Source organism: Mytilus edulis, chromosome 10 (assembly GCF_963676685.1).
Source record: "Mytilus edulis chromosome 10, xbMytEdul2.2, whole genome shotgun sequence".
Lineage (NCBI taxonomy): Eukaryota > Metazoa > Mollusca > Bivalvia > Mytilida > Mytilidae > Mytilus > Mytilus edulis.
Window position 1 is genome coordinate 19,860,209 of NC_092353.1, and position 54,612 is coordinate 19,914,820.

Sequence of the window (54,612 nt, forward strand, 5' to 3'; positions counted from 1 at the left end):
AAAATGTAATAGCGATATAATAGAGGTTCTATATTGAAAGCAAAAATGGTATCGAGTTCGTAAATCTTCAACTTCCCTTGTTCTATAGTTCATGTAGTCATCGGGAGATTACATGCATGTCAATGTTGAAATAAGACACAATGGTTAATAATATCATTTATATAGGATTTTAAACTTTAAAATGACGAGTTCTTTAACACTTTCCTGTCTTAGTTGTTATGAGATCAAGGGGCTCTTTACGTAAAACACTTTCTAGTCACCAAGTGACAAAACCCATATTGAAGAAGTTTAAACCAGCCAGGCGATTGTCATAAATTTAAATAAGAGTCGATATAACATTAAACTTTAGAATTGATAAGGTCTTTTCGTTTTTCGCTTTTTATGACATGAAATATGTTAACGTTACTGAAGTCCGATGTTGACTGTGTGATGTAACGAGAATTTGATCCCTAGTACAATATTTATTGGTACTTAGAAGGCGCTATTTAACCAGAGACCGATATAAACTAGTAGTTCGGTAGAAAATAGACCATTGTTGAAATACTTGTTTGACATCAAATTGCCTACTTTATTTTGTTTTCGAGTGTGTCAAAAATTTGCATTTCAACTGAAGACATATATATATTTGGGATTAATTTTTAACTTCAGGACATATACCAATAGATCATCATAATCTCATGAAAGGACAATCGGATCTTATGTGCCATTTGAAATTGTAACCTGGGATTTAAAAAATAGATTAATTTGCTTATGATAAATACAATGGGCATTGTAAGTATTCTTATTATGTTAGATGTGATTATCTTTCTAGCATCTTATATATAGCAGTTATAATAATAAACTCTCATACCATATCTTCTTATATCTGTTCACTGCACGTTTTTACGCTCGTGCTGTGTGGATGCAGTAGAATGTGTCCCCGTGCTTGTGGTGTATGCCCTTATATCTTTCAATTATGGGTAGTTTGCCTGTGAGAGAGCTTTCACATGTTTATTGTGACTTAGTTGAGAGAGTTGTTTCATCGGCACTCGTACCATATCTTTTTATATCTATCATTACACAATATATGTTCAAGCGAAATATACCAAATTCATAAATTGTCAGTAAACATATTCTTGACCTTGTTGTAGCGTATTGGCATTTGGACTGATTATTTAAGCTCTATAAAAATAAAAGGTAATTGTCTAGATAAGGAACACCGTCAGTATTATATGAAAATCTGTTCTTCTAGTTTAGATATGTTATGCCACGCATTAAATGTTTACCTTGCAGTCTATGCAAGCTTTTTAAATTCAGTTTCGCTATTTGCATACTAAACAATATATACTTTTGGGAAAAAGTTGTAAATTTTTATCATTTATTATAACTTTGCATTCTACATTGAAATACGTTCACTTCGTAGTCAAATGATATATGTGAGCTCACTAAGGCTTTTGGTTTATCGTTTTAAACAATACTAGTGGATTTTTGCATCGCACGGTGCTATACTCATTCAAAGTTTCAGTCGGTATTCAATCCATCTGAATATATTACCAAACGAAAACCGTAAAGTAGCTCCACCAATCTAGCTTACGATTCCGTTAATCTGGTTGGTTAAATTGCAGCCAAAAATTATCGAAAATCATAATTTCGACTTTGTTTATTTGATTAACACACAGATGCGGATCCAGCCATTTTCAAAAGTTTTTTTTTATCACCCATGAAAAACGGGGGGGGGGGGGGGGGGAATGCATTGGTCGTCCCAAAAAGGGGTACTAACCTCTGGTACACCGCTCTCACTCTGGGTCCGACACTGAACACAAAAAATTGTCAATTACATACAAATTGAAGATGTTTTGCTGTTGTATGGATATTTTTTCTTCTTATTCTGAGGAACATTAGTATATTGACATAAAAATTTTCGGTTTTATATTTGGTGTTATGATTGGTTTTATCAGGACTTCCTTGTAAATTATTCAATGTGTGTTTCATCTGATACCGAAAGCAACACTTCAAATAATTTATGACCGCAATATTTTTGTTTATATGGCCATGATTACAACTGATAAAACTTTGAATGTTAATAAAGTGTATCTCTTTACTAACCAGAGTTCATCTAGTTATAACCATATAAGTATCTTAAGGATAGATACAATAAATAAGACAGTATTAAATTTCTATAAAGATTTATGGTTAGATTTCAGTACACACCGCGCTTGAGCGTGGAATATGATTGATTGATTGATTGATTGATTGGTGTGTAATGCCACAGTCAGCACTATTGCGCTTTATTTGATGGCTGTAATCAAATTTTTTTTTAAAAGGCTATTTCGCCGAACTGTATTGTTGAGGGGTCTCGTCTCCAGGTGCTAGATTTTCTCGCTGCGTTGAAGACCAATTGGTGGACTCGGAGATGTTTTCCCTTTGGTCGGGTTCTTGTATCTTTGACACATTCCCTTTTTCCATTCTCAATTTAATATTCAATTTAATATTTTACTTATTTTTAATGTTGACAGATGGTTTTAGTTCTTTTTCTTTGTTATATCACGAGTCTCCCATGCTATTGTTATCTCATATGACTTGAATCAGAAGACAGACATATACAATTTTCAATACATAAAGAATGGGGATACTGTATAATAGAAGGAAAGGAAGGAAAAAAGAAATATGCTGATCCCTTTCTATTTAGAGCATATATTACAATGTTATTGAAATGACAAAATTTTTAAGAACTGATATGTATATTGTTTGTAGTGTGTTAATGTAAAAATTATCTTCACAACACACATTTAGATTTGGGTGATTAATCTCTACCAATATTGGTATTTGCGATTAAAACGTTTGTCGCGGAAATCTTCATAAATTTTTTTCCTCTGAATATAAACGAAACAAATGAATATTAATTGGTATTTTTTTTCATTTTCCTTTGAAGTCTTTATGAATAAGAATGATACTGAAAGTTGAAATGAAAAACGAGCGGCTATTTCTTTTCAATCTTTAGAATTGGGTACATACCACAGCTTGTTGACGGTCAGTCCAAGATGGTATAAATATATTGTCAGCTCGGTGTCAGTACTTCGGTACTGACGAAGTACTGACATGATGTATATCATACCTTTCTTAAATATTCCTTTGATGAATTTAGAAATGATTAAGAACTTATGTTTGAACTGCACCAGGCAAAGTTAACCATATCTGGACAATGTGACTATTCTTTTATAGTCTCCCTTTGGTGTTCATTTTTTTTTAGAATTCCTGACAATGATAAATGTTTCAGACGCAACAATTATATAAAGTGTTACTTTTTTTAATTTTTTTTCACGCTGTTAACATGACTTTTAGCACGATGCCTGTGCCAATTACATCAGTATTGCAAATAATGTTTAATTTTGAAAGTTTAAAATTGTAACAGCCAGAAACATATATTACATTATTATGTCTCTCTAACAGCTAAATGCATAAGGAAGGACAGAAAAAAAATGTATTACGTACATTGGTTACAATGAAACAACTGTGTTATAATCGTCTTCCCCAATGCACGTTTAATGATGACAAACATTGGCTCCTTCAGTGCTTAGTACAATTTAGGTTAACTGAAATTAAACGATCTTGGTTAAGGAGTTTACACCAAGTCTATTTGTTATGGCAATGATTGGAGGGAACACTATCACATTTATTTTGTCAAAAGTTATTTGACACTGATCTACCATCTACTGAGGTTAGTTATTACCAAACTTAACTTTATGATTTTTTTTGTATATTTTTTTATCAATGGATATAAAAATATCGATGTCGTATCTGTTATCAGAAATTGATTGAATAGATAGACTATAATACTCTCTCTTTTATTGCCAAAAATACGTATAGATAGATTAGTTATGCATTTATTTGACTTTAAAATTTATGGATATTATATTGTCAATCGAAATTTGAAATGATATCATATGTTTATCTGGAATGTTCTGACAAACAAATTAGTTTAACTTTTGTCTTTAATATTTATCAATATTATTATTAATGATCAAAACACTAAAATTACAGAATATGCCATTTAATATCATATAGCTAAATCAGATGTAACGTATTATTTGAGTGATTATAGACTTTCGACTTTTGAAATTAAAATTGCTTTGTTATATCTTCATCTAACATACAGGCATTGTTGGCCATAAAAAGAATTCAAATTAACAATAAATTAGAAAAAAAAATGCAATTCGCCAACGTCATGTGTCAGTTATTATTGACAAATATGGAGATGTAGGGTACATGACACAAAACCTGAACGACAATGACAATCGTAAAGTAGGTAGAGGTAAACATGGAGCCTTCAACAGAAGACAATTAAAAGTCATTTTGTGGTCAACAATCAGCCTTCAACAATAGACAACAAAAGACGTTCAGGGGTTAACATATATGGCCGGCAAATATAAACAGGCAAAAGACATGCATAAGTCAACCTACGACGTTCGTGAACACAATCCTATATGACCGCGCTGAAGTACGTCCATTATTCATAGTTCATTATTAAAAAAATAATGAATAATGAAATAGTTCATTATTCACTATATATTCAATGTTAAAAAATGATAATGAATAATGAAATGTTTATATGTTTCATTATTCAACTTGAAGCGGTGAATAGTGAAATAAAAATTTTAAAAATTGACTGACACTATAGCTATATCCCGTATTTCTAAATTCGTCACTTTGGTGTTATCTAACAAATATTCAAATTAATTTCAGAAAATAGAATAAAAAACTCTTTGTAATTTTATCTATTTATTTAGTTTCGGATGATAAACTATACACATGGAAAAAAGTATTGCAACACCAAATTGAAATTGAAATTAAAAACACACTCTTTATTTTTTTGTGTTATAATTTGGTTAAATAGAATTAGTTAAACATTATTTAAGTATCACCTGAGTTTAATCAATAAATATCGACTCGATAAGTTTTTATTTGCACATGCAGCTTCTGTACCCGTAAACAGCAAAACAGATGTTTTTATCTTCATTGTTTTCAACACTTTAAATAATCAAGTTTTTAAAGTTATGTGATTGACACCTTGTAATGGGTCCTGGACAACTCTTAACTGCAGCAAGATGGCAGATTATCAACATAAGAGAAGCAGAGATGTCGCTGTACCAACTGCACGTATTATTGGTCATCACCATTCCACTATAAGTCGTTTTGAGAATAAAAATCAGACAATAAACGCTGTTAAAGACCTTCCAAGATAATGAAGACCCCCTATACCATTTGCTAGGGAAAATCAAGCATAATGAAGGTTGGTCAGAAGGAAACCCATTGCATACAAGACAATCCTAAAAAGAGAGTGGTGGCCATATAGGAGCCTTTTAACAAGAACTGTTCGAGATCGACTCATCGCTACTGGTTATCGTGCGATAAGACCATTTCGTAGACCTTTGATTACGAACAGACACACAGTTTTCCGTCTCCAATGTAGTGCAGAGCTCGCCAAAGCTGGAAATTAGCATCGTGGAGGAAGATCCAATGTTCAAATGGAATTCGGTTCATCTTCCTTGGCCCGATCGTAGCCCGGATTTGAACCATATCGAGCATATTTGGGACACTTTTGGGCGGAAAGTGCGCGAAAGGACACCCCAGTTCAAACACATCATGAAATAAACTATGCCCTTCATCATAAATGGTTGCTGCTACCTTAGCAACAAATTAGTCGTTTTAAGGCAGGAATCAGAAGACGTTTAGATGCGGTTATCCGTTTAAATGCTGGCTGTGCACAAAGTACTTATTCTTAGGCGTATAACGTTCATCCATGATGTGAACAGTCATCTGAAAACTAATTTTGAAATGTCTGACATTGTCAAGTTCGACTACAGTAAAAGTTGTAAAATGCATTTTTTTTGTACAAAAAACACTTCATTTTGTTATTATAAATTGTGGTTATATAAATCTTTTTTTTTTCAAACATTTTTTGTTCGTTTCAATGCCAATGTTATCATAAACTATGTTTCAATAATATTGTACACATATTTTATTATATTTCATCCAAAAAAAGAGACTGATTTTTCAAGTTTTAAAAATCAAGGTGTTGCAATACTTTTTTCCATGTGTATAGTTGGTTTTCCTAACTATTTTTAACAGAAATTCCTTGGTTAAATGCATGGACGACCTGAATAACAAAACATATATCAAAATTGAAATACTCTACTGGACCTTTTCTATTCTTCATCCTTTAATTATAGACATATAACAAGTTGATTGTGCCGCAATGACCACAAGGGGTTCCAGAGGACCTATATGCCAAAACACGCGTGAAAATTAAGAGATAGCCAATTTTGAATAATGAAATGGGTATTTTGATTCATGGAATAGACTGCTGCGACCCTTTAGCCCCTAATTATAGATACCTTATACCTTATTCGAAAGCTGATTACGAGAGGAACAAAAGATATATAGTCGATATGTTTCGCAACGCATTTAGAGGAGTAACGAAGGACCTAAACATAGAAATACGCTTTAACATTAAGAAATAGCTGATTTTGAATAATGGAATGGACTGCTGCAAGCCGTCAGCCCTCAATCAAAGCAATTTATACACCAAATTAAAGCTTATTGATAGAGGAATAAACTGAGTATAAACGATATGTGCCGCAATGACCATTAGAGGGGTTTCGGAGAACCTAAATGCGCGTGAAAATTAAATAATACCCAATGATTAATGAAATGGATATTTTGAATAATGGAATGGACTGATGCGACCCTTGCCCTAAATTATCGATATACCTTATACCTCATTCAAAAGCTTATTAAGAGAGGAACAAAAGATATATAGTCTATATTTCCCGCAACGGATATTAGAGGAGTAACGAAGGACTTAAATATCGAAATACGCGTGAAAATTGAGAAATAGCTTATTTTGAATAATGGAATGGACTATGCTACCCTTCAGCTACTAGTTAAGGGAAAAAATATACACCAAATTAAAGCTTATTGATAGAGGAATAAACTGAGTATAAACAATATGAGCCGCAATAACCATTAGACGGTTACGGAGGACCTAAATGCCAAAATACGCGTAAAAATGAAGAAATAGCCAATTTTGAATAATGAAATGGATATTTTGAATAATGAAATGGACTGCCAGGACCCTTCAGCCAGTCCATTATTAATTGGCAATTTCTTAATTTTCACGCGCATTTTGGCATGTTGGTCCTCCGTAACCCCTCTAATGGTCATTGTGGCACATATTGTTTATACTCAGTTTATTTCTCTATCATTCAGCTTTAATTTGGTATATAAATATTTTATTAATAAGGGGCTGACGGGTTGCTGCAGTCCATTCCATTATTCAGAATAAATATCCTAAATGTTCACGCGTATTTCGAGATTAAGGCCCTTCAATACTCCTCTAATATGCGTTGCGAAACATATTGACTATATACCTTTTGTTCCTTACGTAATAAGCTTTCGAATGAGGTATAAGGTATTTCTGTAATTAAAGGCTGAAGGGTCACAGCAGTCTATTCCATTATTAAAAATATCCGTTTCATTATTCAAAATTGGCAATTTCTTAATTTTCACGCGTATTTTGGCATAACCCCCTAATAATCATTGCTGCACAATCAACCTGTTATATCTATAGCAATGGTCCATTGGAAAGAAAAAAAAAAGGCAACGTAGATTATTTAACTTATATATATATATATATATATATATACATAAGTACGTCTGAGTCAGTGACAACCCTACAACAGATGTATCCATCGGATCGCCATCAATGATGATGATACATGGCTGTGTACATAATGTATATACAACTCGTCTAAACATCAACCCAACAATGTTAGATCTGAAAATTTGCTTTCGCAAATTTTTGGTTCTTCCCTCGCCGGGATTCGAACCCATGCTACTGTGATATCGTGACACCAAATCGCCTGCACTGCAGCCGTCCCGCTAGACCACACGACCACCTGGGCTCTCAAAAAAAGAGCTTTCGGTGGGCATGTGTTACCTTTCCACGTCAGTTTTAATCTAGCGGCGTACTACAGTACATGATATATAAGGCATGAAGATGTTATTGTTACAGATCAGCTAAATTATCTATAGTAAAGGATCCTACAAATTAATGTAAGATACAGTCACAGAAAATAATTATATTCATAAGTACGTCTGAGTCAGTGACAACCCTACAACAGATGTATCCATCGGATCGCCATCAATGATGGTGATACATGGCTGTGTACATAATGTATATACAACTCGTCTAAACATCAACCCAACAATGTTAGATCTGAAAATTTGCTTTCGCAAATTTTTGGTTCTTCCCTCGCCGGGATTCGAACCCATGCTACTGTGATATCGTGACACCAAATCGCCTGCACTGCAGCCGTCCCGCTAGACCACACGACCACCTGGGCTCTCAAAAAAAGAGCTTTCGGTGGGCATGTGTTACCTTTCCACGTCAGTTTTAATCTAGCGGCGTACTACAGTACATGATATATAAGGCATGAAGATGTTATTGTTACAGATCAGCTAAATTATCTATAGTAAAGGATCCTACAAATTAATGTAAGATACAGTCACAGAAAATAATTATATTCATAAGTACGTCTGAGTCAGTGACAACCCTACAACAGATGTATCCATCGGATCGCCATCAATGATGGTGATACATGGCTGTGTACATAATGTATATACAACTCGTCTAAACAGGTGACCAGGTGGTCGTGTGGTCTAGCGGGACGGCTGCAGTGCAGGCGATTTGGTGTCACGATATCACAGTAGCATGGGTTCGAATCCCGGCGAGGGAAGAACCAAAAATTTGCGAAAGCAAATTTACAGATCTAACATTGTTGGGTTGATGTTTAGACGAGTTGTATATACATTATGTACACAGCCATGTATCACCATCATTGATGGCGATCCGATGGATACATCTGTTGTAGGGTTGTCACTGACTCAGACGTACTTATGAATATAATTATTTTCTGTGACTGTATCTTACATTAATTTGTAGGATCCTTTACTATAGATAATTTAGCTGATCTGTAACAATAACATCTTCATGCCTTATATATCATGTACTGTAGTACGCCGCTAGATTAAAACTGACGTGGAAAGGTAACACATGCCCACCGAAAGCTCTTTTTTTGAGAGCCCAGGTGGTCGTGTGGTCTAGCGGGACGGCTGCAGTGCAGGCGATTTGGTGTCACGATATCACAGTAGCATGGGTTCGAATCCCGGCGAGGGAAGAACTAAAAATTTGCGAAAGCAAATTTACAGATCTAACATTGTTGGGTTGATGTTTAGACGAGTTGTATATACATTATGTACACAGCCATGTATCACCATCATTGATGGCGATCCGATGGATACATCTGTTGTAGGGTTGTCACTGACTCAGACGTACTTATGAATATAATTATTTTCTGTGACTGTATCTTACATTAATTTGTAGGATCCTTTACTATAGATAATTTAGCTGATCTGTAACAATAACATCTTCATGCCTTATATATCATGTACTGTAGTACGCCGCTAGATTAAAACTGACGTGGAAAGGTAACACATGCCCACCGAAAGCTCTTTTTTTGAGAGCCCAGGTGGTCGTGTGGTCTAGCGGGACGGCTGCAGTGCAGGCGATTTGGTGTCACGATATCACAGTAGCATGGGTTCGAATCCCGGCGAGGGAAGAACCAAAAATTTGCGAAAGCAAATTTACAGATCTAACATTGTTGGGTTGATGTTTAGACGAGTTGTATATATATATATATATATATATATTTATTACATTGGTTGCAATGAATTACATTGATTTCCCAGTTAAATAAAAACCGATAATTTCACATGTGAAATAAACGTGGTTATTTCACTCTCTGACGTCATACAACAATAGGCGTTGTCTAGACGTCGATAACGTCGGATCAAAACAAATTGTCAATGCGTAGGAAAAAGATATAGTTCCTTACATTTTCTACATTAATTTCATAAAAAAAGCCATTTGCCAATGTAATAAAAAGAATAACTAATCGCCGTATTTGAATATCAAAAATAAGACAACTTGTGACCGAACGCCGCTATGGATTAAACTCGTGCTGCGCACTCGTTTAATCCATGCGTCGTTCGGTCACGCGTTGTCTTATTTTTGATATTCAAATACGGCGATTAGTTATACTATAAATAATATAAGTACGTCTGAGTCAGTGACAACCCTACAACAGATGTATCCATCGGATCGCCATCAATGATGGTGATACATGGCTGTGTACATAATGTATATACAACTCGTCTAAACATCAACCCAACAATGTTAGATCTGTAAATTTGCTTTCGCAAATTTTTGGTTCTTCCCTCGCCGGGATTCGAACCCATGCTACTGTGATATCGTGACACCAAATCGCCTGCACTGCAGCCGTCCCGCTAGACCACACGACCACCAGGTCTTTCATACATTAAACCAAGGAATTTCTGTTAAAAATAGTTAAAAAAAAAAAACACTAGTTTATCCTCCGAAACTAGATAAATAAATCAAATTAAATTTAAGAGTGTTTTTATTTTTTGTTCTGATATTATTTCAATATTTGTTAGATAACTCAAAAATGACGAATTTAGAAATACGGAATAAAGCTATAGTATCACAGTAATTTATTATGTTTTATTTCACTGTTCACCGCTTCAACTTGAATAATGAAGCATACAATTTCATTATTCATTATTCATCACTAAACATTGAATAGTGAAAAGTGAACTATGTCATTATTCATTATTGAATTTTGAATAATGAATAATGGACGTACTTCAGCCCGGTTCCTATATTCATATGTGGAGTACATGTCACAAACCCAAACGATTAAAACAATCGTAAAGCAGTTAGAGGTCAACATATACAGCCTTCAACAGCTAGAAGACAATCAAAAAACATTTTGTGGTCAACATACGGTCTTGACATAGGCAACTAAAATATTAATTGTTCAACATACGACCTTCAACAATAAAGAACTAAAACGTTTAGTGGTCAACATACGATTACTATAGACAGTCAAAAGAAACATTTTGAGATGCAAGTGAATAATTCGACCTCATTGAATCAGTATTCATAGCAACTTCAACTTAACCCCTTAGCTAGAGATGGATAACGCATGCATTGTGCGTGTTCGTTTATCTAAAGGAAAAGAATATCAACTTTGAAAGTGTAACAACAAAGGTAAATCATTTGATAGACTGATTCAATCCACAAAAAATCATTCTTCGGCTGTTGTATGTCCTTTGGTCGGCTTGTTGTCTCTATGACATGTTCCTCATTTCCATTCTCAATTTTATTCTTATACAGATAAAAAAAAAAAGAGGATAAACATATATGATAAATCTACAATATGAAATTAAACAGACCTAGAAAAATCCAAGTGCACGATTTCGCTTTCTATTTCTATTTCTATAAAAGTTATATGACCATCAGAGGCCAATCTACGGAGGTCAACTGGATAGTTAATTAGATGGCGTCAAGACTAAAATACACATGAAACGGAGCTAAATATTATGGGGGCTTAGGTCTGTATTTTTTTAATTCTAGACTCTTTTCTAATTTGGATAAATGTGTTACATGGTTATAAATGGAATATGAGAATTCGAGTCAATTCGGTGGCCATAAATTTTATAGCTAGTGCCCCCTTTTAAAAACTTCTCCTTCGTTGTTTATACTGTTTACAGCTTGGTTTAACTTTGCTTAAGAGAAAAAGATAATTTGTGTTATGATATACAAAAATGTAGACTAAACTACAATTATCAACTTTCAATTTCACCTAATTATTATAACATAAGACTTTTTAAACAACGAGCTGTCAAATTTAACAAGCCAAACTTGTAACTCCTTTCAACAAGATTTAATAAAATCTATGATAAAGATCGATAATTATTTCAGAATTGATTAATACTTTGTTATCAAGATTCGTGATATACTTTAATTAAAATGTAAGGCTTTTTTACCTGGTCTGTCTTTAAAGATATTGTTATCGAGTTTTCTATTAAATTTCTGTGTGAAGTTCTCGACATTATAATGAAAAGTGGTAAAACTTTGATGAAATAAATCTCATAAAAGTTAATTTAGTAAAAGTGGGTATCACAGTTAAATTTTCTCTTGACACGATATCAAGAGACGCAATTTCTTCTCAGTCGACGATATTGATGACAAGTTTGATCCCATAGATCATTTAATGTTGAGAACATATGACAAAAGTCACACATGAAAACTGATACATACCTAAGTCCTAACTCAGTCAGAAAGAGCGCAAAACTATACATATACCAAAGAAACTACTCATATATTATTTTGTCACTGTATCGTCATTAACGTTACAAATGTAATCTATTCGATATCACAAGCTGTTTTTTTAAAGAGTTCCTTTATGCATGTGTTTCATCCAACCATATTAATCTTTTTACTGGCTATGACGACAAGACAATAGCATGCAGAACACCATGTGCTTGTCTTATTTTGCTGACATCGAAATTATTTATTCCTTTTTCATGTCAGCCATTTATCTATTTGCGTTTTTTAATTCAAGAAACTCTTATCATGCAAGCTGTTGCTATGTTTGTGTTCTGTATTTTCCATATTTTGTATATGGTATTATTCTGAGAATTTCCGTGCGGTTCTACCTGGCTTGGAAAAGCTGTAGTTATCTATGGCCACGTAGAATAAAGTGCATTATAGGAAAATTTGAAAGTCCCGACTATGTACTGATACCTAAATTATACAAACAACCATTGAAATTTCGTTTCATCTCTGCATCTAATAGTTATTCTACTACTTAGATTATCTGTCTTTGCTTCTAACTTCATCCTTTACTTGTTATTAACCTTTGCAATAAAGCTTATGCAAATAATGGTAATAATAATTTGGAGTGTTAAAAAATCTGCAGAGGTTTTAAATAAAATACGCACTTTTGAATATTCTTTTAACTCTGTTGGCAGTTATGATTTTTCTATTCTCTACATTACACTTCCACACAATTTTATCAAGAAAAAGTTTTCATATTTTTCACAAGCTACACGGCTCGATTAGAAGTTCAGCTGACGTTAGCGAGTACATAGATTACCAACTAAAGCACTATTTGTTTGGTTGGGACAATGTTGTACAGTCGATAGTTTATGAAGACTTTTGTTTATTTAATAAAAAAATATTTTTTGTTTTTTTGTTTTTTTGTTAGTTTTTTTTTTTTTTTTGGGGGGGGGGGGGGGGGGGTTGTACCCTTCTCCGAATGGTTTGATTAAGTATTCATGGAATCTTCTGACCTTTTTCTAATAATTAAGGACCCTAAAGCATGAAGTATAAATTGTTTTCGTCGTTATTTACTTTAAACACCAAAGTATGGTCTTGGGTGAGCTTACAGAACTTCCTTTATAAAACTAGCATCAAATAAAGAGCGAATCGTGTGACAGAACTCATTTAAATGAAAACACAAAGATTTCCATTCATTTAGCGAGGCAGTGAACGTAGTACAAAGACTAGAGTAATTATATCCTTTACCAACAGGAAATGTTCAACTTTCAGTAAGATTGCAATTATCAGCAAACAAAACGAAAATCAATGTTTTGTTTTTATTGTTTGTTTACATTAACAGAGTTTCTGTGTGACACAATTGCAATACGTTTTAAGTGGTTATATATATAGTTTCCTAACGTTGTTTAGGTGCAGACTGCTATTGGATTTATTGCATATAGATGATTATACAAGATGAAATATTATTTGAAATATATATTTTCTTAAAAGTCTTCTCTGACATATCCAAATGATATTCCATAAATGTGAAATATGTATTTTATTAGGAATAACTGTGTCGTATATCATAACATCAAAAGGTAAGAACACTTTTCGGTAAGTTGCTTTTATTTGTTTTGTTTATATTTGCAGATTACAGAAGAAAATTGATTATTTGAAACTATTCAGTTGTTTTCTTATTTCTTACACATTCAATGATAATGATCTATGTAACTGGATATACTTACTTTACTGTATACTCTAAATCTATTATATTTTGTCACCATAAGAAAGTGTTTTCTTTTACGTCCCGTTATGCAACTTTTGGGGACTAGTTGTCCTATAGTGGTGTGATAAAATTGGTTTTAAACGCAAACTATCAATCAATCAATATATCGTACCTTCAGTGATCTTTAGTTTTTCGTTGATTCAAATAGAATGAAGAATGGTTTGATATGTTATAGTGTCTTTCTATGTTGTAATGTTATATTACTGTTTCAGGTTAGGGTGAAGGTTGGTGCCTGTTAGAACGTTCAAGTCCGCTGCATTTATGTGCATCTGTCATAAGTCATGAACCTATAGTTCAGTGGTTGTCGTTTGTTAGTGTTGCTAATAAGTGTTTCTCGTTTTTAATGTAGATCAGACCGTTAGTTTTCCAGTTTGATTGGTTTTAGACTTGTCATTTTAGGACCCTTTATAGCTTGCTGTTCTGTGTGTTCAACTTTACATTACATGGCCACTTTAAAGGTCACATCAGCTTGCTGAAAATTGCAGAAAACATATTCAGTACAGTGTTCATATGACATCCATTTTCTACCAAAAACAAAACCTGATCAAAAACGGATTTTATTAAAAGAAAAACTTGTACACTGTTTTTAGTGAAATCCAATTATGTTATAGGGTATTTCACAGCCACACCTGATACATCTGATTTAGGATTTAGTCCTGTTGGACTCCCTGATCATAGACTTGATACCACTGAAACTTCACAGAATCCTTGTTTAATTATGATATTTTGCAATCTGAAGAATATATTTGAGTTTGCACTAAGCAAACCACGGACTAAGCAGTATCAAGAAGAAATTAGGGAAGGATTTGAAATTGTGAGTTTTTCTCGCTTTTCTACGATATAAACTCACTCTCCCTCTCTCTAGTTGCCTGATGGGTTATCAAAAAACCAATATAATATTTACTTCAATATGAATACAATTTGAACGAAAAAAATAATCATCACAATTTCAATGAAATTGATTATTTTTGTTATCCTTTTGTTTGTTTTGTAGAAATTGTGTGCAAGTTATAAAGAAATATTAGTTTGATTTTCTTCTAATTCTTGTTTACAGATAATTTTCTATTACTGAAATAAAATAAGGAGTGGTTTGAACCAGAAATTATCTTTTTTTTTTACAATTACGACACGTTAATTGCAGTGAAAATCAATCCTGTTACATAAGATCTCACTAAAGTACATAGAAACAAAAATACTGTTTGATATAAACTAGTGAAGCTGTAGCTAGGTGATTTTTTTCTTCAAAATAAGAACAAAAATAAAAACAATAGTTTTATTACAAGAATGATTATTTCAACCTCGTTACATGTCAACTCACCTGTCATAAGTCAGAAAAAAATCTTTGTTTATTTATGTGTTTTCTGTTCTTGTGTATTAAGATATTTGAGTTGAACGAGGATCTTTGTTATTGTCTGTTCAATCTTTTACAATCATAAATATGCTATTTACTTTATAAATTTTTCGAACTAGCAACACGAACTGCAGCAAAAATTGGGGGTGATCTCAGGTGCTATGGAAGGATACGCAGATCCTGCTCCAAATGTAGCGCCTGTCGTGTTGATACTTTCTTAAGTATGTTTAGAAGGTTTAAGTAGTATTTCAAGTACTATCGATCCTTTGATTTCGTTTCCATCATATGAACTTCTACGTCATTTGGTCTCTGGTTGTTAAACTTACCGAATGTGATGCTTAAAATTCTCTAAATTGTTCACATACTAAACCGGTTAATTTCCGTGCTTAACAGAAACCCATGTCGTACACTCCAATGTTATGGCGTTTATTGGAGTATAGTTGACTGTTTATCGCTTTAGTCAGTGTTACCTTGTTTGTAGTTTGTCGTATACATGTACCTGTCCAACATTCTAATGCAACAACGTTTGTAATGTTCATTTTGATTGGATAACGTCACTTATTTACATGGCATCAATTGACAATTGATGCTATGGGACTTACGCGCAAGCGCAGACGGCATGTGATAGATTTTTAATACATATTTTAACGTTGTTTTCTGCCAGTTTCATTAGAATGGAGATAACAATATTGTATTTTAAGCTCCGACGGCATCAATTGGGGATTGGATGCCGTCGAAGCTTAAAATACAATACAATTATCTCCTAAATATAGGTTCATAAAATTGTATATCAATTGAGCGACTCTTTTATACTTTTTTTTTCTCGTTGCCTTTGCCATAAGTCTTCAACGACGAAACAAACAGTTTGATTAAATCGGTCCCCATCGTAGGTATAAAGTGGTACGTTTTTTTGTTATAGTCATCAAAAGCTTCTGTAAGTGTTCTTGAAAGGACACATTTGATATTGGTTGTTTGCTTAAGGCCCAGTGGCAAATAGCGCATGCATCTTCTTAGAAAGAAATGGGTTTTTTTTTTAAGATTTGGCCGAGGATAAACTTCAATAAGGCCGTTAGTTTTCTCGTTTGAATTGTTTTACATTGTCATTTCGGGGCCTTTTATAGCTGTCTATGCGATATGGGCTTTGCTCATTGTTGAAGGCTGTATGGTGACCTATAGTTTTTAATTTCTGTGTCATTTTGGTCTATTGTGGAGAGTTGTCTCAATGGCAATCATACCACATCTTCTTTTGTTTTTATATTAACCTCTTAACCAGTTTCATATTCGTACCATATATTACCTGTGAATGTGTCCTGTGGTCAAGAACTTTTTTTTTAAACCACTAACTTACTTGTATTACAATTATGTCGACATTTAGTGCAGTTAAATCAATGCATTAAAAAAAGTATTCAATTTCCAACCAAATCAATGCAAATGTTACATTCATGGTCATCTCATAGATTTAAAAACAATCCAGAACAATTGGTCAAATGTATATAGTGTTTGTTACCCAATGGTGATAGCATTTCATCTTTTTCGAAGTATAGTTTAAGTATTTCCGTATAATATTTGCATTTACATATAATGCAATCTTTATTAAATAGTATACGTATAAAAAAAAAGGTAAGGAAAAAATCAACCTTTGATATTGCTTAACATACAGATGTAGGTAACTCATCTTCGCTAGCCAAGGGTTACAATCTACCCATCATCCCTAGGAGGGAGGGGATCGTAATTCTTGGCTAGCGAAGATGTGGGTAACTGTTCCAAGCAGTATGCGCTTCGGAATTTTGAGATAGGTGTCATACATGCAGCATATACTTGCATTTTAATAAGCATTTTTTCCTTTTAACATTAATTAAAGTGTGGGTGGATAAATGTCATTAAACAAACTATCCAACAACATTAGCAGAAACGATATCTTGATTTTAGCAACGGAATACAATCTTTAATCATGCAAGTGTCCATGCAATATCATAAACTGTTAATTGCCTAAAGTCTAGACACATGTAAATGAATGCTACAATGAATCGATCAACCCCTACTTTCTAAATGAATAAATGATAACATTTAAATGAAAAGAAAAAAATAATAATCTTAAATACGACATTTCTGTTTTGGGACTAACTCATAACATTTAGTAAGTAGGTTTATTAACTTGTATTTTGAGTACTTAGAAATATTGTAAGTTTCGAAAATTAGCATTTGATAATTCGTAAAACAAACCGTTTTTACTTCCGTGCATTACAGCAAAATGCATTGAGTGTGTAGGTAAAGGTAAGATCTTTGACTAGCTTGCTTGCTAGTTAAACCGTGGAGTCATTATAAGGTAAAGTATACTACCCTGCTTTCGATGTAGCCTAGTCCTACAGACAGATATAGTGGTTATCTGTCGGACTAGTCTACTCTTAAAGGAGGGTAGTATACCTAACATAATAATGACTTCACGGTTCAGCTAGCAAGCAAGCTAGTTAGAGATTTGCGCTTAACTAGTATTTTGAGTACCATTGTAAACTTTTGATACAATGTACATCATATCAACTTCTACATCACTTGGTGTTTGGTGATTAGTTGTCTCATCGGCAAGTTTAACACATCTTTGATCTTATTTTTCAATTCATCCTGCGGTCCTAAACGTTTTTCAAACCGATAACTTACTAACATTACAATCATGGCAGCATTTAGTGCATTAAGATCAGTGTAGTTGAAAAAAAAAATAGTATTTAATTTCCAACCAAATCAGTGAATTTGTTATGCTTCACAACCATTTTCATGACAGATAAAAATACGCTTTGTGGCATCTGAGCTTTGTTGAGAGTCAATTCTAAGAGTAAAGTTATGTTTACAATAATTTGATTCAAAATGTTTCTATCTTTTCTTACTTCAATTTGTTTTCATAAAAATATAAATTTGTGTAATGATGTACATCATAAGGGAAAAATAATAATTATTTCCCGCTGATATATTTTGAATGTGAAGATGTTTCGACAGATTAACTTGCACCGACTTTCAGATCTTTAAATAATCTTTCTAACAAAGAAAGTTGCCGACATAGACGTTTAAACCTTTAACTATCTCATTACGAATTGTTACTTCTGACTGGTTTTATTCGTGCTGTGTTTTGTCTGCTATAGGTGTAATACCACCATTGATTTTCCCTTATTAGTCTTGCACTTTTCAAAAAATGTTGTAGAATTTATCTTTGTTTCAATAAGGAGGTTAAATGATAACCTTCTTGGTTTCAAAGAAAGAAATAATTGGCACGCGTAAAGTTTTATCCTGCCCAGCACTATAGACAAAATATCACATTACATTTCGGCATTGCATATAAGAAAATAACCATCTATGGGAGTTAATCAATTCAATTTTATCCCCTTTTTCCATGTGTACAAGCTAATTATGAAGTAATCATGTAACTTGAGGTTTTCCGAATATTCTATAGAAAAGCAAAAAAGAACAAAATAAATATGATTTGAAATACACATGAGATATGTTTATGACTTAACAATTTCTTACTGCAATTAAATGTAGCATTAATTTCCTACAACTGTCAAATTCAAGGGACCTTTTTTACCCCTTTGTGACCAGACGTACTCCTGCAATACAATATAACTAATGTAGGTTCCATTTCTTATCTGTTTTAAAATTGTATTTTTAAAATGAGTAAAATGAAATACAACTGTATAATACTTCCATGTTCGAATTAAGCTTACCCATGTGTACCTGTTCTTCGTTAAAGACTATATACATACTTGACTAATGCATGCCCCTTGGTTAACTTTTGATGTGCTTCTTTCTCATTGGAGTTTCTTACACATCTTTCATTCATATTAAATTATATTAAGTGTGAACAGATTTCATTGGTTAACTCGAGTTAAATAATATGCATAATTTGGCATAATCAGATTAATGCATTTGAATAATTGATAGGATATGGAAACAATCTGTTAACTTTTTTCAACAGTTTTCAGTTGTCATTGTATTTTCTTTTTCATTTTCTTTATTGATGTGCTGTAGTGTGAAGCAGTAATTACAGAATAACTAATCGAAGAATTCAAATAGAGAAAAATATTCAACGAGTGACCGAACAATACACTAACTGACGAATGCACGTAGCGCATGAGTTACTTATCAGTGTTGTTCGTTCACGAGTTGAATATTTTTCGATATTAAGTGCAAATCAAAAAGAAAAAACTGTTGAAAAAAGAATTCCAAGAAAGATAGATTTCCCAACTTTAACTTAAATGTCTTACTTCTCATATCTTATTTAAAGACGTTCACCCAGAGCGGACTTAACTGCGAGTATATATAGAAACTTTAATTAACATTCCCCTTTTTGAAAAAAAGTCCTTTATTGGGACTACCTATCCTAATTCTAATATGTCACTGGGTCGTAACGATCTTATATACTGTATATTTACAAAGTGTTTGTCATACTTATAGTTGTAACTTAAATGACTAAAACACTGTTGTTTTTAATGTTCCACCAAGCATGAAACTTTTGTCATTTTTCAGATTTCACACAATGCTTTTTAATATCATACACAAGTCATTATTTCAATTTCGGTTATAACAAACGGATTTTTAACTTAAGCATAAAAGTTTTTTTTTGTCGACCATATTTGCTTACTTAAATAGTACTTCTTATTACAAACTTGAATAACGTGAATAATTGATACAAGAAGATAAAAACCTTTTGAGAAAGTCAATACACTGTAATACAAAGTGTCAAAGACTTCTTAATCATATACATTTTGTGAGGTACTTGCAGTAGATGGTGTCGTTGAATACAAAAATCTAAATTAAATCCGACTTCGATGACCCATGGTGATGATTTCAATTGGTACTTTTCTGTGATGAAATGAAAGGGTCATGGAGATTGGATTAAATACAATATAAAAAAGGATAGTAACATTATTACATACTAACTAACTGGATTTGCATATTAAATAAGAGATGTCAAGTGAAAACGACATTTGTTAATAACTGGCATCGATATATCATTTATTATAAGTTAGTACTAACTTACTGGATTTGTATATTAAATATGAGACACATAAAGATATCAAGTGAAAACGACATTTGTTCATAATTGGTATCGATATATAACATAAGTTTTCAAACTCAAGATTTCTACACATATGCTACTATTTTAAAGGTTCTGATATTGAAAAGAGTGGATTACAAAAATGAAATAAGATGAAGAGGGAAGGAAGTGTGTCTGTAGATATACTACCCCTCGGGCAAAGTCAGGGGAGGATGTCCCCATCCCACACATGTCTATCAGTGGTACAAGTCAAGATGTCGGATAAAAGGATATTCTCGGCAGGGTAAGTGAATTTTATATTAATTCTTCACTATCGAAAATAATTTTAGAAAAACATATAACTGTGTTGTACGCGATTCTTCAGTCTTAAGATTTGAAAAAAAACATAACTGTGCTGGACGTGATTTTTCAATCTTCATTTTTGAAAACAAATAACTGTGCTGCACGAGATTGGAATTTAAAAGTTTTTTTTTAATCCTATAGTTTATTTTGTAATCTTAACACACAAAAACTATTTTACATATCTATGAAATAGAAAAATTGACGTATAATATTTCTTTAATTATGAATCTTAGTGTTTGTTGATACAAATTAACATAATACGACAGAACGACCAAATCCTTGCCAAGTCTTTGTTTTAATGGTTATGGATAACGGTTTCTTTTTTCTAAAAATATTTATAGTTTATAGATAATATAGTACCCATCTAAATCAGATTTGGTGAATTCCTTTATTCCGAGAAATTTTGATTTAAGGTTGATATTAAAGTGAACAAAGACATGAACACCTATTTTGGATGAAGTGCTTGTCGTATTCTCCTCTGTTACCGTTTGGGGGAAATGAATGATGAGCCGATATTCTGACGTCGTTTCATAAATGTCTATGTTCACGTTTGATAAAAATAAATATAATTTATTTATTTGAAATCCGAAGAGCAATGATTTACCTCCATATCCAACTATTATTCGAAATTTGTGTGTGCTACGAATTATTTTCACAACTGCTATGTTCTGTCACAACACTTCCCAATACATTTCATGCCACAAGATACTGTGGTGGGAATTGTTTGAATAAGAATTTAACAATTTTGGTTGTTAGAATTATGGCGTTGTACAATTATGTAATGTTATAAAATTAGATTATTGAAACATTATTGCGTTAGTGAAAAGTATTTAAGCCACAGACATGCTTCGCAAAGGGGAACGTTGCTAAACGATACTGATTGCAAATATTGTCCTGAAATTATACTACATGTATACATTTACCTGACGTGGTACAATATCGTATGGGGTTTAATGATCTAAAGAACAACAAGGAAACATCTACCTTTTTGCAGTGTTAATTTCTTTGGCTCTACAAAATAGTACATTATTAGAAGTAACGAAAATAGTATCAAGCCAAATATATAACGTTTCATCTCATTGGAATTGAAAGCGACATGGCATATGTTTATTGAAATTTAATGTACACTTAAGATCGCAGTACCCGAATTTCAATATAATTTTGCTTTTGTGTCAAACGTATTCATAAATATTTATCAAATTTCTTTATGTTTTACTATTTATCACAGTCTATAGAATTAACCATACAGGATTAAGATTTTGAGCTTACAAATTTGTCTTTAACTTACCGACAGTTAGAAAAAAGGAATATTACTATACTCACAAAGTGACATGACGCAAGTTTCTGTGGTAGCACTGTTGGATTTGAATTTAAATATTCTTTTTGGTTTTTAGAAATACGAAATGGTAGAATTATATAATGATCACAACTAGTTATTTTTTTCTTGAAAACTTATTTCATCAGTGACAAGTCTTTGAGCATCAGATATGATTCGCAAAGGTCAACATTTCTAACATTTCTGATTGAAAATATTATTCTCTATATATAGTTATACTATACATATAGATATACCTTGCTTGGTTAAGATCGTACTGGGGTTTAATGATCTAAAGAAAAACGAGAAAACGTCTACATTTTTGCAGTATTAATTTCTAAACTTCCTCTACAAAATTGTATATCACTAATAATGTTTGTTCTCTGTGAGGTCTCATTTATAAAAAGAAAATGAATTCATGTCTACTACTATAGTTATATGTTCGTTTACATCTGCCTTTACAAATACGTGTATTACTAAACGTAACGAAAATAGTATCGAGCCAACTATATAACGTTTCAGGTCATTGGAATTGAAAGTGAGATGGCATATTCTTATTGAAATTTAATGTACAGTTAAGATGGCATTACCCGAATTTCAATACAATTTTTGCTTTTGTGTCAAACTTATTCATAAATATTTATCACATTGCTTTATGTTTTACTATTAATCAGTCTATAGAAGTAACCTACAATGTACTTTGTAGAGGATTATGATCTGGGGATTACAAATTTGTCTTTAATTTACCAATAGTTAGAAAAAAGGAATATTACTATGCTCACATGACGCAAGTTTCGGTGGCAGCAACTTTTGAATTTGAATCTAAATATTCCTTTTGGTTTTTAGAAATATGAAATTGTATAATTATGTAATGATGACAACTAGTTTTTTGTGAAAACTTATTTAATCACGTCTATCACTGACAAGGCTTTTAGCAACAGCCATGCTTTGTATATAGAAGGCAACATTGCTAACACTCCTGATAGCAACAATTATCCTTTATATATATATGGTTATATTATTCATTTACCTTGCTTACTTTAAATCGTGCTAGGGTTTAATGATTTAAAAAACAAATAGGAAACGTCTACATTTTTGCAGTGTTAATTTCTTACTTCCTTTACAAAATTGTATATCAATAATAATGTTTGTTCTCTGTGAGGTCTCATTTATAAAGGAAAAACGAACTCATAGACATAAATTTATATGTTTCTATAATTTTGCCTTTACAAATTAGTACATTAATATACTTAACAAAAATAGTATCAAGCTAAATATATATCGTTTTGGCTCATTGGAATTGAAAGTGAGATGGCATATGTTAATAGAAATTTAATGTACACTTGAAATAGCGTTACCCGAATTTCAATATAACTTTGCTTTTGTATCAGACTTACTCATTAATATTTATACTATACATTTACCTTGCTTAGTATAAAAACGTACTGGGGTTTAATAATCTAAAGAACAAATAGGAAACGTTTTCTTTTTTGCAGTGTTAATTTCTTACTTCCTCTAATACGGTTTGTTTTCAGTGGGGTCTCAATTAAAAAAAGAAAATGAATTTAGGTCTACTGAGGTTACAATTTTCTATACGTCTGCCTTTACAAATTATTATGTCATTATAAGTAGCGAAAATATCATGAAGCCAAATATATAACGTATATGGTCGTTAGATTTGAGAGTGAGATGGCAAATGCTAATTGAAATTTAATGTACATTTAAGATGGCTTTACCCGCATTTCAATATAATTGTGCAATTGTATCAGACTTATTCATAAACATTTATCAAATCGTTTTATGTTTGACTGATTATCATAGTCTATAGAATCAATCTAATATAAAGTTTATACAAAAGTACTTTTATAAGTGATCAAAAAGGATAAAAAGGTCACCGTGTACTGCGTCTTAATCAGTTGAAATTTAAGCAATATATGGCAGTGCCGTATGCTGGATGTGTAACAGTAGCAGTAAGCAATTATGTTCACAAGATAAACATGAATGGAAATCAACATGAAAAACAAGCTTTTGGATATCAATATACGAGAGGTATCCTACTCCTTACATACAAGGTGTTACCGAATTAAAGATGTGCAAAAATTGAAAGATTTATAGGAACCCTGTCATCTCCTTAACTATCAATTTCTATTTGTAAGAAAACCAGATTAATCCAACTCAACCAAATTTGTGCTGTCATACACTGGCGGACCTATAGGGTGATTGAGATTCGGTGGTTTGAACGGATTCAAATTACTATAAAAAAAAACGTTGATCAAAAGATATGCGGAGCTTAAAAGTTCAATTCCAAATATCACCAATGAGCACTATGCTGTTACCTGATGATGACCTGCATTAAAATCTTACGGAGGCGTAGGGTGTATAAAACAAAAAAGAAGGAGTCTGCCTTTTCAAAAGATAGCCGTGTTATTTGATTTCTTATTTCCTTTACAAAAATGTATATAAATTTGATGTTTGCTTCATTGAAGATCTCATTTGCAGAGAGAAAATGAAGTTACATAATAAAGGCAACAGTAGTATACCGCTGTTATTATATATATCGATAATATCATCATACCAAATGTAAAATGTCTCACCTCATTAAAGATGAAAGTAAGATGACATATGCTAATTAGAATTTAATGTACATGTTCATTAAAAAATTTAAGATGGCATTACCCGAATTTCAATATGAGTTGTATTGGACTTATCCATAAATGGTTATCAAATTGCTTTATGCTTGAGTTTTTAACAACGCGAAGAATCAATCCTCCCCAATGTACTTCATACAAAAGTACTTTTGTGAACAGTAATAGAGGCAAGGTAGCCACGAACTGCACAAACTTGATATAAATATAAGTATCCGAGAGTAAATATTTCAATTTTGTCACTAAGATAAGCATCTACACTTCATCAAATGAAAATATGATGTATAATCCGTAATCAGCATGTCAAAAGGAATCAATATGATCATAAAGAGCAAGGATACAACATTGGGACAGCAAACCATCGCAACTAAAGAGGAATGACGACACCATAGTCCAAAGCGAAAAGACGACAGTGAATCCAGAAAACTAAAGATTCCACAGCTTTAAACCCTAACAATATAAGTGAGCTCAAATGCTTCAGAAGGGGTAGACTGGCGGTTTCGTTTTTCAACGATAATTGTGATATTGCTCAATTTAAAATCCGGCAGTAATCTTGAAATAAGTCTACACGATATGATTGTATATGAGACAACTCCCTATCAGAGTATAAATGTCGTAGAAATTAGCAAGTGTAGGTCACCGTACGAACTTCAACAATAGACAAAACCGTACCGCATAACAAGCTATAATCAGTTAAATTTGAGAATGTAATAAACATTGAAAGGAGAATGGCTTCGTGTTTAATATATCGTTTTGTTGATTGTGGTACAGATACTTCGTATCACAATAATTGGAAAACTGTCATGCGTTTTATCGTAAAGTTTAGTTCTGAAGCGACCCTCACTGTCGATAAAAAGCATGTAAGAAAAATCATGCTGAATTATATTTGTGATATCATACATTGGGGGACCAAGATGGTGCATTGTTGTCAGGGGTTCAGACTGTTTCAACTTATAGCATATACTGTCAATCTTTGAGCAAAATATATGCTTTGCAAACGAATACGTTGATAATAAAGCTTCTAAATCAAAATAGTATCATAGAGAAGAGTATTACTATGTATTTAACCGACTTCTATTATAAAATTTTACGGAGGACAATGGTGCGTAAAAACAAAAAGGGGACCCCTATTTTTTGGCAAAGCTATGCGAGTTATTTGATATCTTATTTCCTCTGTAAAATTATATAGGAAGATATTGTTTCTCTTCCTAGATACCTCACTTGTAAAGAGAACAAGAAATCATGTGTATTAAGGGTCACATATTTCTATGTGCTTGCATTTACAATTTTGTAAGCTAAAATTACAAAAATATCATTATACCAAATATATAACGTTTCAGCTCATTAGAAAGGAAAGTGAGATAACATATTTTTATTGACATTTAATGTACATTTTTATCAAAGAATTTAAAATACCATTACCCGAATTTTAAAAATATTTGTGCAATTGTATCAGACTTATTCATAAATATTTATCAAATTGCTTTATGTTTGATTATTTTTCACAGCTTATAATCAATCTTCAATGTACTTTATAGAAAAGTTCTTTTATAAATAGAGGTAAGAAGGTCAACATGAACTCCGTATTGTTTTACCTGAAGTGATCCTTCCGAATTCTAACGTAGCAAAAATAGTTACAGTAGAATATATCATACATTTGTTGATTATGAGGACGCATGGTTTAATGTAATCATGAAAGATTCGCAGTACTTTTTTAAACATTGTATTTATTATATCAAGTTCTCAAATATATTATTCCTTTTTAAAGCGAAAGGGTTATTCTAGTCTCCCATAGGTATCCAGGGGTTTATTTAAGTTTTTTAATTGATAACTTATATCATTCCTCGTATGACATGCGTCTTAAATTTCTTTAATTGATTTTATAGAGTAACTATTAGTTCCATGTTAAACAATTGTTTCAATCTGAATGATAAACTATGACAATTTTTACCATTAATTCTGTTTTGAGTTCTGACCCAGAAATTCTTTTATATTGTTTTTAATGTCCTGATTTTGGCGAATCTCCAAAATCAACTTTATGATTTTGATTCGATCTGCTTTGTGACAAGGCTTTGTTCGTATAATAAAGTGAAACTTTAAAATTCCAATTGCATGTAGGACATTTTTTAAATTACGAAAATGCGAACATTAAGTTTTAGTAATATGCAAGTCAAAAGAACAATTGACATTATAACTCAAAGTTTTCTTCATAATGCATATTTGTACTATAACGTATTTAATTTAGACTAGGTTTCTTTCGAAGGATGTTCGTAGTGTTCAAAATTTTGATTTAAGGCAACTGATTTTGTGTAGTCTGAATAAAGAAGGGTTGGTTTTGTAGATAAATGCAACAGTAGTATACCACTGTTCAACAGTAATAAATCGATTGATAGAAAACGAATTTGATAATACAGACACCATAATTAACATGTACTACAATGTAACCATTTATTAGTTGTCACTGTTACTCCCTATCGATGTTAGTTCTAGCGGAATAAAACTTTATAAGGTAGTAATGTCACTATTTCAGCGCAGACTCTGTCATGCTGTTGAACAAACTTTGATTTGCAAAAAGCCTTCATGTAATTCAAGTAAAAAATACACCAAAAAGGCCAAAAATATCACATTTGTCATGAAGTCTACACAAGGGATCTTTGATTTCGAGATGGATGTATATCTTTGTATTAAGCTTAACTAGTTAATAATAATGATTTATTCATGATCCGAAAAAACTTAATTGATTTTTTTACGTCATTGTATTATCTTCTACGGATGTTTCTACAGTAACTTTTTGGCGATGGCATGGTCTTTTCTAGTTTTTCCTTCAAAGTCTATGAACTTTCATTCGTTAATCTAGCCCCGATGTCAGTTCGATCACAACTATCATTGTTTGCAGATTTTACCTTTCATAAATTAAGAGAAAAAAAGTTTTAGTTTAATTGTACTTGTTTTAATGTACTACAGTAAAATAAAACACGTTTGTGAAACATTATAAGTACCATACTGTTTCAGGGTCTGTTATTATATACAGTATGCCCTCCAACAAAGAACCAATTATAGTTTTATAATTCAGATATAATAAAATATTAATAACTGTGTTGATACTCTGATATTTTTTTTTTATAACAAACAATCTCATCCACATATCTATAACATCGAATTGAACCTCGTGTCATACCGTCTGTTAAACTACCCGTAACACTGATTCCAGTAATTATTGAAATATGAGTTTTTATTTGACAAAGGTAATTGCTAACCTCCAGCCGATTCAAATTTGTTCTTGGTCATTAACTCAGGATAATTGACAGTAATCAAGGAGAAATATTGGTTTGTTTTCAACAATTCTAGACTGACTTATATTGAGGGTAGTACAGTTCATTTGGAAGAAAAATATTTCAATGCCCTTTGATTGATCTTTTAACTGGAGAAGGAATCATTTGATTTCTTACTTTCTTACAATTTTTGTTTCGGTGGTTTTGATTAACGTAACAATCAACACGAAACATTGTATATAATACTTTTACTGTGTTTTTCTCTGTATAGAAGTCATTATGGAAGGTCCCACTCTTGTAATTGTAACAAAAATATATTAAACCAAAAAAGCATTTTAATACAGGATAAACAAAAATGCTATATTCATTTATGGTTACCTTATGCGATTGACTCATACAGCATGTGATCGGGTCTGTTCTTAATGACTACTCACTTATGTAATATACATGAGGGAAAAAAGTAAAATTACAAAACTACCGTCCTTCATGGAAAATTCAAAGCGGAAAAAAGGCAACAATAGTATACCGACGTTCCTTAACAAATGGCAAAATCAAAAGCTCAAACACATCAAACGAATTGATTATATTAACAACCTTATGCAAAATTGCTAGGAGAATAAAAGAAGGATAAACGAGGTTTGCATGTAAATAGTACATTTAAAAAAAAAACCCTACCAGCGTGCGTTATGAAAAAATAAAGGTCTGCCTTCTTTAACCATTGAGTTAGTAGTCATTCTTAAAATGATAACTTAGCGAACTTACTTAAAAACAACTTCTTTTTTATCAAAATTTTATAGATTGGTCTTTGGCATTCCAGTTGATCATGAAACGATTTCAACCGACCAAAGGTTTAAGTCATCTTTGCAAGCTATTAAAACAACATAATAACTGTCTTATGAAGTGTAATTTCGAAATATAGTTTAAACATATTTTATTGTTCCAAAAAGAGACAAATGGATTAGACACAAATCTAATCCATTTGTCTCTTTTTGGAACAATAAAATATGTTTAAACTATACAATAAAATATGTTTAAACTATATTTCGAAATTACACTTCATAAGACAGTTATTACGTTGTTTTATCATATTTCGAAATATGCAATTCCCATACTAGATCTGTTTGAGTCAATCTCTACTTTTGTGTTGTAATCATTTGAGTTTTCTGAGATTGCTTCCTGGGTCGATATCACTGCTGGTGGAGTTTTTATATCTGAGGGTATCACCAGCCCAGTAGTCAGAATTAACATTGAATTTTTGAAATACTTAGGCTAATTTCTACCTCTGGAATAGATTACCATAGCTGTATGTGTGAAACTTTTAGGAATTGTTCGTATTTAATGCTCTTTAACTACGTACTTTAATTGACCTAATTAACTTTTTTTTATTCGAGCGTCACTGATGACCCTTTTGCAGATGCAACCCGCATGTGGTGAAAATACAAAATTTCAATATTTGTATCTATGAAGCAGAGTTTAGTAAATAGACAATGTAGTTAAAGTCATAGGAAATGACTTTCTCGTAATTATAATGTTGTCGAATTATTGAAACAACGCATGCGTATATACTAAAGTAAGTCATGTATGCAAGATTTGTTGAACATGTATTACGAATCTATGAGTCACTACATACGGTAAATGTCGATGAATTAGAGTCGTGAAGACAATAATTTAAGAGCAGTACATTTATGAAGATTTTGGTAACATAATAGATTTTCTTTTACAAGAACGTTCACGTACCCTTGTTTTATAGTAAAATTGAGCCTTCGAGTATATAAAACATAATCAACTGTTTCATAAGTTTCAAGTTTCATATGACTTTAAATTTAATTTATGATGATAATAAACACTGCATAATGGCTTACAAATGTTTTAATATATTACATTTAGTATACATATAACGATAAAAAACATACATCTTAATAACCTTGTTACAATCGATATCTTCGACGATAACCAAGCTTGTTCAAGATGTTGGACTTCTAGATAAATGACACTGGTATTGGTAACCAGGCGTTGGTACGATAGAACAGTGCTGTATATTATAAATAATTGTGTAATGTGTTTTAAAATGTCGAAGCTTTATTTCATGAAACTATACCAAGCATTTCTTATCTGGATGTTCTCAAATACGTCTGCAATTATTTATAATATTTCTTAGTTTTACTCAACAACATAATAAAAAGTAAAATATCCTTTGTCACATCAATATTATAATGTTTTTGAGCTTTTGATTTTGTCATTTGATTAAGGACTTTCTGTTTTGAATTTTCCTAGCAGTTCAGTATTTTTGTGATTTCAATTTTTAACTGAACTTTCAATATCATTCATTCGATATCTCGTCCTGAGTATGCATGACATAGTTGCCACTGGACTTTAATTACAGCAACCAATTAATCATTTAATGTCTTATGATCTTTCCCCAGACAACTGCAGGAAACTGATAAATTATTTTGATATTTTATTAATGCCATGCAAATTAATGGAAAGGTTTCATTGGAAATCAAACATAAAAAATTTTGATCCACCTTCGACATCAATATTCATAACAGCCTGTCTATCTATATTTCCGGAAGCTTATTTATGAACTAATTGCTAAACAGACATGTCTATTGATTATAATAGTTTGTTTAATTAGAGGAACTTGGAGAGAAGTTTGTTTAGAATTATGAGGATACATTACTGAAATTTACCTGATATTCAAACAATCAATATATCTTATATTGTCAGTAGGACCCAATAGACCTTTTTATGAACGTCAAGTCCTGTCATCGCAACACCGATCGTTTTCTTAGGAGCAATCGAGTGTTTCTCGTATATTGTAAAGTACAATGAAGTGTAAATGTGAAATATCTATTTTTGATGAGCTAAAAGTTAATATGTATTGTTGCAACTTGGATTGGATACAAATGTTGAAAATGACGCACGGAAAGGATGTCATGTCAAAAGAAAAACATTTAAAACCTGTTCCAAAGAATACTTTTACACCACCGGAACCCAAACGGGCCAAGCATAAGTTGCATGGACCACGGTGAGTAATCTCATACTTGACATGATTGATTTACGTAAGTACATATACCACTGTATCGGTTTTGAATTATGAATTTTATGTTGAAAAATATCAAAAGATGTAATACTGAAGTTAGGATAAGAGATTGACCAAATTTAAGGAATTAACCTATTTGGTCTTTTTTTGTTGATATTTAAAAAAAAATCAAAAACGTTTCTTTTATTTATTTTACTCGATAAACATTGCTATCTTACGCGAATGTAAACGGCTTTTATTCAGTGATTATTCTCATGCTCCCCCTGTTGAGAATATAGTAGGGCTCGATGTTCTCATTGCACAGGTAGTAGAGGGGTTTCGCTATTGTGGTCCAGCAGTTTTGTATTCCTTTGTTTAAAGAAAGCAGTTTTATTATAGATCTCTATTTATATCTAAGATCTTTTCCGTGATATTTTGGATTTTTCTTTTTTTCCTTTATATTACTAATTAAAGCTATTTCATTGTCCTTTTGAAAAAAAGCGTGTTGCAATAACCAAAATTCGTATAAATTATATTATTCTTAACACGAGAATTTTAAAACCACATCGAGTCAATAGCAATTCGATTTACAAACTTTTCCGAAATTTGATAAATCAATTCCCTTTCCCTAGGTGCTAGGGGACACACTTGTGGAGCAAAATATAAAACTGGTTTGGGTATATCAAATAAAAGAGGTCTTTACAAACATATCTTTATGTCTTTTTTTTCTATGTATAAATGGCAGCCTTAGTTTTCAGTGCGAATTAATGCGGTAGAGTATAAAACTATTAAGTACTATCAACAGTATATATACATGCGTATCTGCAAAGTATTATTTATCTGCCAGACAGACAATAGAACAAATATTAACATAGTCGTCTACCCATTAGTTTTAACTAGCCAATCAATGAAATTATTATTACTTCACTGCTAGGGGGCCCATAGAATTAAAATACTCACCTACCCATTAGTTGTTATTGGTAAAACACCGTGGTAAAATAATAATTTATATTAAACCTAATAAAAATTTACGGTTTATATTACATAACATTGTTTATGCATTGAGAACTATTCTTCACACTTCGGCTGTTAATTATTCCAATACTGACAGACGAGCAGACGATGCTCTCAAGGTCAGAATCTTTCAAAAAATACAATTTTAGCTCATCTTTCCATTTATTTCCCGTGTTTTCTTTTAAATGGCTATACAGTTTAATACAGATATAAGGAGTCATAAAATTTATAAAGTTTTATTTTTTACACTTAACGATAAAACTTTATCCTACAAAACATAAATCTTATATTTAAAGTATTGAGAGTTTAATTGGTTCTTGACTGCACCTCAGGAAATGAAACAACATTGTTTGGGTTTTTTTTTTATGACATTAAAACACATAAACTGTTGATTGAATGCATCATTAGTGAAACCATGCTCCCGATAATTTGTTGATGTTTAATACAAACACAAATTGTTTTCGGTTGTTGTGAGAGGAAAAAGTTTTTCTTCTTCTTTATGTGTTTTTTAATGTGATGGCAGTACTGTACTGTATATATCATGTTGATGCAAAACACATCACATGTATCATTTATGATTATTCAATGTCCTACGATCATTTAGTTGGATTTTTTTACATTATTTGTACATTTTTTTCTTTCACTGTTCCTGGAATGTTTTATCTATTTTTTAATCATTTTATTCTTTTTGTCTCGGACCAGTGTGAGCATTTGTCATCACTTGGCGTCCGTCGTCCATCATTTATCATTAGATATCTAGTTTCAAAGATGTGTCCAAAGATACAACCTGGCAAACAGCATTGCCGACATGGCTAAATAAAGGCAACAGTGGTATACCAGTTTTAAAAAGTAATAAATTGATTAAGAGAAAACAAATCCGAGTTACAAACTGAAACCGAGAGAAACACATCAACTATAAGAGAAAAAAACAAAAGAACAACAGGAACACTGAAGTGCAACAAAATCAAACGCGAAAGCATACATGGAAACAAACTAATCGAAAACAACTGCCATATTCCTGACTTAGTACAGGACATTGAAAAAAATGGTTGGTTTTACTGGTTTTATGGCTAGCCAAACCTCCCGCTTCCATGACACAGAACACTCATCACATTTGAACGCAACAACAAATTATATAATAGTGGACACAACATGCAAAGCGCAGAACAACCTACGATACAATCCTAATGTAGCTAATGATTATTCTCTTGACTGTTCATCTTTCCTCATCTCTGAATCTCTGTCGCTCTCTGTCAGTGCTTCGATGTTTTCAAATGGTTCCAACCTTCACCAAAAATTTCGACACTGTGTCGTTTCATCCTCCGGTTGCTCGGTGGCCGAACATCTACTAATCAGTACTCGGCTTCCAACACAGATCCTTCTGACGATGCCTTAACTAGCAAGATGAACGTTATGCTGCTTCCCCTAGCTGTCTTCTTAACCTTTCCAAATATTAGCATTGTCTGTAGTATCTTCCATACTGACTGCACAGAAAGTCCTCTTCGGTCTACTTCTACTGGGAACAGCCACACTTTCTAACCTCTCTCTCTCTCTCTCTCTCTCTCTCTCTCTCTCTCTCTCTCTCTCTCTCTCTCTCTCTCTCTCTCTCTCTCTCTCTCTCTCTCTCTCTCTCTCTCTCTCTCTCTCTCTCTCTCTCTCTCTCTCTCTCTCTCTCTCTCTCTCTCTCTCTCTCTACATGTTGTCATCAGCTCTGTATACTTCTCCTTCTGCGGTATAACTTTTCACATCTCTTCTGAAGAAACTGTCAGTTCTTCTACTATCATCCTTGACTTCTGTGACTAATCTACAATGTCTGGGCGTAGGGTTGTCTGTACACATTCAGAAACCACAAGTTGCTTGTCAATGTCGGCCCTCGTATTCTCTTGGGAATAAACATAGACAAGTGAGGCTCAGGACTGATATCGTCAGTCGGTTCATAATTGGAGTAATTGTCATTTGACTTTTATATATTTATTTTTAGTGTTTGACTTTTATCTTGTGGAATCGTCAGTTGATTCCTTATACGAGTTATCAACCACAAATGACGCATTTTTTCTCTTTCTTTTCTTTTATCCTGAAAAATAGATAGATGGATAGAAACTTTAAAAACCAAAAATGCTCAACACGACATGATGTACACACAGCTAAGCTAAAATGTAGATGAACTTATTAGATGTCTTTTTCTAGGAAATGTCGTGATTATGTCACGATTTTAACATTTTTGTGTTTAGGGCAAACACTATAGAATTGAGAGAGAAACTGCATTAGGAATAAAATAATTTCACCAATAAAAGTTCAACAGAAAGAGATTTTAGTCAAGAGTAAAATTTTAGTTTAAAATGTACGAGAATGTCCATTCACGAAGGTGCACATAAACATAAGTGAGTGGCATGGGTCTTTAGTTAATTTACTTGCTTCTGGAAAGTGGACAGTCAGATTACTGAAATCAATACGCTATCTCATTTAGATTTAACATGGACATTTTTTTTTACTTTTGGGGAGAACGGCGTGGTCGGTGATGGGTGAGTATCTTGTGACTGTTGGACGTTTTCGTATAGCGCCATAGGAGCTTGCCGCCCTTGCTATGATTGGTGCTCCTGTTGGGATATACATGTACATGAAATATGATTGACATCAGTAAAATGTGTACTAATATATTGTATTCGTTGGAACTATGTAAACATTACATACTATTTGATTGCATACATATTCATTTAACTAGTATAGAATATTGAATTTGAAATGTCCTTCCTTTTGCTTTTATTTTTACTAAAAGAACCTTCAAACCTTGCACAATAAAGGTAACCATCTGAATGTATGTCTCGTTATCGTTGATAAAATTTTATATTTGAAGTCTCTGCCATCGGATATTTCAGGGCCCAAAAGGTCTAAAAGAACAATTTAGATGTTTGTTTACATAGTTTTCAAAAATTCCCTGTTCAAACTAGCGCTATTGCATGATATGGTTTGATGCTCACTGTTCGGGATATATTTTTTTTAAAGTTGTTGTCATGTCAAACTTTTGGCCCGAATGTACCGATATCCTAACTTTAAATCCTGGATATTTTTTTACATAATTTGAGGTCGTTACCTTTCACTTTTATTCATATAACTGCTAATTATGTCAATCAAAGTGGAATTTAAATTATTTTTCAGCACCAATCAAATGATGTTATCATTCCTGAATTGTTGATTCAATATTGATAAAAAATAATTCTTGTTTATTAACTATTATATCATAAGTTAATGCAGATATTTCATCTATTATTTAAATTCTATAGAAAAGAGCGTGTTTCTGTCCCAAAACGGAAATTAAAAAGATGTAGCTAGTTCTCCACATGCAATTGAAACCGTCATTAAGATATCTTCAAATTTATTACAGTAAATTTGCTTATTCAATAAAATATTTCAACTCCGTATTTGTTCTAACTATAATTCTGTATATCAACTATTGGTCCCTTGGGGTGTTGATAACTTTTATTTGCATCAGTATTATAAAAGATATTGAATAAATGATTTGTTGAAATTGTGAACACTATAAAGTATTATCAAATATTACAGTGCCAAAATTATTGGTTTAAATGTTTGTTTCAAAGCAGCGTTCCTGAAAACATATTTATGTATGACTGAAAAGAGCAAATTGGGTTTTACATTGATCCAATTTTGAGAAAACTTCAACTTGATATCCTTTATCCTATAAAGAAAACTATTTAAAACAATGTTTTCTAATTTTTTTTTCTTCTACGCTTCGTTGATATGTACTTAATTTTACGCCAGTGTCAATGAATGCAATATTTTAAAAACTAAAACATGTAAAACATCACAAAATTAATATACATGTAATTGACCAAGGATCAAATAATTTTCATAAAAAAGAGTACGTGGTACAGTTATAATTTTACTTGCTAGAATTTAAAAAAAAGTAATACTTCGCATCCCTACTTAAGGCAATAAATAAAGGCAACAGTAGTATACCGCTGTTTAAAACTCATAAATCCATGGACAAAAAACAAAATCGGGGTAACAAACTAAAACTGAGGAAAATGCATTAAATATAAGAGGAGAACAACGACACAACATTAAAATGTAACACAGAGAGAGAGAGAGAGAGAGAGAGAGAGAGAGAGAGAGAGAGAGAGAGAGAGAGAGAGAGAGAGAGAGAAACGGACTAAGCATTAGACAAAATCCTATGAGAATAACAAATATAAAATCAAAACCAAATACATGAATTTTGGATAGATAAGTACCGTGACACGTCTTATAGTAATGTGAATTCACACTCAAAAATAAGAGAAAATAAACGACACAACGAAAACACAACGTTAAAATGTAACACACACAGAAACGAACTATAATATAACAATGACCATATTCCTGACTTGGTACAGGACATTTTTAAAGGAACAAATGGTGGGTTGAACCTGGTTTTGTGGCATGCCAAACCTCCCTTTTAACAAAACAAAGCAATCATTGAATGTTAGAAATGCAGAATTAAAATCATAGTACTGTCTCAAGGCAAAAGAACATTGTTCAAATTTTTATGTAAATTTTGCAGTGAAACTAGACAGTGAGTGTCCAAAAATATTAAATCGTATCTGAAAATTTCCAATTTAATTGCGGTGAATCTAAAATCCTTTCTAATGAAGTACTAAGACAATAAAAGGGAAAATACATTGCATGCATTTGGCTTTAACAAGTGATTCTTAACAAATTTACATAATTTAATACAAAATGTTGAGGGACTTGCGCAGAATTATCAGTTAAAACATTATCTAGAATACCTTAAAAAAGTTATTAATTCCTATAACAAAATATAGATAAGCCATACCGTTTTTTTTTTGGTGTTAGTGCAACGGGGAAGGAATGTTCTTTTTCATCCATTAACAGTGCACTTTATTCATTTTGCGCGGCAAAACGAATTGTTCAATTTTTGAATAAAAGAAAATGATCGTCCCGTTATGCTTTTGATAGCGCAATAAGATTTGTATTGCCGATTGATAATAACATACGTATAAACTAAACGATTTTTCTCTCAAGAACGAACAATTATAGATCGTATTTTTTATATTTCTAAGATGAATACATTTCAAAAATAGAACTGTAGCTTAGTTCGTGTGCTTCGAAATAGCTTCAACATATCCGAAACTTAGTCAACTAAACAATTGTAACTTAATAAAATGAATTGGCATTCATACGTCCGATTAAATTTATTAAGAAAATCTATAATATGTAAAAGAGTATAGCATAGGAAAGTTTCATTGCTTTTATCCATATAATAAGTAACGAAATTGATCGTTGTCTGTGGTTGTAGAAAATGTAGTGCGAGCCTTAAGAACAAAGAGTCCACATAGACAATAAGTCGTGTTCAAAATGAGATTTATTTTAGTCGTCATTTGAGGGTATGTCAATACATTCTGTTACTTCTTTTTAACTTAATCATCAATTTTATACTTGCAAATTCTAATATAAAACCGTTTTACAACACTTGTAAATTATATATACGGTTTCAATGAGCATGAAAGAAGAAATTTTAATCACGTTTAAATCCTCAAGAGAATTTAAGAGGCCACAAAAAATCGAAACATATTGAAGAAATGTCATATTTTTGTTTACAAATGATTTATAAAACAGATGTAATGCGTTTTAAAGAACCATTGTTTGCTTTTTACAATACTAGTGTATGTGAGTGATAATAAAGACTTAAATTTAAACATTTTAATTGTGTTATACATGTAGTACACTATTGTTGTTATGAAAATATTTAATAAGATATCGGGCAAGGAACACTGTCAGTGTGCCGTACCAGGCCACTAAAAAATATGTTTTTAATATTATTTATAAATAAGTGTGTTTGAATAAGAACGTCAATATGGTGCTTCTTCTAAAGTGTTTTATTCATTAGGTAAGGTCGATGCCAAGCTGTTAATTATTTAATAAGAAGGCCGTTTAAACAAAGTTCAATATATTATATGTGACACTTTCTGAATTAGTGATTAATAACCATTGGGCAAATCACACCTTTGAGACCTCAAATCTACCGGCAGTGGCAATTATTAATGAGAATCCAAAGTTTATTTTTTATATAGATGTCAGTTTAACTTACATGTAAATAAATGTATTTATTCACTCTAGAAAACAAAATCCTGGTATCTGCTGTTTCTGCTTTAGTTTTTGTAAAAGAGGGACGAAAGATACCAAAGGGACAGTCAAACTCATAAATCGAAAATAAACGGACAACGCCATGGCTAAAAATGAAAAAGACAAACAGACAAACAATAGTACACATGACACAACATAGAAAACTAAAGAATAAGCAACACGAACCCGCCAAAAACTAGGTGATCTCAGGTGCACTGGAAGGGTAAGCAGATCCTGCTCCACATGTGGCAACCGTCGTGTTGCTTATGTGATAACAAATCCGGTAGGTCACATTCATGAAAGAAAAGCGATTTTAGTTACGAAGTAAGGAACATATCCGATATCATTTGTGAAACGGTTATTCCATAACGGTCAACCAACTCGTGATGGCGTCCGTAAAATTTACGAAGGAATGATTTCAACTTTACCATTTGGTACACTTTGTTTAATAGCTTCCTTGTGAGCAGCAACCCTTTATCAAGAAAATCATGATAGGAAATGCAAGCACGGGAATATCGAATCAATTGGGAGATATATACCCCGTATGCAGGTGCTGTTGGAATGTTACTACTTAGAAATGGAATGTTCACAATTGGAAAGCTGAAATCATCTCTTTTGTCGTAAAGTTTTGTTTTCAACCGACCTTCGTTGTCAATTTCTAGATGTAAGTACAGTTATGAGGCCGACTTAACTGTATCTGTTGTATCGTTTATCTCTAGTTCGATGGGATAGATGCGTTCAACATAGTCAACAATTTTTTAATTATTTAGTGAAAGAACATCATCTATATAGCGACAAGTAGAGTTAAAGGATTTTGCTTACTTCTTATCTTTCTTCCTAAGAAGTTCCTGTATGAATTCTGCCTCATAATAATAAAGAAACAAATATGCAAGAAGAGTTGTATCTCATTGGAATGCCGACAGTCTGTTGAAAAACACGTCCTCCGAATGAATCGAATATTTTGTAAATCAAGAAATCAAGCATCTTGATAATGTCAGTTTCAGAGAATTATTTGTTTGAATCAGAGTGATCCTTTTCAAAGTAGGATTTATCCTTCCCTAAGACAAGATACTTGTATCTACGTTGGCCATTCTTTTTTATGAAACAAAACAATACCAACTCTTAAAATTTGTCTTTTAGTTTGGAATGTGAAATACTTGTGTAAAGTATATAAAAGTGAAATGTTTTAATACTATTGCAAGATGAAAGAGAGTTAAATTGTATAGGTACTCTATAAGATGTTTGGAATTTTCAAGTATCCACATCTGATTCAGGCCACCTCTAGAATAGGCAGTTTCACGATAACATTGAAGCCCGTCTTTGATTGCTGATAAAATAGATTTTAATAATTTAGAAAGAGGTTTCGTGGAGCACTTGGAAGACCCAGCAATATACCGTTGTTTGTAAGATTTACGTGCAAAAAAAAAAGGAAAAAAAGGAAATATCAAATGTAATGATCTCAACTTATAGAAAGAAATGTTTCCTGACAGTTTTGTAATAAGGGAATTGTAACATCTATCATAAATTGTGTTCTTGACAAAAACTACACTTGTCTCATTTTAAATATCATAAAATATGGCATTCCAATTATTCCGGTTAATTCGTAAATAAGCTCAGAAAATATTACTCAGTGTTAAAAATGATATTCTTTTGTACTGGTAACCTATGAATCAAATGGGACTGGCATCCACTGTTATTAGAATGACTTAAAACATTCATTATTAATAAAGGGAGATACACTTGAAAAGCCAGTATAAGGTTTTCTAAAGAAGTATTATTTTTTTATCCTGTACTTTGTTTCATATGAGAAAACACCCATAAATATTGTATGCCATGTTTCCCAATAGACAACCAAGTTAAGAAGTTCTTAAAAAAATCCATATTACATTTAAATAACTTATGAATTATAGCAATATTTCAGTTTGACGTTTTGCACGAAATGCATCGCCTGACTGATAACAATCATCAATGCTGTTTAGACATCTTTGTTGTAAATACATTTTTTACTTGACAACGAGTTCCTCTGATATCAATATTTAATAATTTTAACAGACTGTTGGAGCATAGAGATGTTAAAAGATGCACGTACATCTCTGTCGACATTATTAAAGCTAAAGACTGTGGATCTTTGTAAAGTAGGAGAATATTTTTGTGAGTTAATTGATACTGTATGTCTTATCATTTTTATTGACAAAGGTAAGGTCTTTACTTCGTAACTATTTAGATGATTGCGTAAAAATTAAGCCATCAAATATTTAGACCAATGATTGATAACATCACTGAGATTAAATTGTAGGCGGCGAGTGTGGGTTTTGTCTGTATTTACAAGATGGAGAAAACGAAACACGCCGAAAAAAATATAGTTTTGTCCCCCCCCCCCCCCTTTCCAACAGAAAGGCCAGTTTGGGAATCATTTGAAGATACTATATGGATTGACCACGATTGAACCACTGAGTTGTAAGTTAAGAGCAGTGCAGTTTAACAGATATGTGTGTTTCTAAATAAAATGCACCTCTTCGTCATAAATAACGGGCATGTTCTTTTTTTTTAATCTAACCTTCTATTAAAATCAAATCGTTTGTTAAAATCAAATAAATTTCGGAAAAACGGATACATTATGCTTCGTCAGTTTAGAACATTTTGAACGAATTCTTACACATTCAAGTGGGTAGTTGTCTCAATGGCAATCATATCATGACGCTCAACTTTTAACATACTAAAAATTTCTGTGTATCTCTTTGTCGTAATATACATTTTGTTAAATAGTTATTACGACTCCTGTCATAATTTCGTTAAGTTTTTCACAGTTAAATAATTAGAGTTATCCCCCGTTGGTTTAATATATGGCTAATTACTTTTGCTGTTAATCTATTAATATTATGCAAGAAAGCATAATGTCTTTTATATATGTATCGATTAAAACCATGTTAGTGTGCAATGAATGTCAAAATCGCCTGCCAATTTACATATTTCGAGTCTGATTGAAATGTCAATTCGCACTATTCACCATTTGTTTATGATCGATCTAAAGATTTCCTTGAGTATAATTTATCTTTTTAAGACTAAATCTCTTGGTTTATATGCAAAATACATTAAGAAGATCGATAGAAAAGTATCTGGACTATATAAGAATGCTTTTGTGTATTTAATCACTGCACGAGAATGTTCGTGTTGATAGTAAAACATAGAGGAGAAATCTGTCATTCATGGAATAAAAATTAATCGAACTAATTAATACATTAAAAGTTTAAAAGCTGTGGCTAGTTGGTTTATGTAAAAGGTAAGCGATTTATTTTAGATGTCTTGCTTATTTTATAAGCGTAATTAAAACTTCCATGGGTATTTTCACATGTTACAAGCTAGGCTTTTTTTAAATGACAATCTCAAGTTATCACAGCATCAACTACTTGTAAAAACGTATGTACTCATGCACTCTTTATAAAAAGCAAATATTCGTTATCAATATCAAAATATTGAGGACATGTATACATATTTAAACAAATAAGTGATTTTTTGAGAAGATTTTTTAAGAGAAACATTGCCGGTAAGACCATCTGAGAAAAATGTTTGATGGGAAGAGGCGAGAATGACTTTCTTTTGTTTTTCGGGGATCTGCACATGTGCATTGCTATCATTAGTTTTTGTCGTTTTTCTGGTTTTCTTTTGTTTTTTGTTTTGTTCGGGGGAGTTGAGACAGATTCAATTCTTATGGCACACTGTCCTGTTACATTCGTCTATATTTTATTTTTCAATGATAGCATAAATACATGCAGTTAAGTAAGAGCAAGGGCGCAAGTTCCATACCAGGACAGTCGTCTCTCAAAACATCAATATAATAAAAAGACATGGCTCTTTTTTTCGAGAGAGAGAGGCGCTTTGATTTTTTTTGGCCAGGTAACATCAAGTTCAAAACCGCTTATATTACAGTTTTGTGATGTCGATTTCGTTTTGGCGGGGAAAATTGAGTATCTGTATCCAAACCCTCCAATAGTTTTTAACCCTTAACATTGAAGTCTCACAGGTTGAAGATGTGCATCTGCTATCAATGAATATATTTGTATAGTTTCGGTATTTTTCCTTACTTGGGGGCTTTGACATTATTCTGCAGAATTACAAAAGATTTTATTTTGTGTAATCAGTGCTTCGATTCCTGACGAGTCTAACCAATATCCTTATAGTTATGTTAGTATATATTCAAATATTTATTTAACACCATACTCCCTTATGCAACCCTGAAACTACTATATATTTTTTTCTCATGTTTTTTTTAGAAACGTTTTGTTTATATTTCGTTATTTTCTTTTGAAATACTATCCGCCTAAACATTATTGAGTTACTAAATGTTGATTTTTAAATTAAGTGAGAAAACAAAACAAATGAAAGACGATCAGTTTCATAAATGCTTAATTTTTCTTATCATTAATTAGGCACATGTCTTTGAAACTAAAAGGTATTCGAGATTTTACGATATCTTCAAACTATTGAATAAAACTTTACATAAACATTTACTCATTGTGAAGCAATAATCGCTTCACTTATATAAAACAATTACACAATCTCATTAAGCATTGTCTGACGCAGACTTATAGGTCATTAATTTTCTACCTAATCATTTCATAACATTTTCAAAACCATGCAAACACTACTATACATCTAACATTGGAATCAAAACTAAGAGGACCATTTGTGATTTTATCTTCCGTCAATTGTTGCTACTAAATATTAAGTCTATATGAGTACCGTGGTCGAAACAGTCAGTGCTTTTTCCCACATGTAAGTACTTAAAGGTTATTTCGTGTTTTAAGGGGTCGAAAAATGTTAGTTTATGTTTGAAGAGTAGGCATATATTATTTTATGTTTTTATGGGTAGGAAAATGTTATTTCATGTTGTCGGAAAATGTTATTTTATGTTGTCGGAAAATGTTTTTTCATATTTTTAGGAATCGGAAAATAATATTTCTTGTTTTTAAGATACTGAAAAAATATTGCTTGTTTTTAAGAGTCCGAAAATATCATTTCATGTTTTAAGGGGCGGAAAATGTTATTTCATGTTTTAAGGGTGGAAAATATTATTTCATGTTTTAAGTGGTCAGGAAATGATATTTTATGTTTTAAGGGATCATAAAATGTTAATTCGTGTTTTAAATGGTAAGAAAATGTTATTTCTTGTTTTAAGGAGAAAGAATGTTACTTTTGTCGTAAGGGGTCGGAAAATGTTTTCCATGTTTAAAGGGGTCGAAAACCCTGGCAGTTGCTTGTTTGTCATTTGCATGTAATCAGTACTTCCCTGGTCAGAAGCCTCTGGCCTTTGTTAAAATTGTATGTTTTTTTTAATCATCGTTCATTTTTATGTTTTAGACATCCATTTTCACTGAACTAGTACACATTTTCACTTACGGGCCAGTTGAGGCCCGCCTCCGGTTGCGCGATTGTCTCGTTGCGTTGAAGACCCATTGGGGGCCTTCGACTGTTCCCTGCTCCTTGGTCGGGATATTGTCTCTTTTTCATTTCCAACATTTCCATTCTATATTTTATTTGTATTGTTCTGAATAGGACTATTCTTTATGTTAGACGGCAAAAAAAATATATTACCACAGTCGAATTTCAATGATCAAAAAAGTAAATTTTGGATATTCTCTGCATGATTTTTGAACTTTTAACGTATTTTTCAGTTAAAATATATTTGCTCTCGTAAAATATTTGCTTTGATAAGTTTAACCTTATCAACGTGCACTGTAGACACCGGATGAATAATCACTTTCTTTTTGGGTTTATATTGATATTTTTGGTTATCTAGTTTCACAACCTAGTAATAAGGATTAACAGTATGGGACATATTTTCTTATGAACGCAGTGAAAATACATTATTCACATTTGAAGACAAACCCTTCTGTGTGCAAGATTTTGCAAAAATTGATTAACTATAAGTTCTTAAACCTCAATAGATAGATTCTTTGTTGTCTCTTATCCGGTTGTGTGCGTTTTTAATAATATTTGCATCTTTTTAATGTCTACTTTGAACAATCACTATGCATATATGCAAACATTGATTCTTTTATTTGCCACTTTTAAAGAACATTGATATTAATGTGGGATTGTTCTATATTTTTACGTCAGAGTACAAACTATAAAAGACTTTGTTTTAGTCTGACAGTGGAATACTTTATGCATCAGAGTACTAAAACATATCAATAACGAACTTTTTTGAAGTTTATTATTATTCCACTTCAACATAAAATTCGGGACAATATAATATTGATCAAACGCCTTTCAGTATTGTCAACAATGAAGATGAGAAAAATGATTTAATACATGTTCATTAAAGTTGATAGCAATTATTTTTATAATCAAATATGACATTGCCTGACATCTAACATGTAACCGTCGCCAAATGCTACTGATTTTTTATAATTTTAAATTAAACACAGAAGGTGAATTCATACAGTTGGTGATCTTATTGTCGAACCTTTTAGTCAATCAATATGTCAAACACTGCCAGCTTTGGTAGTTTACATGCTATTTTATGCCAGATTTTAATCCGAAAATGTTGACTTTGGGATTTTTTGTTTACCGAGGAATATTTGAGAAAGATAATACGAAGGAAAATCCATATTTAATATAAAAAAAGACACAATTTTATATTCCTCTATACCTGTATGGGATTGTCTTCGTGATCAAAATTATGGTTAATTAGGAATTTGTGTTTCTTATTTATTTTTTATTATGAAGTCGTGATTTAAACAGTGATTTACTGAAGAAATAGTTAATGTTCAAGCTATATTGAAACATCTTCATATAAATTCAAGGTAAGTAAATAAATGATACCAGTACACAAACATGATATCCACGGGTAAGACTTTTTGTGGCGGGATTGTTACTCGGATTTCAATAATATAAGTCGAAAAAACTACAAAATAAAGTTAGGAAGAGATACCAATATATTAGCTGTAATTAACTCTTTTAACACTTGGTTGTTATCCTTTGTATATTTGCTGGGTTTTTTTTCTGGCGATTTGCTGGAATTTCAAAATTATTTGCATTTATACTGATGATATATGAAAAATAAACAAAAAAAATATTATCGTTTTTTTTCGTCATATCAAGCTTATTGCATCTGATTATTATTCTATCTATTAGTTAGAGGTAACAATTAATGATGTAACCCTTACCGATGCTCTAATCTCGTTAATTCATTGAGAATATACATGTTCAGTTGTCATTGATTTGATGCTTGCTTTTTCTCGATTGTTGCATTGCGTCCAGTGGCAAGTATTTCATACTAAAGATGATAAACACTTGTATCATTTGGCAAGATCTGAAAAGTCTATGAACCGGAAAAGGGGTGGATAACTCTGAAAAGTTGACGTGCATAATTAATCTTGCTTTACAAGATATCCTCTATGGATTGGGATTTATTTCTTAGTATGCAGTATCAGATATTCCTCCAACACATGCGTCAGAGCCACAGGCACTTGTCTAAAAAAAAATCCCATATACCTTAATATACCACAAGGTACTTAACTTGCATTTTAGAAGAATGTCAGGCGGTGACGAAATTCCGTTATATGCCGCTTTCTAGGCTGCAAACCCCACTAAAACTTGTTACAGCGTAAATCTAAATTGATTTATCTTTACAATGTTGTATAGCACGCCTACATTTGTTGTCAGAATCATCCGTAGCAATCCTACCCAAGTATGTCATATTATGTATATGTTATATTAAGGTATATAGGGGGGGGGGAATTCTGAGACAAGTGCCTGTGGTCAGAGCATTCAATTTGTTACCCCCAATGAGATCCAACAAAATTACGTGACTAACTGTTTCTTAAATCCTCACAACACCCAAATGATCACAAACCATGTACCATGTGTTTTACAATGAACTGTACTTCCGGATAAAGAAAAAAAGAAAACAGATATGTGCAATTCAAATTTTCACATTTGTAAACTGCAGTTAGCCAGCACTTAAAGACACAAAAAGCCGTAGACGACTGACACAATCACTCTCTTTTGGTAAGCTGTGAAGTTTAGCAATACAATATAACTGACAAAGGAAGTTGATACTGATACTATTTGAATCCGTTTTTGTTTCTAATGGCGTCGAATACTGATTTCCAAATGTGAGATTGACATGCGTATCTAGAATCAGGCTTACTCGAGACCAAAAGTTTGTGAATTTAAATACTTTCCATACCTCAGGAAAAGAACACATGGCTTATTCTGGTCCGTCTTAAGGGCATTTTACTAACATTCTAAGTGACTAATCATTTAGAAAAGTCTAAGGGCCAAACAGGAAAACTAAATTATGATTATTGAACTAGAGCTTTGCAAACATAAATTGTGTACAATGATATAATCTATAAAATGAACATGTACAATAAGAATGTGCAGCTTATTTTGTAATATACTGCACTTGGTTATTGAACATCTCATCTTCTTTGACATGTACCATTAGTTATCACATGCCGCGTATATTACTGAGTACAATCAAATAAATAGGGACAAGAAAATAGCTGTACCTAAAAATCACTGACACTGAGTACGTATTGTCTATGCTCAATTTTGGACCAGATATTGGACCCTTAAATAATTCGATTTAGAAATGAACCATTGATATGCTGATCACTGCTAAAAAAATATGTTGATTTAGCTATTCTAGCTGTATGTTTGATATATGTGTGTTTTCATATTTACAGTTTGGTTCTATTGGTGAAAATCGTGTTCAGAGTGAAGAACGCAATTGTGTACCTAATTCCCCTTTTGTCCTAATTCCTTTATTGTAACTTCTAGAACGTATTCTATTTTAAATAATCGTTTACAAATGGAAAGGTACATTTTTAATAAAAAAAAAACTTATCTGGTAATCGTGTCTACTGTTCTGTTTGACTGGCCTTTTACAGTTTTCCCTCTCTATTTTTCTGGTGGTTAACTTGAAACAATGCACTGTATTTATATGATATATACCCTTCGAAAGGTCATCTTGTTTAATCTATTAACAAGTTATAATTCTACTATATATACCCAGTGTTTAAAGTATCTACGCTTGTTAAAAATGTGATCATACTATTTTATAGTTGCATACTATCATACGTAAAGTGTTTTGTTTTTTTAAACTACATGTATATGTTATTTATTATCAATAAGACTTTGTACTTTTACTGTTTGTTAACACACTCATTAAACATCCGAAGCAAGTATTACAATATATTTGTTGTACTGTTGGACTAATACTGAGATGTTAAGGTTGCTATATGGTAAACACCAGCAAATTTCACTTTATAACTATCATTTCTGATAATTCAAGTTCATATTTCAAAGTTCCTTGACTCAATGTTTGGTCTAATATTATGAAAGATATTGGATTCTAGTAAGAATCCGCAAAACTAGAGTTTCAATAGTTTCATTTGAAAAAAAAAAGTTTATAAGTTGTGTTCTTTTAATTAAAATTAAATTAATTACGTTAATTAAGGATACATGTTGTACTTCTGTACATTATACATAATACATAAAGGCTTGCTAAATCGTTTCAATAAAAAAAAAAAGGCGTGGAATTTACGTCAATGAGACAGTAGCCCAACAGCACAATAAATACCGAAAGGATACGCTTACTTTCATAGTTACTTGTGTCGAGTATTTTCATTTTTATTTAAAGGTTTTACGATGCATATTGTTGCTTGACTTATTCTTGAAATTTTCATAGGGTAAACATGAAAAAAAGACAAAGATAATCTTAATATATGGTCGTCGGATACGCTGATATGATTCATTTCTGTAGAAGTAGCAAGAGTTTGGGGTTGAAGCTTCAAGTGGACAACTTTTGTTTTACTTTTTATTTTCTTTCAAGTTCACATTGGTAAAATGAACTTGGCTGCGTTTTTTTTTTTTTTTTTTTTTTATAAATTCTGGAAGCCTACACTTGCAAAATCAAGATTTTTATTAGAATGAAATAAGCTATGTGCAGAACACTTTTATACTGTCCTTAATATGTATTACAGATTTAATATAATAAAAATACTCATGTCAAATGTACAGTTGTATTTAAAAAGTGTTTTAAAGAGATAAGAATATAACAACAGACAATCTACAGTGGATACATTTGAAAATAGTACTTTTATTACACTTTGGAATTTTGACATTTTACACTTTCTACTACTACTATATATATATGCAAAGCAGTATCTCAGATCTAGAAGTACTTCAATGAATGCAAGTCTTTAGTTAACACGTGACTGAGATAAATTTTGTATGAATATCATTTTTAGATATGAAAAAAAAACCTATAATATTTGTTGATTATGTACAGATTATGTTTCATATTTTTAATGCACATGTGTCGTGATTGGAAAACATTAAAGATAGAACATTCTTCAATACACAAAATCATTGTTATTTACTCCAGACTTTAATTTGGTTATAGATTTTATATTAAGTTTTACATTTTAAAAGGAGTATGTTCGATAAGGTCCTAAAATGGCCTCCTTTTTTAGCGTAAATTTCAAATTCGGATTTATTGACCAATATCACGATAAATTATAGATAATATATTGACTAGATAGGATATAAGCCATTTTGTTGAAAATTTTACGTTTCTACGTTTCATTATGACGTCACAAGTTGTACTCATATTGATTTTTCACGAAAAAATCAATGAAAATGGGTAAATTTCCAAAGATTATTCGACAGGAAACATAGAGCGCATACGTCGACAACAAAGATCTTTTAAAATAATGTTTGTAAAGACATTGAACATGTCCTATTTGAATATTAAGCTTGTCGACGCCTGCGCTCTATATTTCCTGGTCCTTTATTTGGTTGAAATCCAGCTGATTTTGTCAAATTTCACCAAAATCCCTTATCTTGACCTTTTTGGATGTAAAAATCAACGTCTAAGAATTGAACTTTGACAAAAACAGCTCTGTTAAACTTTCTCACATGTCTTTACGGCAACTTAAAACAATTATTGTCTTGTAACCATGAACTTTATAATTGGGGCCAAATATGGCGCTTACAGAACTTACTCCTTTAAACCTTCTTTTAGGATTCAACTGTTAACCCAAGTATTAAAATTTAATTAAAGTTAATAACAAATTTTACTGAACTCTTTGTTATCCTTCGTGAAGCAAGAATATATTAACAACAAGTACGCGCCGAAAGATGAAGTGTTGACTTGTCTAATATTTACTTATAATAGATATATAGATACTTATATTCTTAACCACACAGTAAGTTAATTACCAATATACTTTTGTTATAAAACTTCGATCTCTGATGATAGTTGTGTTTGGTATCATCTCAAATTATAGAACGCATTCAACAATTCTGCTTTTTTTTTGGACTGCTCTAGTTTTCATATATTTTGAATGATATTACCTTTTTGTTCATCAAATGAATGTTACAAATGGATATAATTCCATATTCAATACGTAAATATGAAAATTGTTTAAACGATTAAAGGTACTGTGGTGGATTGTTAAACATCGATCTTTTTTCAACATGTAATGATTTTCTTTAGGATTTGACGGTAATTTAGAAATAAGCTGATTCCAAGTCGTCTAACTGTAATGATTGTGAAGTCAATTAAAACATCTCTTTTGTAATTAGCAAAGATATAATGATTTCGTTGCATCATGGCAATTGGAGTGTAGCAGAGGTGCTCTTCCACAACACATAGCATTATAAACATTGGATATGTGCTTATAAATACAATGATGGTTGGAAACAACAATGTTGGATACTGAATGAAATTGTCACTAAACTATCTAACGTATATATCTTATCTATTTCATTTTAATGGAAGTATGATATATTTCTGAATTTCTATTCCAGATTTGGGCCCTTCATCAAAAGACGCCCTGTGACGTCGTACTCGGAACACCATTCATTCGCGCCCTCACCGTCAGCGCGTGTGAAGTCGGCTGCTATAAATATGCCTCGTTCCCACGTGAGTGTCGCTAGATTCTATGATTGGACTGAGGATCTCGGAGAATGTGTTTCCGTTTCTCAATTTTATAGAGACCTTGCTGCTTATAATAAACTTCAAAATGAAAAAATGAAAGGAAAAACACGTGCAATTGTCAATCCCGGCAGGATGTTTCTTCGTGATAAAGCAGGACTCACAAAAGGAGAAAGAGAGATTATTGAGGGAATTTATAAAAATCGTTGCAATATCGGAAAAGATGAATCTGTGGACAATTCGAAAGAAGACTGGCATTTAGTGAAAAGTCATAAAGATGCCTGGTTGATAGGAAAACATTTTCAGAGGAGTTCTACAAATAAATCCGATTCAGCGTCCGATGGTAAATCTGATCTTGCCAGCAGTTCTCCAACGGACTCATGTAACAATTGCAATAAAACGGACGAAGGTGCTTTAGCTCCACCCACAACTCCTGACCCGGAAGACAAAGTTGATTCTAAACATTTATGGAAACGGAAAACCCCTCATAGAGGAAGTCATGGACATCCATTAGATATTGTAGATGGAAATCATAAACATTCAACCAAGAATGACAGCAAAGATCAAGGAAAAAAAAAATTATATGTTAATGTGTTTTTACCATCAATTTCTGGTGAAGGATTATATGCCCCTCATGACAGTCTTAATTCCAGTTTATCTCTGCCACCAACGGAAGGTCCAAGACATCCTATTTTCTCAGAGCATGCGCGAAACATTTTCCGCGAAAAGCAGGAAAAGGCTCGATTTTCAAGAATGAACTCTTCAAGTGTAATGCACTCATCAACTTTTCCAGTAGCAAACAATGCTACAAGTGAATAGTGTGTATTTTAGACAGTACTAAAATGAGTTGTTAGAAATACTGTGCCGACAGAGCATAGAATATTACAAATCTGTCGTTTTTAAGTCCTGTGCAATATTTTTATATCGTTTTCATTAATAAAAAAACAAGTTGATCTCTGAATAATATAGTGATTATCACCAATAAAATTGAGAATGGAAATGACCAAGCACCTGTTCTGGTGTTGAAAATGCCAATATTTTAGTGGTTTGGAATGATAAGTACACATTATTGTATATCAGGAAGGCTAAAGCAACATCCAACTTGTAAGCACTTAAAAATTGCAGATAACAAATGTACTGGGAGATTGGAATGTTATTTTGAACTTATTTATTTATTGTTTTTCAACCTTTTGGTAGCATCGTATGTCCAGTGAAATGCAGTTTTTTTAAATGAAAACTCTTGTAAGTGCTGTTTATCGTTAACTTCAAAATTTAATACACCTGTTCAGTTATTTACAATGCAAAGTTTTACCGTCCAATTCTAAAAAAAATATCACAACCTTCGTTTTGTTCAAATATTGTACTAGTTTGACTTTAAGATCATTATTCTATTTTCAAGTTTTAGAACCGACACAAATTGGACTTTATTTTCAATTTGAGAACTGCAAACAAATTAAAATTGTGTTTTATTTTATTTTCAAATCTAAGAACATACACAATTTGTACCAATTACTGTGCCATGATGTGTCTGTGATAAGTGCAAGTCTGTGATAAGTGTATGTCTGTGATAAGTGTAAGTCTGTGATAAGTGTAAGTCTGTGATATTTCATGTTTATCAACTATTTGTTTGTATTTTGTTGTTTTTACTGTATGAATCACAATGCTATAACTACATGTAACACTACGCAGTCATGGTTGTAGTTTTTTCATGCACATAAATGTTCCCCTTTAGTATTGGTGCTATCAGAATTCATTGCTCTTATTTATTTGTATTTTGTAATATAATATAGAAAACATAAAATTAAAATGTGTTTTGTTTATGATCAAATGCAACTTGATCAATGAGTCTAACAACCAAAATGAAAGTAGTTTAACATCCCAATTATTGGTATTCCGCAAGTTATTTATATGTACCATATGTGAATTTTCTTAAATTGATTACTCGTCAGTGTGGCTTGATATCAAATACCAAAAGAAGAGATTATGAAACGTTAAATTTAATAAATGCACATTCACCTTTAAAAATAGCAGCTATAGGACCCGGGACAGGCGAACAACCTGAGGTAAAAAGAAAAGGAAACAGAAAAAAAGACAGACACATAAACAGAAACTGAAACAAAACTTAGGAAGTAGATAGAAATATTAAAATTCCACACTTTCTAAAAACAAGAACAAAAATGATGATGGTCAATCTTTGGTTGTCTATGTTACATTCATCCAGTGTACAGCAGTATAATCAAGAATACCAAGGAGACATCTACAAATGCTTTTAGAAAAGATATTTTAGCAATTCCCAATGCATAAACAACATTTTTATCTTATTTCGAAGATAATTTGGAAGGATAAGATAAAAATGTTTCTCTTAAAAGGATGTTTTTGTATTCAACTATCATTCGATAGGAGCTCATTATATTAGTTTAAACAATATTTATTCAGATAAATCAACATTAAACATATTATACAATGAAATAATATTAAGGATTCAGAAACAAGCAATTTGCTTTTACAAATCTGTCTCCCTTTACAGACATAATACACTTATTGAACAATACATAAATATAAATACTGGCATGCTCTGTAATAAATATATGAATATGAAAAAGGTGAAAAAGGAAGAAAAAAACAAATTCATGAGAAAAATAATAAATAAACGTGAATAATTGTAATTTATACAGTGTGAAATGCTTGGGTTCCTATTGAGTGATGAGGCATTAACATCAAGGGTTAAAACGTTTACTTTTAATAATATATTTTTGCACCAAACTGAATAAAATACTATTTTGCTCATCTGAGAGTACCGTTGATCCAAAAAGCAAAGTTTTTGTGTTTACTTGGACAGGAAGAACTGAAATAGAATCTAATAGTTCATGTCTTAAATTAATGTATATAGGACAAGATAACAGAAAGTGAGTATTTGTTTCTACATCACCACAACGAAAATTTGGAGAGTCTACTAAATTACGAACGAAAAGGTTAGAATTCAAAGAACTTGAATCCATTCTTAAGCGAGCATGAAGAATTTGACCAAAACGATGTCCTATATAATAATATGTTGGGACCTTACTATTTTGGGTACTAATTTGTTTTTTGAATAATGATAGAGATTCACATTTTCTTATGTTTAAGTTAAGAGTGTTCCATAGTTTTGTTGTTGCAGGGATGAAATATTCAGAATATAAACGGATCCGAGTGTTGACTTGGGTAATATTATTTCTTTGTCTTGTATTATAATCATGCCTACTTCCTACTGAATCAGGCAATAAGTCTCTTAAATACTCTGGAGTTTTATTATGCAAAATTTTGTGATAATGAATTAGTCTATGATTGCGTCGTCTTTCAGATAATTTTTCCCATCGAGTTTCAATATATAAATTGTTTATACTGGTAAGTTTAGTTCTCCCCGTGACGATACGCGCTGCGTCAAGCTGAATATTTTCAAGTTTAGCAATCAAATTCTGATTTTGGGAGTCCCAAACGACATCGGCATATTCGAGAATTGGGCGAACAAATGATATGTAAACTTTTACAAGTGAAAATCTATCAAGAACATTTTTCATTTTTCTCATTATATGTATTCTTTTGTAAGATTTAGAAACTATATATTCAATATGGTCGTTCCAGGATCCGTTGTTAGAAAAAAAGACACCTAGATGTTTGTGTTTGCTAACTGTTTGTAGCTCTTGGGTATTCATATTTAATGGAGGATGAAAGGGTCTATTTACTTTTTTTGAAATTATCATACTTTTAGTTTTTTGGGCATTAAAATTCGCAAGCCATTTTTTTGACCAATTATAAATCTTATCTAGATCGTCATTTAAAATTGTAGCTGTTTCTGTTGGATTGTCAACCATAATATATAATGAAGTGTCATCTGCGAATAGCTTTATTTGAGGTTGAATGTCTTCTACAATATCATTTATAAATATCAAAAAAAGGAGAGGGCCTAGAATGGACCCTTGTGGGACGCCTGCATTTACAGGTAACCATTCGGAACATGAACCGTTAATAACCACCCGCTGGACTCTGTTTGTAAGATAATTTTCATACCACCTTAGTAAAGAACCTGATATACCCGCTTGTTGAAGTTTAAATAGCAGGCCCTTATGCCAGACTCGATCAAACGCTTTACTTATATCACAGAATACTACCCTTATTTCTTTACCGCTATCTAAAGCCTTACCAAAATCATTTGAAATGTTAATTAATTGATTAACCGCTGAATCCCCACGTGTAAAGCCTGATTGATTTTTCGTTAAAATATTATTACGCATAAGGTGATTGTAAACATGTTTATATACACATCGTTCCATACACTTTGAAATTACACTCAACAAGGATATAGGTCTATAGTTTTTAACGTCATTCGGTTAACTATTTTTATAAACTGGGGTATCATTTGCTCTTTTCCATTGATCTGGAAAAGTAGACGTACTTAACGATAGGTTAAATAGCTTACATAGTGGATACTTCAAAACAGAAGATGCTTCTTTTAACAATTTGGGAC

At 31.9% G+C, this 54,612-nt stretch overlaps 1 protein-coding gene across 5 annotated transcripts; it reads left to right on the plus strand.

The window, feature by feature from the left end:
* The first annotated feature begins 464 nt into the window (after positions 1-464).
* Positions 465-51,915, plus strand: LOC139490579 (uncharacterized). 5 transcript variants are annotated; one of them, XM_071277434.1, is made up of 3 exons: positions 465-771; positions 20,519-20,690; positions 49,982-51,915. In XM_071277434.1, the coding sequence occupies exons 2-3, from the start codon at positions 20,560-20,562 to the stop codon at positions 50,925-50,927; spliced, it is 1,077 nt and encodes a 358-aa protein (XP_071133535.1). In that variant the 5' UTR covers positions 465-771; positions 20,519-20,559; the 3' UTR covers positions 50,928-51,915. The 5 variants fall into 5 exon arrangements, with proteins under 5 accessions (XP_071133535.1, XP_071133536.1, XP_071133538.1 ...); XM_071277435.1 differs by lacking the exon at positions 465-771 and adding an exon at positions 13,526-13,824; XM_071277437.1 differs by lacking the exon at positions 465-771 and having other exon boundaries at positions 19,905-20,690.
* Positions 51,916-54,612: the final 2,697 nt, after the last annotated feature.

What these genes read in the sequence shown, in the direction of transcription:
- LOC139490579 (XM_071277432.1), top strand. Translation starts at nt 30,810, where the DNA reads ATGAAGTGTAAATGTGAAATATCTATTTTTGATGAGCTAAAAGTTAAT. An exon ending in CATAAGTTGCATGGACCACG is followed by an intron (nt 31,010 to 49,981) that starts GTGAGTAATCTC and finishes TTTCTATTCCAG; the next exon opens with ATTTGGGCCCTTCATCAAAA.